The sequence below is a fragment of the Chlorocebus sabaeus genome, chromosome 29 (genome assembly GCF_047675955.1).
Source record: "Chlorocebus sabaeus isolate Y175 chromosome 29, mChlSab1.0.hap1, whole genome shotgun sequence".
NCBI lineage: Eukaryota > Metazoa > Chordata > Mammalia > Primates > Cercopithecidae > Chlorocebus > Chlorocebus sabaeus.
The window spans coordinates 10,423,532-10,495,620 of record NC_132932.1 but is presented as its reverse complement, the minus strand read 5'-3'; the positions used below and the strand labels follow the sequence as shown (position 1 = coordinate 10,495,620).

General features: G+C 37.7%; 1 long non-coding RNA gene across 1 annotated transcript; it reads right to left on the bottom strand.

Moving 5' to 3' along the window:
* Positions 1–41,082: 41,082 nt before the first annotated feature.
* LOC140710650 (uncharacterized) lies at positions 41,083–44,025 on the bottom strand. The gene is made up of 3 exons (XR_012091747.1): positions 43,939–44,025; positions 41,808–41,924; positions 41,083–41,537 (listed from the first exon to the last, which is right to left on the bottom strand). It is a non-coding gene; the product is annotated as an uncharacterized lncRNA (long non-coding RNA).
* Positions 44,026–72,089: the final 28,064 nt, after the last annotated feature.

Here is a 72,089-nt window from a genome sequence, read left to right as displayed (position 1 = left end):
ATTGGGAGGGATTTGTGATGGTTTATTTTTTAATATATAAGGAAAGCACAGGTTTGCTTATATTTTATATATCTATACACTTTATAAGATGGCATTTATTTTATTTTCTTTACATGGTCAAAAATGATCTGCAAATAGTGATGTTTGTCTTCTCATTGCTAACATTTTGTTAAAATTGTTATCTCGTTTTCTTGTTATATAATATTGTCTAGAGATTTTTTTTTCTAAATAAATTGTATTGTGAATATTTAAGATACAACATGATGCCATGGCATACGTATAGACAGTAAAACGGTTACTGTAGTGAAGTAAATTAACATATCCATCATCTCACATAGTTACCCATTTTGTGTGTGTGTGGCAAGAGCAGCTAAAATCTACCTATTTCACAAAAATTATGAATATAATATTATTAACTATAGTCCTCATGTTGTATACTAGATCTCTAATACTCTATTTTTAAAGTGCTAATAGTAAGTCTCTTTATCTTGCCCCAAACTTTAATTGGAATCACTCCAGAGCAGAAAACAGAAGCTCAAAAATGACAGGGGACCACCTGGCAACAGGAATAGGTGCCATCAGCCAAGTTTAAGATTGCTGGTTTTGAGCTTCATGTATTACCATTTGTGGTAAGTCCCCTCTGATTGTACACTGCCTTTTACAACTCCATGGAATCCAACCCAAACAGTCGTACCCCGCTCTGTCTCTTTAGTGCATTCCCCTTAAGTACCTACACGTTTGTGGCCTGCTATAGATCATCTTAATGATGCTTTTAAAATTCCCTCTCTGCATCAAATGTGCCTAGGTTTGTTTGTTTGTTTGTTTGTTATTGTCGTTGTTTTGAGATGGTGTCTCGCTCTGCATCCAGGCTGGAGTGCAGTGGCGTGATCTCAGCTCATTGCAACCTCTGCCTCTTGGGTTCAAGCGATTCTCCAGCCTCTGCCTCTCGGGTAGCTGAGATTACAGGCACCCACCACCATGCCCTGCTAATTTTTGTATTTTTAGTAAAGACAGAGTTTCACCATGTCGGCCAGGCTATTCTCGAAATCCTGATCTCAGGTGATCCACCCACCTCAGCCTCACAAAGTGCTGGGATTACAGGCGTGAGTCACCGTGCCCGGCCTTGCCAAGAGTTTTATAAAGAGTGTACCATAAGTGATAAAAATGTAATGTTTTTATGTTTGGCTTTTATCCATGTACTCAGGTATATATTTTTTCCTATTTTAGTTACCAATTACATAAATTATATTAATAGATTTCTACCAGGTAGTCCTTCTTGTCAATTTTAGTTAAATTCTGCTTAGACATATTATATTATTGTTTTATTCATACTGACAAATACAATAAGCTAGGATTGTATTTTGAAATTTTGCTTCTAAAATTTATGAACGTTTATTAATCTTCATATGGGCACTTCAAAAATGCTATTAATTTTGTAAACATGACATTGAAAGGGTTAACATCCTGTGTGAGTGTGTGTGTGTGTGTGTGTACACATGCATGCACATAAGCATGTATATGCCTGCTGAATTTGGCATCATTGGAATTATATACCTCCGGAAATATGTTGAGAATTTTTCCATCTTTTTATCTCATTGCTATACCCTCTTTAATATCATATTTTCATTGATAAATTGAGCTTGGCATTCAAGCTATTTTGACTAAGTGCATTGTTTTGAGTCCTTGTTGCATTACTCTAAGGTTATTGACATACTGATGTTTACAATTGCAATTCTGGTAATTTGTACTTCTTGTTCAATAGTTTTTAAGAGACGGGGTCTCACTGTGTTGTCTAGGCCAGACTCTGTTCTTTCTTATAAAACTCTGTTATGTTGTTTTCAAATTTAATAATATTTATTGATAAAAATTAAAATGTAGGTTTTAAAAAAAATTTCCCCAGTGTCTGTGTTTACAGTCCCTTTTCCATATGCAATTTAATATATTTTCAGTTTTCATTTTTAAAATTCTAATTTCTGAAGACTCTTTTCCAAAATAATGATCAGGAAATTCATCCGTTTTAGAATTTTGAGGTATTTTGTCAATACGATAAATTTTAGTAAATTTTCTAAGGTACCTGAAAAAACAGGTATTCTCTGATCTTGGAGAGTAAGTCTCAATACATAATTAAAGAATTGACATTCATTTGATAAATTCTTTTATTGCAGTTGTGGTTTTATTACATATTTATCTGATTTTTTTCTAGACTTTCACAGATTGTTATTTGGTTCGGTGATTTTTTTAGTAATATAAAATTACCTGTTTAACATTACATCTTGATTTTCACTTTTCCATTCCACTTGCATTCTTTGGCATGTGTTTATATTGGTTTTTGTGATACATTCTCAGTCTTTATTTTTCTTTACACTTTAGCAAGATTCCTTATAGTTAGCGAAAATTTAATATGTTTCTTTGACTCACAGTTAAAAGTATTTTCCATTTATAGAAAAGTCAAAGGCAGTCACATTTATCAGATTGTATTTGTTTTTTACTATAGTTTGTGAAATTGTCTGCTTGTTCTATTTTCTCTCTCTTTACTTTTCTATGTCCCTGCAATTGTTTTTTTCAGAATAGTATCACTTTATTTATATTGATTCCTGTTATGATGATCCTCAATCTACTTGAATCTATTTTTCTCTAATTATGCATGTCAAGAGTCAAGAGCCATGGAGTTCATGCTGAGAAATTCAGGATGCCTTTTACATCTTTCTCCCATTCCCCTCACCATTTTGCAGTTTTTATTCACATAATCTGGCATTTTACCTAAATTCCAATTAAGAAATCATTGCTTTCACATGACTTACACTTCATATTTTTAAATGTTTTCTGGCATACATGTTCATTCATGCAGATTTTTTCATATCTTAAAATTCCCATTGTAGTAATCTTACTTTGATTCATCTCTGGGGCAGCTAAGCTATATCTCAAGTTTATCTTCTTCTCCCCAAAATTAATTGTCTGCTGAATTCATCGTGGCAGCATCCTTCTACCACTGGCATTTTCTGTTTATAAGTGGAGGAATTTTCTTCTGTGCTCACCTTTCCCACACGCTCAGCTTTCAGCTGGTCATTGCCATCTGCCTCATGTACCATACTCACCTGTCTGAGTCAATAACTCATGTTTGCTTCCTTGTTTTCCCACAGGGGTTGCAGCATTTTCTTCAGAGGTATCCTCTTTTCTCATGGGAGCGGAATTGTGATTCAGCTCTTTGACTCTCCTAAACACTTCATTCTGGTATTATTTGCCCTTCACCTACAGAAATTCTTCAAAAGTCCTGCCATGCTGATATCCATTCCCTAACTTTGAGTGTTATTGTCTGCATTCTGTATAACCTATTGATCGTTTTTATGTTGAGCTGCCAAATAAAATCAATGATGCCCAGTTAAATTCGAAATTTAGACAGACAATGAGCAATTTTTGAGAATAAGCATGTTCTCTTGTTTCTGTTTTTATTTTGTTTTGTTTTCTCTAAATCTGTCATCCTTACTTCCAATGGAAATCTGTATCATCTACTCAAAAGTATATTACTCTATTTTGCACATTTTTACTTTCTCTCTCCTTTCTAACTTATTTACTTATTTAGTATTTATTACTTAGCTTGTAAAAAAATAACAGATGTTATATACTAGCTAGGCTACTAATGATTCCATTGCCTTGTGCTTAAATTAAGTATCAAATTCTACTTTACCCAACTGAGAGTACTGTGCTTAGATACTAGTGGAGAACAATAGACTAGATTTCTTCCTAACAATGTCTATAATTATGTGTTGGTCACACAGTTCTTTCTTTTTATTACAGCTACAGCTCTGAAAAGCTTTGCAAAGATCTGACTTCATCAAAGGGAAGAGAGTACAATCTAAAGCTGAAATTATGAGCTCCCTCAAGCTGGTGGATCACACACACTGCTCAGTAGATACTGTTGTGGCTTCTTCCATTTAAAATAATTCTGTGGCACCTTTGTAATTGTTCTGTGGTGCTCTGGAAAACCTCTGTGCACAATTCGGGAATCTCAGTCTTAACACATCCGCAGCATAGTCAGACTTATGAACTGTGCCAAACTAGGAGGTGTAAAATGTTCTAACATGATTTAGTTTGCATTTCCCAAATTATTAAATAGATTGAACATCTTTTCAAGTGTTTATCAGTTAACCTGATTCTCTCTTCAGTAAATATCTGTTCATTATATTTGTACATTTTAATAAGTTTGTCTTTTATTGTTGTACGAGTTCTCTATATATTCTAAAAACTTATTATCCCTCTACATTATATATGATCAGATGTATACTATCAGTGTATTTCTTACCTTTAACTTGGTTTATTTGTTTTCTTTTTTTACTAGTACTATTTAAGTGAAATTCAGATCCAAGTAGAATTCAGAACTTGAAAACTCAATAGATTTATTTATCTCATACTTCTGATTTTATGAAGAGGAAATTGAGAGTGATATATGTATCTAAGTTAAGGCTGCTGGTTAGTGACACAAAGCAAATTAGAAATTGGGTCTTTTAATTTCTGTGCTAGTGATTTGGCATCATACCAACATATTCTCCACTGAGCTCTGGTTAAAGATACATTCTTAGGGGAACAACAAAAAAGATAGACTCACACCCCACTAATTCACTGGGTCTTTTTTTTTTTTTTTTTTTTTTTTGAGACAGAGTCCTGCTCTGTCACCCAGGCTAGAGTGTACTGGGTCTTGAATTATACATATACTGATTTTATTTTTTTAACAAAGGTTGCACTTAGGTGGAAAGTACCTTTTGAGAGTCCTCCTTTCTTCCTCTCTCTTTTCTCTCTGCTAGGTTTCATTTGATAGCCTTGAACTGTGAATAAAGAATAAATATGACTTTCCTGTACCCTAGGACTATCCTTTGCCTTATTTATGTCTGACCTGGTGCAGTACTGCTGACCTTGGAAAGTTTAATTGAGGCTAGAATTATATGGCACAGCTTGAGGCCACCTGAATTTAGAGGGTGTGACATACACAAAGACACACACACGTTCACTGACAGTGTAAAGGCCTGATGAACGGGAGCATTTGTGTGTGTATATGTGTGCTTTTAGCTCTGCTGAAATGGCAGCAGTGGAAATAGACTATTGTAAGTTTTTACTAGGCAGAGTTGAACAATATAATATACCTACATTCCTCGATAATTAAAACACAGAATTCATTTGTTAAATAAATGCAGAATTACTTAAATACGGGAACTACCAAGGTTAAAAAAAAATAGGTCTAACTAATTCAAGACATAACTATTCTGTAAAGTATTTTTTAGCAATTTTATAACAGATCAAGTGCTTGATACATGATGACCCTTCCACTATGTCATTAAAATAACTGAATCACATAAAGCAAACAAAAAGTTTTATTAATTGATTTGACTTATATAACTATTTAATTTTTTAAAGCTATCATAAATGGCCAATTACTCAAAAATCATCTATTACATTTAATAATATTATGACCAAGACTACAGGTATGAATTGTACATGAAAAAAGGTGTTGCTATTGAGGAGAAAAAATTATTTTTGTTTACTAATTAACTAGATTTAAAATCAGTTGCATTCCTACCCATATATTCCCCAATTATGACTTTAGTACAAGGTAGATTTTGAACTATTTTAGCATGGATGTTGTTGTAGATAAATCTGAAAATCAAAGCAGGCAATTTTCATTCGTGCTACTTTTATCTAATTAAACAAATAACCATACCATTATATTTAGAGATACTATTATATATCCTGAGCAATTAGTTAACAGCATGATAAAGCCCAAAAATATTTGACAAAATACTTCCATTTTGAAGTACAAAAGCTATTTTTTGTTTTATCTAGCATAACTACAACTTGTTCTAAGAATGATCTTTAAATAATGACTAAAGATTAAATGGATCAATACATGATATTTTCATATGTATAAAATATACATGTAAAGTATATATATGTGAAACATATATACATATGAAAAGGCCTCTAGAGAACTTACCTTTAAATAACTAATGTTTTAAGAAAAAAAAAATTCTCTCTTTTTTTGTGTGTGTAGAGAATCTTATTAATATGTGAGCAATGCTCAGAATTTGTGAAACATGAAGGAAGATCTCAAGTTTGCCCACAGGGCATTCTAGATTCACAAACATAGAAGCTAACCAGATAATTACACCCGTATGTAATATAAACTCATTCACAAATGAGGTTTATAGCTTCAAGTGAAACTCAAGATGTCATCAAGTTGTAACATAGCTTCATTAATCTGTAAACTAAATAAAATTATTTTAAATTAATTCTCATAGTGACAAGATTTTCTTTAGAAAAATATTCCTCATATACAGTTATGAATACATAAAACGTACAGATTATTTTTAAAATTTAACATTAGTGGTCAAATTTTACGTAAAGAGAGTAAGGACTTCTGTCCATATCCTGCCAACAGTTTAAGGTTTTATAAATTTCATTTTGCTAAGAGGCCCTGACAAAGTACATGACCCTACTAATTGTGTTTTAATCTAGAAATCTGAATTGAGAAATAAAAATAATAAATTAACATTAAGTATGATAATCAGCACTAACACAGCACCTTGTGCCAGATGCTATCCTAGATACTGTACACACACTAATTTAATTCATTTAATTGAAGTTACTCATTAATCCAATATTTTTGCATGGGATAAGAAGGAATTCCATGGGACTATTCAGAGATAGTTCTGAGGAAGATTTTTCACTTAAATAGTAAGAAACAGGGAGAGCAAGGTGTTCAGTCTTTATTCAACCTCACATTCATTTCTTATTCTGGGCCATGGTACAAAAGCCACAGAGATTTACGAGAACCCTGTTTATAAGTGAGTAGAAATGTTCTATTTATATCAAATCCTAAACTGCTTTCAGAAAGAAAACTAGAGAGTTTTAAAAGTGACTAACTTTTTTAAGTGATTAGAGTTAGAATTTACAGAAGTAATGACTCTCTAAACATCTTAGTAGTTAATTTGTGGAGATCTGGTCTTCATCTTTCATGTTCCACATAAGCCTGGTTCCTCAATATCTTTTGAAGACCAACATCTTCCTAGTCCCAGAAAACCTAAGATATAATAATATAAAATATTCAAAACTTGAACTGATTTTTGAACTATGACATTATATATGTCACAAGTATTCACATAACCTATTCCTGAAGGACTGTGGGTTTGCTTATTGATAGCTATACTCACTCATGACTTGATACCCCGGGCTATTAGCAGACTATTTATGGCACGGAATTCACTATACCTATCTGTTGCCATATTCAATAGAAATTATTCCTGAAAGTTGATAACATTGTACCTCCATCCCCCAAGCTGGAAGACACCCTAGAATAAAGAATTATATAAGGCTTGTTTTTTTTTCAGTCTACTGAGATACATAACATGATGCTCTAAAATTATCTATAAATGCCTTAAAACATAAATTCAACCAGATGAAAGGTATATATACGCATATCACATAAGAACAAAAGATAGAGTAAAATAAAATGGCTTGAAAACCTACTAGCCAAATGGGGTGATCTTTTCCTTCTGTGAACCATCCCAAGATAGATATAAACTGAGCTTGAGGGATGCTGAGGCTGACAGATGTGCCATATTATGCAGGGATACTTTTTATGACTCAGGGCTATTGCCCTCTAGAGATGGAGCAGACACCATGGTCCACTTCACCTGAGGCCACAGATCACACTCAAGTTGCAGGTCCCAGAAGTGCTGTCATCCTAGGGAACCACTAGAGTCCCTTTTTGTCCAGATCTCAATCTCTGTCCCTTCTCTGGGGTCAGAAGAGCCAAAGGCACTGAGATGGTCTACATAAATCTATGCAAATTCATTGCGGGGGGAGGTGGCAGGGAGTTCACTTTATCTGATTTAGGTCAATTTAAATTCAACAGCAGCACATGAAATATCAGTAAGATCCATTACTCACAGTATCTTGGGATCCTTAGAGAATTATCCTTAAGTGTGTAAATAAAGTCTATTTATTCAAATGATGAACTTTACTGAAAGACTCACAGGACATCCATCTGAAGTTGTCATATCTTTGACATGACTTCAGGAAAGTGTATTTTTGCAACTCTGAATAGAATCCCTGCATTGATGATGATACCATACATTTATGATGAGTAATATAGGAACAAAAGTGCTAGGCCTGGAAAGAATTTTTTTGGATCTCTTATTTATTACATTTTTAATAGAAACCCAGAGAAAGCCTTATCTCCTGTCATTTGGTTTAAATTCCACAGTACTTTTTGTATTTGACCAAATTCCCTTATCTCTTATTTCCTTGTATTCTGCTGTGCCAGCCTCCTAGCAGTTGATATACTTATCTGTGGTTTTATAATAAAATTTTGGCTTCTACTGAGGGAAAAGAAAAAAAAAACAGAAATAAAAGGAAAAGCTGTTCCTTCGATACTAAATATACCAGTTTCCTGCATCCATTATATGATGTTGAAATAGTTGCCCGTTCTTGGCATATTTGGGAAGCTTTGAGAATTAGTGCCTTGCATCCAACTTAAAGGTTTGCTAATGTCATAGCCTCTGATTTCTATATAGAACAGAAGACAGATATGGTGTACAAGGTATTAAAAAACGAAACAAAAAAACAACGAAGACACACACACGCACACACACACACATATATACACCAAAATGGCCAAACAGAAATAAAAAGAGGATAGAAATAATATGCATCTAGGGTTGTTTTCTGGTTTTTTTTTTTTTTTCCTTTCAATCAAAAGTAAGTTATGACTTCTGCTTGAAAATTAAAGAAGAGCAGAGTGTGCCTTCTTAACTTGACATTAATTACTTTACGGATTTTTGATCCCGATTTGAAAATTAAAGAAAATTTAAAATCAAGGTATGCTAGTATGTGACAAAACTAGTTGAAAATCCAGACTCTCTAAAATGGGGATAAAGTGTAGATTCTGATAGTCTCTAAACTCTAAACTGTGAGAGTTTAAGATACAAACTCATAAACATGTAAATGAATATTCCAAGTAGTTGTAGACAATGACACTCACTTTTCAAAGGGTTGCGGGAAGGGGGTTTTCATGGTGGTTATCGATCTAGTAAGAGCCAACAAGTACAAGCAAAGTGAAGCATCTCTGTGCCAGATATTCTCCTGGGTACTGGTTCTTGGAGCTATGAGTGAGATATCCTAATCTACAATTTAGAATCATGGCACCGGGCAATGTAGTTCATGCCTGTAATCCCAGCACTTTGGGAGGCCGAGGTGGGAGGATGATTTGAGCCCAGGAGTTCAAGACCAGCCCAGGCAACATAGCAAGATCTGGTTTCTGAAAGAAAAGAAAAGAAAAAAGAAAAGAAAAGAGAAGAGAAAAGAAAAGAAAAGGAAAGGAAAAAAGGAAAGAAAAGAAAAGAGAAAAAAAATTAGTTGGGCATGATGGCATGTGCCTGTAAGCCCAGTTACTCTGGAGACTGAGGCAGGAGGATAGCTTGAGTCCAGGAGGGGGAGTCTGCAATAAGCCATGACAGTGCCACTGCATTCCAACCTAGGCACAGAGCAAAACCCTGTCTCTACAATAAATAAAATAGATTAGAATAGAATCACTGCACCATGTGCCACATGTAAAACTCATCTGATCTCTGAACCCCACTTACCTATTCTGTAAAATGGAGACCCTACTATCTATTTTGCTTGAAAGATGGAAACAGAACCACATGATATTTTTAAATTCTCGCTGAAATAGTTTTATAATTTGAGCAATTTTGCCTGGTTCTATGGACCCAAATAGCATTCTATGAAAAGTTAGACTCCAAGTGAATCTCTTTGGGGAAACAACTTGGCTTTATAATAAGCAGATCTGGACTTACATGATTGTACTGACTTACGAGGAACAAAAATGGCGATTTTAAGTTCTTTCTGAATCATCCCTTCTGTATCCACTTTGCTGAATTTGACACTAAGATGCAGTTACACTGTGTAGAATATGCACAATTTGTTTGCTATTAGTCAGGAACTGTTTGGTGCCTCCCCAAAACTGGGATCTTGGACACTGACAAGCTGCCACTTTTCACCAGCAGTAAATTCACCAGAATTTCTTTGAATGTTCATAAGGAAGATGGAGGATCTCCTTCTCCTTCCTTGTCTTTGCCAACAGATGTTTTGCCTCTGTGACAGACTACAATAAACCTATGAAATAATGAAGGCAGAACTCACAATGAAACACCGGCTACTTTTGAAGGGAACAAACTGATTGGATTATTTCCATGATATTCAGCTGTGACAGAATGTGACAACTATACCTTTTCATTTCCTATCCGGCCTCCAGGAGATGGAAGATTTAGTATCGTTTCGCACACTTTAAGTCTGAGAAACTTCTCCTTATGGCTTCTTATGAGTACTAGAGACTGGAAAAGAAATCAAGTTGCTTCAGATTTGCAGCAAGAATTTGTATTAAGTTGCTTCAATTTGCAGCGGAGATGCTGGCGGCACTTTGCAAATATTGTCACCATTGACCTGCAAAGGTTGTACATCTAAACCCATGAGCATTGCTTTGATGCCAGCAAATGAGCTGTTTTCAATCCGTGTTCTACTTTTTTTTTTTTTTTTTTTTTTTTTTTTTTTTGCTATTTTGCCAGGTTCCAAGCTGAGACTGTCAACATTACTATAACTTGTGATCTTGCACAGCCATCAGTTTAAAACAATTTCCATGCACATTTATTCAGGTCGAGACACAAGCAGGAGGTCCCAAGGTGGCAGGTTCTTGCATTACTGTAATCCAGTTACCACTGAGTTAAAATGCTTTTATTACAGTCTCAAACCCCTGGGAGAAAGTAGGTATGACAAGCCAGGGTCTGCTTATTATGTTTTAAACCAAGATTGACTCCAGGAAATAGTAGCAAGACTGAACAAGTACATTTTTACATACTTCCCTTCTTCTGCCTTTCTTGGTTCATAATTTTAATTCTTCTTAATTTGAATTATCTTGAAGGTCTTTCGGCCTACGTTGGTGGAGATTTGGAGAGCAACAATACAAGCAATAATTATAAAATAAATTACTTATTTATGCAAAGTCCTTTGAAAAGCTTATGTGTCTTGGGCGTGCATTAACCGACCCCTACCCCCTACTCAACTAAGATATTTTAAAACTGTCTAAACCTGTCCACCTAAGTATTGGTGAATTATTAAAAATTAACTGCTGCCTTAACTACCTCCTTAATCATTGCAGATGAACATGCTAAATCAAATATTTAAGGTACAATTTTATATAATGCAACTTATTTACTCAATTAATATTTATGAAACAGCTACTTAAATGCAGGTAGTGTGTTAGCGAGGTTTCTCAAAGGGGGAAGGGTAGGCATAATACCAGCCTTTTGACCTTATAGTCTTATTGGAGAAATTGGACAAGCAAGTAATTCTAATAATTTAAGATACATACATGTTATAACAGGAGAAGGAAAGAAGTACAGAAGGGAAGTCTGAGGATTTGCAGAAACCCATCTCCTCAGCCAGATGTGAAGGCTTCCTGAAGGAAATGATGCCTTGGCTTAAGCTAAGGGGTGAAAATGTGTTTTAGAGGAAGAACAGACAGCTTTCATGCAGCACGATTAGCTATGCATAGTAGAGAAGGGCTGGGAAGGATTTAGAAAGATACCAGAAAAAGGAAGATAAAATAAGGGTTACTCTGTCAGGAGCAGTGGCTCATGCCTGTAATCCCAGCATCTTGGGAGGCCGAGGCGGGCGGATCACCTGAGGCCGGGAGTTCGAGACTAGCCTGATCAACCCCGTCTCTACTAAAAATACCAAATAAGCTGGGCGTGGTGGTACATGCCTGTAATCCCAGCTACTCGGGAGGATGAAGCAGGCAAATCGCTTGAACCTGGGAGGTGGAGGTTGCTGTGAGCCGACATCATGCCATTGTACTCCAGCCTGGGCAACAAGAGCAAAACTCCAAAACTCCGTCTCAAAAGAAAAAAAAAAAAAAAAAAAAAGTTACTCTATTCTAGTGCATCTACCTGCAGCCTCATTTGCCCAGTGTTGCTGTGGATGAGTCAGTTTTCTGAGTGATGCTTACACCATTCAATTGTCCAAACTCAACTTTTGTGTCAGTCATAGAGACATTTATCTTAAGGCATCACCTCATTCCTTGCCTTGTCAAACAGTTCACCCTGACAATTTTCCTGCACTTGATGTCTAGTGCAAGAAATGAGAATGAAAGTGTCTTATATTTCTACCTAACACGTAATATGCATTACACCATAGCAGTATCATAGAAGCTACTGTGAAAAGATCTGCCTTATAATATTCTTGTAGTTGGACATCCTGTATGTTCAGGTCAAGTTTTCTCTAACAGACACCCTGAAATACAGTGGGTTGAGCCTTGAATTTGGAGTGCTTATGTGAACTAAAATCAAAACCTTCAAGTTTGTCACCCTGCCATTATTAATGGATGTTTAATACCCTGCTAAGCTGGTCTACCACTCAGCTGTTTTCGTAAAGTTGGTTGAGTAACTGGTATTCTTCCTGCTCACAAAGTCTTTGTTAGTGTGCATATTGCAAAACCATCCTAAGTAAACAGTCTGTGTCATCTGTATTAAAGGGAAGTTATGCACGGATTAGTGTATAATAGCATGGGTTAGGGAGAAAAATGAGTCACCAAAGTAGCTGGTTCAAAGGAATAAATCACTAAATCATTATCTTGATGCCTGACTTAGGAAGCTTTAGCTCTCAAAGACATAATGTCTAAAATATAAAAACTACTGTGCAAAGCCCAAGGCCCATTGTGGACTGTAGTCTGGTAGTTTATGATGGAATACTATGGACTGTGCCTACACTTAACAAAACACAAAATGTAGAAGAAAAGATGGGAAAAAATTATGATATTCAGCAAATTTCTAGCTATCTGAGGGCAAAAATCAGAAGCCATTGCCACACAAAATATATAGTAGGTAGGAATAACTTGCATTGCATATCAAGTATAGAAATATTTGGAAGCATCTTCCTGAAAGGGTTTTCATCAGTTTGTTGTATCCATTTTCTGTACAAGGTGCAGAGGACACATAAGATATGCATGGCATCAAGAATGTCACAGTCAGAAGCAGACTTTATGGATGTATCAAAGCCAATTGGTTACAAGAGGCTGTCTGTGGCACTGTTTTGAGAAGTATCCTGAGTACCGTGATATCCACAGTATCCTCAGTGCTCAGCAGGAGAGTGCTGTGATCAATTGGCCATGTCTGGCTGGGATGTTCTGATGGAAGTGAAGACCCAAGTATCAGGTGTTTGACAACAGCGATCAAGGTGAAGTGATAGTCATGTAAACAATGGTGTACAATAAAATGCTAATATAGAAATGCACAGGAGGTGCTGTGGCAACACAATAGTGGTAGGGTGGGTCAGGGAAGGTTCTAAAGGGCAGATGATACTACATTTGAGTCTCTAATGGAATCAGGTGTGCATCAGGAAGATGACGGTGTGAAAGCCACTCCCGGGGAACACAGTAATACAGACAGAGAGAAAGGTGAGAAGGAGCATGGAGCGTTCAAATACTTACAGCAGTTTAGCATTTCTAGAGGAGAGCAGGCAAACCAAAGTTTCCATGTCCAGTCTATCCCCAGTTCCTGTTGACTTTAATTCCTAAATATTTCTCAAACTTATTTCCTTCTTTACATCTAGGCCACCACCCTGGACTCAACTTTCACCTTTTACCTAGGCTATCACAGGGCCTCCTAACTACTTTTTGCACATCCACATTTTATTTCTCTATTTGTTTCCTTATTTGTTTTTTCATTCAATGATTTCACTGAAGGATATTGTACATATCATAAAACTCATTTATTTTGAGTATACAGGTCACTGATTTTTTTTTTAGTAAATTTAAAGTATGTGCAGCCGTCATCACAATACAATTTTAGAATATTTTCATCAGGCCAAAAACATTTTTTGTGTCCATTAGCAGTAACTTCCCATTCCCTCCTCCCATCTCCATCCCTTGGCAAACACTAATAGACTCCGTGTCTCCATAGATTCGCCTCTGGATGCTTTATATACATGAACTCATATAATAAGTAGTATTTTGTGTCTGGCTTCCTTAGTATGGTGTTTTTGAGGTTCATCCATGTTGTAGTACGTATAAGTACTTTATTCTTTTTTCTGGCAGAATAGCATACCATTGTATGGATATATCATATTTTATCCATTCACCTGTTGATGAACATTTGCGTTGTTTCTACTTTTGGTTATTATGCATAATAACATGATAGGCATTGACATACAAGTTTTTGTGTAGACATATGTTTTTACTGCTGTTCCTTAGATACTTAGGAGTGAAATTTCTGGTCATAAGGTAAATTTAAGGCACTGCCATCTCTTCAAGAGTGGCTTTACAATGTTTTATTTCCATCAACAATGTGCACAGTATTTCCCTTTCCAGTTTTTACTCCACATTGTTCATATTGTTACCAGAGGACTTTTTTTTTTAATTCAAATATATCATGTTATTTTTATAGCAGTAAAAGATTTCATTGGATTCTTGTTGCCCTTAAGTAAAGCACCACATATTTAACCGAGCCTATGAGGTCCAGGTAAAGGTCTTGTCCTTATTTACCTCTTTATGTCTTCATATTCCATCTTCCTCCCTATTCCGGCCACACCAGCCTCCTTTCAGTTCTTTAAACATAAGGCATTCCCATAACAGAGGCCTTGCAAATATTGTGCCCAAACCTTAAATGCTCACTCTGCCTCCCATTTCCATTTCTTCTCCTCCTTAATAACACCTATCCCTCCTTAGGATATCAGATCAGATGCCTTCTCTAACTCCCCAGACTAGGTTAGATTTCTTCATGACATATCTTTGCATTTTATTTATCTTGATTTACAATTGTATTTTTATTTATTTAATACATCTCTCTGCCAACAGAACCTAAGCTTCCCAAAGAGGGGATCATGCTAGCCTTTGCTCACAATAGCTAGTAAGAAGCCTTCAGTAAACATTTGTTGAAAGAATTGAGAGAGATGGTTGGAGAGGTAGTGGTGGATCCACCACTACTTCTTTTGTGAGCGGATTTGCACTTTATCCTGTGGGTGATGAGCAGGTGAAGTACCTTAAGATAGGAAGGAATATAAATATGTGCTTACATCATTTCATTTCAGTTTCTTTATGAAGAAAGTAAAGAAGTAAAGAATAGAAGCAGAAAATCTACTCAAGAGGCAGGCACTGAGAGAAGGGTTTAGATTCAAGAACAATTATGACTCTCAGTTTTCTAGCTTCAGTAGATGAGTCTAAGCTACTCACTGAAACAGACAGAATATGATTACTGTACAATTTAATTTGTGAGTCTGGAACTCAAACAGGATGTAGACTGGGTATAAGTAGCCTGTACACATTATCATGAAAACCATTTTCACCTGTGAGATAGAGTAGAAGAATAAACCAAGGACGGAACCTGGGTGATCCCAACATGTAATTAGTCCCAAGGGAAAAAAAAGAAAAAAAAAAACAACTAGAAACAAATATGAGAGAAGAGGAAGTGAAAGGAAGCGTGCTTTCATAAAGGAAAGTGAGGATCACCATTTCCATATGCAGAATAGGTTTTCAAACACAGATTACAAAGACCCACGGTTTTCACAGAAAAGTGGGTCAATAGGATTTCATCTACTGCTACAGAATGCTTTCTGATTAATTTCCTATGAGTTAGTAAACGCTTTATTTTGGGTGCAAATAAGAGTTTGTTTAGGAGATAAATTAGAATTTTTTAAAGAAAACTTGAAGTGAAAAAGCAAGACTTCTTAATTCTGCCCAAGTTTCTGTCTGTCTTTCTTCCTTCCCAATCTGTTTTGACATCAAGACTACCTTGTTTTGTCAACTGTGCTGGAGACAGATAAGGATGGCAGGTATGCAGCTTAGTATTCATTAAGTCTCAGGTTGTCTTGACATCTGCCAATAGCTAAAACACTTTATTTTTAAGACAGAATTATCTGCTCATTCACTTTTCCTGCTATTCAAGTTTAGTCACACTGCCAAAAAACACCATCATCACCAATGACAAAACCGCATTGTAGGAAAATAACAAATGCATGTTTAACACAGTCAAATTAGCTTTTGAATTTTTCTTTTTACTTTGTATTTACTTGTAAACTACTTTCAGAAAAAAAGTGTTAGACTAAATCAAGTTCAGATTTAATATTGTTTTCTTATAAACTCAAAGATTTAAAATCTTACAGCCAAAAGAAGGGATAATACATTTAGGGTGGGACTCCATAGACATTCCAATAGCTTACCGTAGTTAAGCAAACCTTTATGTAACAAACCTAAGTACCAATAATGTCCTCATAGTTTGGGAAAATCTCTTTAAAATCTGAAAAAAAAAGTTGATATTTCAAGATGGCTGAATAGGAACAGCTCCAGTCTCCAACTCCCAGCGCCAGCGACACAGAAGACCAGTGATTTCTGCATTTTCAACTGAGGTACTGGGTTCATCTCACTAGGGAGTGCCGGACAATTGGTGCTGGTCAGCTGCTGCAGCCCGACCAGTGAGAGCTGAAGCAGGGCGAGGCATCCCCTTACCTGGGAAGCGCAAGGGGGTAGGGAATCCCTTTTCCTAGCCAGGGGAACTGAGACACACAACACCTGGAAAATCGGGTAACTCCCACCCCAATACTGCACATGTGGGCACACCAGGAGATTATATCCCACACCTGGCCGGGAGGGTCCCACGCCCACGGAGCCTCCCTCATTGCTAGCACAGCAGTCTGCGATCTAACCGCAAGGCAGCAGCGAGGCTGGGGGAGGGGCGCCCGCCATTGCTGAGGCTTAAGTAGGTAAACAAAGCTGCTGGGAAGCTCGAACTGGGTGGAGCTCACAGCAGCTCAAGGAAACCTGCCTGTCTCTGTAGACTCCACCTCTGGGGACAGGGCACAGATAAACAAAAGCAGCAGAAACCTCTGCAGACGCAAACGACTCTGTCTGACAGCTTTGAAGAGAGCAGTGGATCTCCCAACACGGAGGCTGAGATCTGAGAAGGGACAGACTGCCTGCTCAAGTGGGTCCCTGACCCCTGAGTAGCCTAACTGGGAGACATCCCCCACTAGGGGCAGACTGACACCCCACACCTCACAGGGTGGAGTACACCCCTGAGAGGAAGCTTCCAAAGCAAGAATCAGACAGGTACACTCGCTGTTCAGCAATATTCTAGCTTCTGCAGCCTCTGCTGCTGATACCCAGGCAAACGGGGTCTGGAGTGGACCTCAAGCAATCTCCAACAGACCTACAGCTGAGGGTCCTGACTGTTAGAAGGAAAACTATCAAACAGGAAGGACACCTACACCAAAACCCCATCAGTATGTCACCATCATCAAAGACCAGAGGCAGATAAAACCACAAAGATGGGGGAAAAGCAGAGCAGAAAAGCTGGAAATTCAAAAAATAAGAGCGCATCTCCCCCAGCAAAGGAGCGCAGCTCATCGCCAGCAACAGATCAAAGCTGGACAGAGAATGACTTTGACGAGATGAGAGAAGAAGGCTTCAGTCCATCAAACTTCTCAGAGCTAAAGGAGGAATTACGTACCCAGCACAAAGAAACTAAAAATCTTGAAAAAAAAGTGGAAGAATTGATGGCTAGAGTAATTAATGCAGAGAAGGTCATAAACGAAATGAAAGAGATGAAAACCATGACACGAGAAATACGTGACAAATGCACAAGCTTCAGTAACCGACTCGATCAACTGGAAGAAAGAGTATCAGCGATTGAGGATCAAATGAATGAAATGAAGCGAGAAGAGAAACCAAAAGAAAAAAGAAGAAAAAGAAATGAACAAAGCCTGCAAGAAGTATGGGATTATGTAAAAAGACCAAATCTACGTCTGATTGGGGTGCCTGAAAGTGAGGGGGAAAATGGAACCAAATTGGAAAACACTCTTCAGGATATCATCCAGGAGAACTTCCCCAACCTAGTAGGGCAGGCCAACATTCAAATCCAGGAAATACAGAGAACGCCACAAAGATACTCCTCGAGAAGAGCAACTCCAAGACACATAATTGTCAGATTCACCAAAGTTGAAATGAAGGAAAAAATCTTAAGGGCAGCCAGAGAGAAAGGTCGGGTTACCCACAAAGGGAAGCCCATCAGACTAACAGCAGATCTCTCGGCAGAAACTCTTCAAGCCAGAAGAGAGTGGGGGCCAATATTCAACATTCTTAAAGAAAAGAATTTTAAACCTAGAATTTCATATCCAGCCAAACTAAGTTTCATAAGTGAAGGAGAAATAAAATCCTTTACAGATAAGCAAATGCTTAGAGATTTCGTCACCACTAGTCCTGCCTTACAAGAGACCCTGAAGGAAGCACTAAACATGGAAAGGAACAACCGGTACCAGCCATTGCAAAAACATGCCAAAATGTAAAGACCATCGAGGCTAGGAAGAAACTGCATCAACTAACGAGCGAAATAACCAGTTAATATCATAATGGCAGGATCAAGTTCACACATAACAATATTAACCTTAAATGTAAATGGACTAAATGCTCCAATTAAAAGACACAGACTGGCAAACTGGATAAAGAGTCAAGACCCATCAGTTTGCTGTATTCAGGAGACCCATCTCACATGCAGAGACACACATAGGCTCAAAATAAAGGGATGGAGGAAGATTTACCAAGCAAATGGAGAACAAAAAAAGCAGGGGTTGCAATACTAGTCTCTGATAAAACAGACTTTAAACCATCAAAGATCAAAAGAGACAAAGAAGGCCATTACATAATGGTAAACGGATCAATTCAACAGGAAGAGCTAACTATCCTAAATATATATGCACCCAATAGAGGAGCACCCAGATTCATAAAGCAAGTCCTTAGAGACTTACAAAGAGACTTAGACTCCCATACAATAATAATGGGACACTTCAACACTCCACTGTCAACATTAGACAGATCAACGAGACAGAAAGTTAACAAGGATATCCAGGAATTGAACTCATCTCTGCAGCAAGCAGACCTAATAGACATCTATAGAACTCTCCACCCCAAATCAACAGAATATACATTCTTCTCAGCACCACATCGCACTTACTCCAAAATTGACCACGTAATTGGAAGTAAAGCACTCCTCAGCAAATGTACAAGAACAGAAATTATAACAAACTGTCTCTCAGACCACAGTGCAATCAAACTAGAACTCAGGAATAAGAAACTCAATCAAAACCGCTCAGCTACATGGAAACTGAACAACCTGCTCCTGAATGACTACTGGGTACATAACGAAATGAAGGCAGAAATAAAGATGTTCTTTGAAACTAATGAGAACAAAGATACAACATACCAGAATCTCTGGGACACATTTAAAGCAGTGTGTAGAGGGAAATTTATAGCACTAAATGCCCATAAGAGAAAGCAGGAAAGATCTAAAATTGACACTCTAACATCACAATTAAAAGAACTAGAGAAGCAAGAGCAAACACATTCGAAAGCTAGCAGAAGGCAAGAAATAACTAAGATCAGAGCAGAACTAAAGGAGATAGAGACACAAAAAACCCTCCAAAAAATCAATGAATCCAGGAGTTGGTTTTTTGAAAAGATCAACAAAATTGACAGACCACTAGCGAGACTAATAAAGAAGAAAAGAGAGAAGAATCAAATAGATGCAATAAAAAATATAAAGGGGATATCACCACCGACCCCACAGAAATACAAACTACCATCAGAGAATACTATAAACACCTCTACGCAAATAAACTAGAAAACCTAGAAGAAATGGATAATTTCCTGGACACTTACACTCTTCCAAGACTAAACCAGGAAGAAGTTGAATCCCTGAATAGACCAATAGCAGGCTCTGAAATTGAGGCAACAATTAATAGCCTACCAACCAAAAAAAGTCCAGGACCAGATGGATTCACAGCTGAATTCTACCAGAGGTACAAGGAGGAGCTGGTACCATTCCTTCTGAAACTATTCCAATCAATAGAAAAAGAGGGACTCCTCCCTAACTCATTTTATGAGGCCAACATCATCCTGATACCAAAGCCTGGCAGAGACACAACAAAAAAAGAGAATTTTAGACCAATATCCCTGATGAACATCGATGCAAAAATCCTCAATAAAATACTGGCAAACCGGATTCAGCAGCACATCAAAAAGCTTATCCACCATGATCAAGTGGGCTTCATCCCTGGGATGCAAGGCTGCTTCAACATTCGCAAATCAATAAACATAATCCAGCATATAAACAGAACCAAAGACAAGAACCACATCATTATCTCAATAGATGCAGAAAAGGCTTTTGACAAAATTCAACAGCCCTTCATGCTAAAAACGCTCAATAAATTTGGTATTGATGGAACGTACCTCAAAATAATAAGAGCTATTTATGACAAGCCCACAGCCAATATCATACTGAATGGGCAGAAACTGGAAAAATTCCCTTTGAAAACTGGCACAAGACAGGGATGCCCTCTCTCACCACTCCTATTCAACATAGTGTTGGAAGTTCTGGCTAGGGCAATCAGGCAAGAGAGAGAAATAAAGCACATTCAGTTAGGAAAAGAAGAAGTCAAATTGTCCCTCTTTGCAGATGACATGATTGTATATTTAGAAAATCCCATTGTCTCAGCCCAAAATCTCCTTAAGTTGATAAGCAACTTCAGCAAAGTCTCAGGATACAAAATTAATGTGCAAAAATCACAAGCATTCTTATACACCAGTAACAGACAAACAGAGAGCCAAATCAGGAATGAACTTCCATTCACAATTGCTTCAAAGAGAATAAAATACCTAGGAATCCAACTTACAAGAGATGTAAAGGACCTCTTCAAGGAGAACTACAAACCACTGCTCAGTGAAATCAAAGAGGACACAAACAAATGGAAGAACATACCATGCTCATGGATAGGGAGAATCAATATCGTGAAAATGGCCATACTGCCCAAGGTTATTTATAGATTCAATGCCATCCCCATCAAGCTACCAATGAGTTTCTTCACAGAATTGGAAAAAACTGCTTTAAAGTTCATATGGAACCAAAAAAGAGCCCGCATCTCCAAGGCAATCCTAAGTCAAAAGAACAAAGCTGGAGGCATCACGCTACCTGACTTCAAACTATACTACAAGGCTACAGTAACCAAAACAGCATGGTACTGGTACCAAAACAGAGATATAGACCAATGGAACAGAACAGAGTCCTCAGAAATAAGACCACACATCTACAGCCATCTGATCTTTGACAAACCTGAGAGAAACAAGAAATGGGGAAAAGATTCCCTATTTAATAAATGGTGCTGGGAAAATTGGCTAGCCATAAGTAGAAAGCTGAAACTGGATCCTTTCCTTACTCCTTATATGAAAATTAATTCAAGATGGATTAGAGACTTAAATGTTAGACCTAATACCATAAAAACCCTAGAGGAAAACCTAGGTAGTAACATTTAGGACATAGGCATGGGCAAAGACTTCATGTCTAAAACACCAAAAGCAATGGCAGCAAAAGCCAAAATTGACAAATGGGATCTCATTAAACTAAAGAGCTTCTGCACAGCAAAAGAAACTACCATCAGAGTGAACAGGCAACCTACAGAATGGGAGAAAATTTTTGCAATCTACTCATCTGACAAAGGGCTAATATCCAGAACCTACAAAGAACTCAAACAAATTTACAAGAAAAAAACAAACAACCCCATCAAAAAGTGGGCAAAGGATATGAACAGACATTTCTCAAAAGAAGACATTCATACAGCCAACAGACACATGAAAAAATGCTCATCATCACTGGCCATCAGAGAAATGCAAATCAAAACCACAATGAGATACCATCTCACAGCAGTTAGAATGGCGATCATTAAAAAGTCAGGAAACAACAGGTGCTGGAGAGGATGTGGAGAAATAGGAACACTTTTACACTGTTGGTGGGATTGTAAAGTAGTTCAACCATTATGGAAAACAGTATGGCGATTCCTCAAGGATCTAGAACTAGATGTACCATATGACCCAGCCATCCCATTACTGGGTATATACCCAAAGGATTATAAATCATGCTGCTATAAAGACACATGCACACGTATGTTTATTGCGGCACTATTCACAATAGCAAAGACTTGGAATCAACCCAAATGTCCATCAGTGACAGACTGGATTAAGAAAATGTGGCACATATACACCATGGAATACTATGCAGCCATAAAAACGGATGAGTTTGTGTCCTTTGTAGGGACATGGATGCAGCTGGAAATCATTCTTAGCAAACTACCACAAGAACAGAAAACCAAACACCACATGTTCTCACTCATAGGTGGGAACTGAACAATGAGATCACTTGGACTCGGGAAGGGGAACATCACACACAAGGGCCTATCATGGGGAGGGGGGAGGGGGGAGGGATTGCATTGGGAGTTATACCTGATGTAAATGACGAATTGATGGGTGCCGACGAGTTGATGGGTGCAGCACACCAACATGGCACAAGTATACATATGTAACAAACCTGCACGCTATGTACATGTACCCTAGAACTTAAAGTATAAAAAAAAAAATTTAAAAAAAAAGTTGATATTTCAATGACAAATATTATTTTAATATAGCTGCAAATGGTAACATCATCAATGTACTGCAAAATTTTATTGGTAATACCTACTGATTTTTTGACTTAACAGAATAGATTAATTATTCATTAGGTATAATATAAATTGGACGGTTATTTCTGAAAATCATTTTTTTCATTTTAAAACATCTTTCTTACTAATATTTCTTACTTTGTGAATTACACTCTTGAAAGAAATTATTTTGAAGTGTTTCTAGGCTTAATTAAAACTACAGGCAACTCTCAAAAATTGGAATACATATATTTTAACGGTTCTCTATGAAATGAAATTTTGATTTAGATTTTTAAGTGAAATACTTGGAAAAACGGCAAAAATATGCCCATATACTTAGTCAAAGATTTTTCTTTAATCCAGCGATGGTCTGAGAAGCAACGCACATATGACTAAAGAATTCATGTGCAAAAAACAAATTATGTCAGAGTGGATCTCTCTCTCTCTCTCTCTCTCTCTCTCACACACACACACACACACACACACACACACACACACACACACGCACCCAACAGCTATTTAAGCAGCAAAGTCAAAGAGGCTAAGATTCCAGAGATAAGGGAAGCAGAGAGAAATTCATTTGACATCACTTTTCTCCTAGAGGCAATTTCTGATTTCCCAAAAACAGTTGATAAGCAGAAAAGAAAGTGACAACTGAGAAGCTGAGAAGCAGAGCCAAGCTTCCACAGTCTTTTGTAGCTGGGGTGACAATATTGGAGACCAGAAGGTAAAGGGCCGCTGATAAACACCAAGGGTTCTCAACTGGGATCTGGAAAAACATAAACGCTAGCAATAGACAGCAACTAAAACTTCTTTCAAAGATCTCAACCTAGCTTTAAACACACAATTGATGCATTAATTAAATGAAAGTATTATTCCCTTTTCCAAACTGCTTGCAATGCAAAAGAAAGAAGATAATACCTCACAGAAAGAACATAATACTTTTCAAAGCTTTAAATTGTCTCCATGTTTTTTATGCATGATGTCAAACATTCGGTTTTTAAAAATGTATTAGGTACACAAGGAAAGAACTCACTAAAACCCAACAGAATAAACATACAATTAAAACAGACCTTAGAAAATTCTGATATTGGAGTTAGCAGTCACAAATTTTAACACAACTATTTTTAACAGTTAATACATTCAAGATCAATATCATCAAGATATTAGATTAAAATGTTAAATGAAATTTAGATGAATAAATAATCAGGAGAAATCCTGTAAGTTAAGAGTAAGATAACTAGAATTAAAAACTCAAATGATGGTACAGCTAAAGAAAAGATTAGTGAACCAGAGGATTGGTTAAAAGAAAATATCCAGATGGAGAATAAAAAAAGGAAAAGAATGAAAAATACAAAGTAAAACAAAAATAGTACGAGAAAGATATAGAGCACAGTAAATATGTTTAATCCATATGTAATTTAAGTACCAGAAGCACTTCAATTAGAAGTGAGAAGAGAAGCAAGAGAGAATGAGACAGAAACCATAATTGACGAGATACTAAGGATTTGTCAAATGTGATTAAATAAATCAACCCCAGACATGATAAATACAAAGAAATGATACATGTGTACATCATGTCAAAACTTCTGAAAATCAACAGCAAATAAATAAACTTAGGAGAAGTCAGAGAAAGGATAGGCATCTTTAAAGAAGCAACAGACCTCTCAATAAAACAACAATATGTATACAATAATAGACTCAGATTTTTGAAATGCCACAACAATATTTCTAGTGCCAACATAGAATTGTATACTACGTACTTCAGTGAATACATATTTCATGAATGAAAACAAAACAGAGACATCTCAAGCAAAAAGAGAAAACTCATTGCCAGCATGTCTGCACTAAAAGAAGTACAGGCTGGGTACGGTGCCTCACACCTGTAATTCCCGCACTTTGGGAGGGTGAGGCGGGCGGATCACCTGAGGTCAGGAGTGCGAGACCAGTCTGGCCAACAGGGTGAAATGCTGACTCTACTAAAAATACAAAAATTAGTCAGGTGTGGTGTCAAGCACCTGTAATCCCAGCTACTAGGGAGGCTGAGGCAGGAGAATCACTTGAACCCAGGGGGCAAAGGTTGCAGTGAGTTGAGATCACATGACTGCACTCCAGCCTGTGCAACAGAGTGAGAATCCATCTAAAAAAAAAAAAAAAAAAAAGGTATAAAGTTCTTCAGACAGAAGAGAAATGAGTCTAGATGGAAGCATTGAAACGCAGGGAAAAATAGTACATTGTGATTCAATAAAAATGACTAAGGACTATAATAATGTCTTGGTAGATTCTAAATATAGGCCTTATTTAAATACATGTCATCTATAAGACAACATCTATAATGTACACAAAATGTGTACATTAAGTTGAAGAATTGTAAGTTCCTTGAGTGGTCCAAAAGTTGTTAAAAGTACTATTTTTTATTAAGAATGCATGTTGCTATGTATAAGTAATCATGAACAAAATAATAAAATAATATACGAGAAATAGCTAACAGAGGGAACATGGAATATTAAAAATAATATAAAACAAGGCAAAAATAAATAAAATGGAGAGAAAAATTGAGCAGATAAATAACAAGACATAAGTATACAGCGAAACATAACCGCAATATTAATAATAAACGTTCCAAATGAAAGATGTTCGTCAAACCTTAGGGAAAAAATTCTATATGCTGTTTACCAGAAACATGCATTAAATATAAGAAAACATAAGAAAATAAAAGAAAACTGGTGTAAATAATGTTAGAAGACTTTAAGATCTAAACATAAATATAGATAAGGATATTTCATGACGTTAAGAAAATAAATCTATTTAAAAAATTAAAAATGTGTATGCATATAATGGTGTGGTCTCTACTTAGTATGCCTGAAATGACAGCACAAAGAGGAGAAATACATTTTAAAGCATCTCTCTCTAGTTCTAATAGTACAACATGACAAAGTCAGTAAAGATATAGAAAATTTGAACATGATTAGCCAACTTGTCCTAACTGATACAGACGGAGAACATTGTATGTAACAATTGCCTTCTATTCACATTCTTTTCAAGTGTATGCTAAATTTTTACCAAACTTGACCATAGGGTCGACTAGAAAGAAAATCTCAAAAATATCAAAGCTTTGAAATCATTCACGGTATATTTCTAACTGTGGTGGAATTAAACTAGAAGTTAATTTTGTAAAGAGTCACCTTAAATAACACCCATTAATTTGTAAATGAAGCAAAACACTTTTCAAGAACGCGTGGATTTAAACACACACAGCATAATTTTATTTTATTTTTTTATTTTTATTTTTTTTTTGAGATGGAGTTTTGTTTTTGTTGCTAAGGCTGGAGTGCAATGGCAAGATCTCAGCTGACTGCAACATCTGCCTACCGGGTTCATGCGATTATCCTGCCTCAACCTCTTGAGTAGCTGGATTATAGGCACCTGCCACCATGCCCAGTTAATTTTTTTTATTTTTACTATAGACGAGGTTTCACCACGTTGGACAGGCTGGTTTTGAACTCCTGACCTCAGGTGATCCACCCACCTCGGCCTCCCAAAGTGCTGGGATTAAAGGCATGAGCTACCATGCTCTGCCAACAATATAATTTTAAAATCTATTTAACTAAATGGCAACGAACATACGACATTCCCAAACTTGTGTGATGAAGCTTACATTACACTGAGAGGAAAAAATTTGGCCTGACCTACAGATTTTAGAAAAGAAGAAAGCCTAAATTTTTTTAAAAAAATCTTCAAATACATCACAGGAAGTTAGAAATATGGTAGAATATTGAGCCAAGGACAGTAGAAGGCAGGGAATAATGATAGTGAGTATTAACAAGTGAAATAACAAAACAAACATAGAAGAGAGCGAATCAAACCACCCAGTTGTTTGTTGCATATTTGAAAACAGCATTAAAATTAATGAAATCCTGACAAGATTGATCAAGAATAAAAGACACGATAACCAACATGAGGAATAAAAATGAGAAATGCATACAAATATGCACCAAAAGGCATGTTTAAGAATATCGTGGAAACATTATTCATAAAAATCCCAGACTGAAAACCATCCAAAAACCCACCAACAGGAAGGGCAAGTAAATTATGAAATATTCCTACAGTGGAACACTATACAGCAATGGGAACATGTAAAGCTTCTGCACCTCTTGTTTGGTGGATGAATCTCGTGAATATAATGCTATACAAAAAAAAAGCAGACATGAAAGAATATCAACTGTATGACTCCAATAATATCCATTAAGGGAAAAACTAATCTACTGTTTCAGAAGTTTGGTTTTAGACATTTTCTGTGGTTTTAGAAGTTTAGAGTGGGAATGGTAAGTACTCTTGACACTGGGAATATCTTGATCTGGGTGATGGTTACAAGGGTGATTTTTGTGAAAATTTGCCAATGTAACACTTATGATTTGAGGACTTTTATGAGTTTAAGTTATGCTTAAAGAAAACAAAAACCCTTTAAGAAAGAAAAATGAACTGGAGAACGATGCTGCTTTTAGTGTGAAATGATAACTTTAATTACAAAAACTAAGAAAAAGTATATAAAATGTATTTGGCAAAATTCCACTTCAATTCACTCACCAAACTGTCATTCCAATTACTTCTAAACATTATAAGTATGATTTTAAAGTCAACTAAAGTACTACTGAAATGACTCTTACAGAAAACAATGCTTTCGTCTATGGCCATACCAGTCTGAAGGCTCCTGATCCCATCTGACTTCGTAGACAAAAACAATGCTTTTGAAATATTTTCAAAACTCCCGTTATTTGCTATTTGTTCATTATTTTTTAAAAAATGCAAAGTGTGGGCTAGGGCAGTGGCTCATGCCTGTAATCCCAGCACTTTGGGAGGCCAAGGCAGGTGGATCACTTGAGGTCAGGAGTTCAAGACCAGCCTGGCCAACATGGTGAGATCCCATCTCTACTAAAAATACAAAAAATTAGCAGGGCGTGGTGGCATGTGCCTGTGATCCCAGTTACTCAGGAGGGTGAAGTGGGAGAATTGCTTGAACCTGGGAGGCAGAGGTTGCAGTGAGCCTAGACAGCACCACTGCACTCCAGCCTGGGCAACAAAATGCAATATGTGATGACAGTAAAAAAAATTACATAATTCTAAATTATATAAATGTATATATGCATGTCTGTATATACATGCATTGCATATATGTTCATATATATGAATGTATTCATATTCATGTGATAGATACGTACTGTACATGTATCCACATGTATACATACTCAACTGTGTGTACATCAAGCACAGTAACATGCCACATTCTTTTCTGTAACTTGTAATTTTCATGAAAGAAACTTTTAAAATTGTTCATGTTAACTGATTAATACACCTTTCATTTTAGCATTTACTGATTTATTTTTTGTGAGGTGGTGGAACTTTAAACATCTTCCTCAGTGTCTGGCACAGTACTATCATTGATCTTCTTTAATTATGTGTTTAATCCCATTTATCTCCACTCCCCCCACTCCTCACACCCCTACTCTCTAACCACAATCACTCATTTTATTTGGATGGTTATAGCGAATTTGGTATTGCTGCATGCCAACAAGATACTCAACATTTAATTTATATGCATTCTTAATTTACATAGATTGTATTTGTTATACATCCTATTCAACACCTTACTTTGTCCCCTCCACACCTGTTTTACATGCCTATTTCTGCATGTTCCCTCTTCTGTTTTTACACGGTACTCCGTGGTGCACCCCACCATTTTTACCAATTCACTATCCCAGGGAGAGGCATCCAGATACTGCCTTGAACTTCTCACACCACAAATAACACTGAGAGAAACACACTCATGCATGTCCTTGTATGAATCACAATGATAATTTTCTTTAGTTAATATGCCTAAGAGCAAAACCACTGTTTTTTCCAGAATGCATGTATTTATCTAAATACCATCAGATTGCTTTCCAAAATGGCTGCATCAGCTTGTTTTCCCACCAGCAGGTCACCAAGGTCACCACATCCTCACGTCGCCATTCCTACTAGGTTTCTACATTTCACCCAGCTTTCTACATTGTGAAGATTTAATAAGTAAAAGGATATGTCATTGTTGCTGTAATCTGAATTTCTCTTAATTTGTACGGTTTTAGATTTCCACTTAGATAAATTGCCTATGCACATTTTGGCCTATTTTCCTCATGGGGTATCTTTTTATGTTGATTTGCAGGAGCTTCTTGTATATTAAGGTAATTTTTGGTCAATTTTCAATATTACAAATATCTTTTCTTATGTTGTCATCTGTTCCTTCACTTTATGCATGTGATTATTAATCTCAAATTTTTAGTGTCATTAAAAACATTTTTCCTTGTGGTCTGTGATTTGAATGTTTTGTTTAAAAGTTATTCAATGTCCCTGAGTCACAAAGATTTTTTTTTTCATTAATTTTCAGTTTACAAATGTTCCATATGTTTATGGAACATTTGTGTAACTTACATGGAATCAATGTGATATAAAAATATAATACTTCACAGCTGGTTCTCCCTCATTCTTAATGGATACATAATGTCACTTCAGAAGAATACACTTAAACTTATTTAGCCAGTATGCAACAATGACAGTTCACAAGATTTTTTTTTGACATTATTATTATACCCAAAAAAGTAAGGAGCATCTTAGAATTGCCAGAGCAATGTGTATATATATTTTTGTTCATTGGTTTGTTTGGATCCATATTACCAAACTGCCCACCAAAGTACAGTTTTATCTGTGATGTTTAATAAAAATATATTTTATATTTCATAGGTATAAACTTACAATCAAAAATTGCCCACAATTTGGCATTCTTTTGTGATAATAAAGATTCTCTTGTGATAATAAAAATTCTTAAATTATATTTTCTTCCACCAGCCATGCTGGGTAGTCAGATTCTGCTTTTACTGGAGATCCATATGTTTTTATTGACATTTCTTGATATGTCAGATTATACTGTATATAATTTTCCACTTTTATAAAAAAGAGGGAAGGTGGTGGTGGAATGGTGACAGAGGTGTTACCAAAAAAAAAACGAAAACCTCTAAAAAACACAGTAATTTACAATTATGTTCCTCCCTATGGCAAGATACACATGAAAATGAATATTTGAACACTATACATTAAAATCAGAAATATTATTTGCAAAATGATTACCCAAACCTAATCATAATCACAATCAATTTTTGTAAGTGTTTGCACCAAAGGGCTCTTGCCTTATCAAATGGAATGATGATCATTATTACCAAATATTTTGAAGGTACTTGACCATAATTTTGGCCCCAAACAAAATATTTGCTGAAACTAGAAAGCATTTAGCAGTTGGTTCTATTCTGAAAGACGGATTTTAAATTATTTTGTGGAAAAAAATATGCTTGACACATAAATATATCACTAACTCATTTTTAAGCAAAAATAAAATTTTATTTCATGGCGGGAAAAATCTCCTGTGTGAATGAAAAATTTAGTGAATGAGATAAAATGAGACAGCAACGACACATTTTTATTTTAGCAGCACATTGGCTAGGATATGAGGAGACAGGCACTGTCATTCATTGCTGGTGGGACTGGAAAACAATACAAACTCTGAAATACAACTGGGCAACATTATCTAATACATTAAATATACGATGTTGGTTTAAAAACTCTGGGGTATTTATATAGGCTAGGCGCGGTGGCTCACGCCTGTAATCCCAGCACTTTGGGAGGCTGAGGCTGGTGGATCACGAGGTCAGGAGTTCAAGACCAGCCTGACCAATATGGTGAAACCCCATCTCTACTAAAAATACAAAAATTAGCCAGGTGTGGTGGTGCATGGCTGTAATCCCAGCAACTCGGGAGGCTGAAGCAGGAGAATCGCTTGAACCCGGACGGTGGAGGTTGCAGTGAGTCAAGATTGCACCACTGCACTCCAGCATGGGCTACAGAGCCAGATATGTTCTCAGAAAAAAAAAAGGAGGGAGGGAAGGAAGGAAGGAAGGAAGGAAGGAAGGAAGGAAGGAAGGAAGGAAGGAAGGAAGGAAGGAAGGAAGGAAGGAAGGAAGGAAGGAAGGAAGGAAGGAAGGAAGGAAGGAAGGAAGGAAGGAAAAAAAAAAAAAAAAACCCTAGGGGGTACTTATATAAATAAATGTTCTGTGGTATCATCAAAATGAATATTTACACATGTAGGAAAAAAAAATCACTAAAATTTGTTAGTGAAAAAAATTAGTCTTTATAAATAATGAGCACTTTTCCACATTTTGCTATTTCTTGTGCTCTCCAGTGATTAGAAAGTTACATATCCTGCAGACTCTCCTATTAATATCAATCATAAAACAATATTTATAACCCAAAGTATGTTCACTCGACCACCTTGCTTTTGTTTTTCTCCCTCCTTTGGACTTCTCAGTAATTTGCAATTTGGTTGATTATTGATAAATTATTTACTTTAGTAATCTACCCTTTCAGTGATTATTTTTAATATGATCATTGTATTATTTAACTATTTTGCCGGTAAATACGAAAAAACTCTTAAGGTTTATGAACTTCATTTGTTTCTACTTTTCCATCATATTCTCTCAGTTCTTATGACTGTTATTTTTATTCAATTATTAAGTTGGAATATGTTCTTAAGTACTTTTTTTCACAAAAGTTTCAGAATGATTTATTTTCTGAGACCTGTGTGTCTGAGAACTCTGTTTAACCCTCATGCGTGAATGAGTCATAGCTTCCCTTTGTTTAGAAGCCTTGGATCACAATTTTTCATCCCCAAAAGAAAAGGATTTATGAAGAGAAAAAGTTTATGCCAAATTTACCTCTTCCCCCTTTCTCTGTTGCCTTTTTTTTCTGTGGTAATATTAATAACATTTTTCTTTTTTAAATTCTGAATTTTCATCCGAATTACATCAGATTTAGTTACCTTTCCTTTGCTATCATTTTAATCTGAAGACTCACATTTTTCTTAATTTCAGGACAATTTTCCTCTATTTCCCATTATTGTTTCTCCGTCTGCTCTATTATTTTCCTCTCCATTTTCAGCATGTACTCACATACTGAGATGAACTACTTGTAAAACAATTTTGGTCTATTTCTTCTTCAGCTGGGAGGAAGTAGTATGTGGAGGTAGAGGTGATGTTTGTAGTCAACCATCTCTTAGTGGTGGGATTAAAGGTAATTTTGTAATAAAAAAAATTTAACTGCACATTTCTGAAGATGCCAACAAAGAACTTTTGTAATAAAAAAAAGAAAAGTTATTTTCAAAAATGAAGAGAGCCCTAGAACAGGAAGGCGTGTAAAATTTACAAGAGTCGCTTTTCATTTCAATGATTAGCGACCAACCCCAGCCACGCTATTATGGGTACTTGTGTTTCACAGTCTGAGTGAGACATAAGAGCCTATAAATGTTTTAATAATGACAATAATTATGGTTATAATAGCAGAAAACAAACCTCTGAGTAAAGTTAGAGAAAAACCGAGATTACATTCCCTGAAGAGATACGATTAAGGTGAGCTGAAAAGGAAATTTTTCAGTGTAAGAGGGGGCTTTCATACTGAGATCATATATTCCCAGCATGTGACATCAACTCCTAAAAGAAAATTTAAGATACCGTAGCTTTTCCTCAACAATAGGTATTAGATTTCAGAAACCTCCCACAGTGGAAAATTTGGCAATTAAGGAATCTATGATTGATGTGAAAATAAAACTGGAATAAATCCTTGAAAACCCTCAAAAATGTACTTAACTACAATAAAGTAATAGCATGGTAAATAATGATATGGTTGATGATATCCAAACCTTAAACTAATAGTAATTAATGTTAGGTTTTTAATTTCATTTATTTATATATATTTCTAATTTTATTTCATTTTACTTTAAGGTCTGGGATACATGCTCTGAATGTGCAGGTTTGTTACACAGGTATTCATGTGCCATGGTGGTTTGTTGCGCCTATCAACCCATCATCTAGGTTTTACGCCCGGCATGCATTAGGTATTTGTCCTAATGCTCTCCTTCCCCTCTCCCCCAATCCTCTGACAGGCCCCAGTGTGTGACGTTCCCCTCCCTATGTCCATGTGTTTTCGTTGTTCAACTCCCACTTATGAGAGAGAATATGTAGTGTTTGGTTTTCTGTTACTGATTAATTTCCATTTATTCTTTTTAACACAGTAGAAGTATTTTAGAATTTACCCTTAATTCTCAAAACATTTGTAAGGTAGTTCAATTTTATTGCAGTAATGGACTTATTACAGTGATTGATTTTTTTTTTTTTTTTTTTTTGGTGTGAATGTTTTTGCTGTTTCTTGGTCTCCTTCAAATAGTGATGTCTTTTGGGTTCTATTATCTGAGAATTTGTGACTGACCATCCCAGCCCCCACCACCTTAGGTCCTGCATCCATCAACATTTCTTGAGTTAATTTCACTCTTTTCCTTCTTATAGATTATTCCGGAGTGCGGCTGTAAGGGATGTCTTCACTTTTCTTCATTTTTCTTGTCTCTTTGTGATCTTCCACTCTTTTTCTATATCAGCCCCTGCCTGGCTAGGCTAGGCCATTCAGCCCCTGACCAGCCAGTCCAGTGCCATTTGTAGTCACTGCCCATGAATATTTACATAGTCTCTGCTCAGGCCATTTTCCCTGCTACATAAAGTGCATGATCAAGTGCATCACTTAAAGCTGTCTCATTGGGAAGGTCTTACATCACTACTATCTTTCAAGGCCACCCCTGACTATGGCTACAATGCAGCCAACCATCCATTTTAGCTTGGACTTCTATACTGAGATAATCTACCTGTTGATCAACTTTAGTAATTTATTTTCCTTCCCTCAGTTTGTTTTACGGGACCCCCATAGGGCCAACAGTGTGAAGTGAGGGAGGGACACAAGGCTATCATGCAGTGTACTCATGCCCTCTGGTTCTGCTTGGGATCAATCTCAGCTATTCCATTTCCATTTTGCGATAGATTATGATGATGCTTGTCTGGCTTGATGAATTTATGATTCCGGCAGAATCCAGCTCATAATAGAAGGCCTGGATGCATGGTCACTTAGTCTCAAACATTCCTTCCCTCCCAGGGCACAGTGGGATGATGATGCATAGTTCTTCATTGCAAATGGCTTCTCCTTGTTGCAGAACCCCAGGGCTCTGCACTGAGAATCCCCCACTGTCATGAACTCATCCCTGCATCACTTTCCACCACTGACACATGGCGCGCATGGCAGGGATGCCTGCACATAGCCTGGGGCAGACCCTTTTCCTGCTCCAGGTCCCACTCAGAATTTACAGACTGTGGATCAGAGAAATAATCCTAGTGGTGTAGAATTTGTTATTTTGATTACATGTATTGGGCAGTACCGTTATTCACTACCTACCTATTTTGTCCCTTAGGAAACTGTTTCTATTTCATTGCATAAATGATCTCCACAATTCTCCGTGAGTCTGTCCATCTTCCTTGTCACTGTGATCTTCTCAATCACTACAAATTGCTCCTGGATGCTGGTGGTTACATGTTACTGCCTGATATCTATTGCTTTGAGACACCGTCATCCCCACTGCAGAACAGAACTTTCACAAAAGGTAAAGATGCAGGTGCCTGTCTCATCAGCACATGTGCAGCAGCCCAGGAATTCTGAGTTATCTGGGCTCTGCTGTGGAACATAATCTTCTGGTGGGTTCCTTGGACTCCAATCTTACACCCTCTCCAGCACGGCATCTGGGCTGAGCCTTTCAGTCCTTTCTTCCACCATCTGCCATAGCCATTGAGCCTTGGATCTTCACCCAGTATGGGGGCCAGATTGTTTTCCAGACTTCTAGGAGTCATTCTCTCAAGAAGTTTGCATTGTTCCCTGCTGTTAAATCCCATATGTTGAGAGTGTCCCCATTTTATTTCTGGACACCTTAATCAGGCACCCTCAAAATCCAGTCCATAGGAACTGCCATGGTTTCTTCCAGTATAGCTGGTTTTCTTAAGTCATCCTTTGGTATATCACCTTCAACAGGCTTAGTACATCATAAGTAAGCTGTGACTTAACTTTAGTTTTGGTTTGGTAGCCAGGAGAAAAGGTGGGGCACCTTCTGAGGTGGGCTCTGTGATGTTGCAAGAGTGAGAACTCTGCAGTGCCTCCCCATGCAGTGGGAAAACTGGCTCTCAGTAGGAAGGAGGGAGCCACCTCTTGAGGCTTTGAGGACTTGGAGGGAGCCTAGAGTCTGCAGGGTGTATGAGGGAGGCTCCCTGGAGGGGGACTAATGCTTGTGAAAGACAAAAGGAAAAAAAAAGCAAGCGATTCCCCTGCCTCAGCCTCCAGAGTAACTGGGATTACAGGCATGCACCACCATGCCTGGCTAATTTTTGTATTTTTAGTAGAGACGAGGTTTCACCACGTTGGCCAGGCTAGTCTCAAACTCCTGACCTCAAGACTTGGACTGCCAAAGTGCTGGGATTGCAGGTGCCACTGCACTCCAGCCTGGGGGAAAGAGTGAGACTCCACCTCAAAAAAAAAAAAAAAAAAAAAAAAGGAAAAAGTAGAAATTGGCAAGGAGACCCTCTTGTTGCAATATACATCTGACAAGTTATAGCCAAGCCAACAGGGAGCTCCAGTGCAGAGTGCCCATTAGAGGACCCAGTCTTAGGCAGAACACACCAGGCCCTAGTGCCCTCTGCCACGCTAAGGCACTGCACAGGCTTGTGTGAAAGGAGCATGAACTCAGCTGAAAAGCTGCAGTGGATCCTGAAGGTGCCATATTACAGGCTGTCAGCTAACTGCCCTCCTTGAAATTAAATGACAACCCCTTTTTTGAAGGAAGATCGCAGACACACAATCCATGATTACCATACAAGCAAGATTCTCTCATGATGAGAAACCTACAAGAATTAGGACTTAGTAAGGAAATAGCAACTTCATGAGTTATATCATGTGTTTAATCCAGTACATACGATTTTGAGAGTAAGACTGAGCAAAATCACCGAACACATTGTTCTTTCTTTCTCTTAGGAATTTATCACTTAGTTTTTTACAAATTAAATATACACTCCCATAATTTGATCACAGCATAAATATAAAAACCAAAATTTTCTTCAATATTATTCATTCAACACCTAGTATTCTATACCTTAAACCACAATGAGATACTATCTCACCCCATGTAAAATTGCTATTACCAAAAACACAGAAAATAGGCTGGGCGTGGTGATTCACACCTGTAATCCCAGCACTTTGGGAGGCTGAGGTAAGTAGATCACCTGAGGTCAGGAATTCGAGACCAGCCTGGCCAACATGGTGAAACCACATCTCTACTAAAAATACAAAATTAGCCAGGTGTGGTGGTGCATGCCTGTAATCCCAGTTACTCGAGAGGCTGAGGCAGAAGAATTGCTTGAATCCAGGAGGCGGAGGTTGCAGTGAGCCGAGATCATGCCATTGCACTCCAGCCTGGGCAACAAGAGCGAAACTCTGTCTCAAAAAAAAGGAAAAAAAAAGAAAATAACAAATGGTGGTGAGGATGCAGAGAAAGGGGAACCCTCATACACTGCATATGCTGTAGGTGAGAATGTAAAGTAGCATGGCCGCTATAGAGAATGGTATTGAGCTTCCTTAAAAAATTAAAAATAGAACTATAATATGATCCAGCAATCCCACTTCTGGGTATATATCTCAAGGAAATGAAATAAGTATGTTGAAGAAATGTCTGCACTCCTATGTTTACTGTGGCACCACTCACAATGGCCAAGCCAATCAACCTAAGTTGTCCATCAGAAGATGAATGGATAAAGAAAATGCAGTAGATACATACAATGGAATGGTACTCTGCCATCAGGGGAAAAAAAAAAAAAAAAAAAATCCTGTCATTTGCAATAACATGGATAGAAATGGAGGACATTATGCTAAGTTAAATAAGCCAGGCACAGAAAGACACATGTTGCATGTTCTCATTCATATGGGGGAGCTAAAAAACGGGATCTCATAGAGACAGTGAATAGAATATTTGGTGGTTAACGGGCTGGGAAGGGTAGCAGGCAGTGGGTAAAGAGAAGCTGGTTAATGAGTACACAAATATAGTTACAAGAAACAAGATCTAGTGTTTGGTAGCTCAATTGGACAACTATAATTAACAATAATTGTATATTTCAAAATAGCTAGAAGATTTGGAGTGATTACAACAAAGAAATGACAAATATTTAAGGTGATGGATGCATATTACATGTTTATCTCAAAATATCACATGTACCCCATAAATATGTACAACTCTTATGTATACATGAAAAAAAACTAAAAAATTAAAACCATAAAAAATTACACCTAAATAGGACCTTAGTGGTTCTCAAGTAAACTCTCACATTTTATAAATGAGAAAAATGAAATTCAGCTCAATTAGCTGACTATAAGAGAGAAACACAGTTCTTTGGGTTTAGAGTTTCTATATTTAGCAAATAAAAATATAGGATTCCCAGTTAAATTTTAGTTCCAGATAAGGAACGGATAATTTTTTTTAGCATAATTATATCCATGCAATATATAGGATAAACTTATACTAAAAAGGTATTCGTTGTTTATGAGAAATTCAAAAGTAACTGGGTGTCCTGTAGGTTACCTGGTAGTCTTATCCATGCTTCAAAATCACTGTGTCTCCTTAGCACTTACAGCTCCTACTCCAAAGTTTTCTGAGTGCTCTGCAAATTTCTGTTGTGCACTAAAACTGAAAGACTGGAGCTGGTCTACAGAGGAAAGGTCACTAAAGAAGCAGCAGTGGGAAAAATCTATGCATGGCCTTTGTAAAAATAAAAATAAAAATAAATTACAAAAACTATGTTATTCAAGATACACACTGATCAAATACTCAATGCAATGTGCCTTGTTAGGTGCTGAGCCAATGCTTCTCACACTGAGTCATGACTCATTCGTGGACTGAGAAACCAATTTAGTAGGTTGTGAGAAGCATGTTTTTGTTGTTGTTGTTGTTGGTGGTGGTGGTGTTAATAAAATGGAAGAGTATGCTGGGCACAGTGGCTCATGCCTATAATCCTAGCAGTCTGGGAGGCCGAGGAAGGCAGATTGCCTGAGCTCAGGAGTTCAAGACCAGCCTGGGCAACACAGTGAAACTCCATCTCTACCTGAATGCAAAAAATTAGCCAGGCATGGCGGTGTGCGCCTGTAGTCCCAGCTTCTTCGGGAGGCTGAGGCAGGAGAATTGCTTCAACCTGGGAGGCAGAGGTTCTAGCGAGCTGAGATTGCACCATTGCACCATAGCCTGGGCACCAGAGCAAGACTCCATCACCAAAAAATAAAAAAAATAAAAGAGAAGAGTATAGAATGGCAGATGTCATCATGTAATCACATGTAGTAAGAATTGCTATTTTGTGAGCTTTTTGTTTCCATTATATGTGTATATGTTTACCAGATCACTACTATGCTAGGCCCACCGAGTGCTGAGAATAGAAAATTAATCTGAAATCAGTCACACAAACTGACAATTGTTTTTTGGCTTGGGGAACGCATTTTCCACAAAATCTCAAAGCCTAGGGTCATACTAACTGATACAACAATTGGCTATAACACACTGCCTATCCCCATTGGAGAAAAAGAAAGGGCTCTAAAGTCACAAAGGAGGCCTCTGAGGAGGTATAAACATGAGACGGTGGCCAGGCGTGGTGGCGCACACATATAAACCCAGCATTTTGGGAGCTCTAGGTGGGTGGATCACTTGAGGCCAGGAATTTGAGACCAGCCTGGCCAACATGGAGAAACCCCATCTCTACAAAAAATACAAATAGTAGCTGGTCATGGTAGTGAATGCCTGTAGTCCCAGCTATTTGGGAGGCTGAGGCAGAGAATCGCTTGCACCCAGGAGGGAGAGGTTGCAGTGAGCCAAGAATGCACCACTGCACTCTAGCCCGGGCAACAGAGGAAGACTCTGTCTCAGATTAAAAAAAAAAAAAAAAAAAAAAATGACAATGCATCTCCAAGCTGGATGTTAAGATCCATTGGACAATAAAGGTCAGGGAAAGTCAGGGTGGAGCTTGGTGACTACTGTAATCAAGTCACATGTGAACTAACCTTCCACATGAACAACACCATTTATTTTAGTGTGAACACATCAATTCCTCTGGGCTCTAATTCTTAAACACATAGTCTTTGAAAACTTCCTTTGGAATTCTATGCTCCTAAATAGTTCAGCAGCATAAGCTTTCATCTTCCTTTTTTTTTTTTTCCATGAGATAGCAAAACATGAAATCTTGCTAATGATCTTTTAAAAGAGTATGCTGATTATAAATACTGGTTTTGTTTTCCTCGCTGGAGTAACATTTGAAAGAAGAACAAGATTATTTATAAAATGGAAAAGATTCAAAACATGGAAAAAGGTTCAGGTCATGACTTACTTGTCTAGGAAGTATACTTTCTCAGATGCACAGCTCTTCACAGTACCTTTGACCAGAGAGACAGACAACTCCTACAGCTCACAGTTACCAGCCAGGATAAGAAAAGAGTGAATACTCATTTTCCTGTGATCTTTTTCCTTTCACAGAAAAATATGATATGTTGAGGAATTTTTTAGTTATAAAATGTGATCAAGGCCAGGCACGGTGGCTTGCGCTTGTAATACTCACACTTTGGAATTCCAGGGGAGGAGGATCACATGAGATCAGGAGTTCAACACCAGCCTGAGCAACACAGCAAGACTTCAGTGTCTATAACGTTTTGTAAAATTATCCAGGCATGGTAGTGGTATGCACCTGTAGTCCCAGCTACTCAGGAGGCTAAAGTGGGAGGATCGCTTGAGTTCAGGAATTCGAGGCGGCAGTGAGCGATGAGCTATGATCCCGCCACTGAACTCCAGCCTGGGCGACAGAGCGAGACCTTGACTTTTAAGAATAAAAATTTTTAACGATCAGACAAGAACTTACTTTTTATTCTTTCCAAATCTACCACATCTGATGTGGTGAAAACATAACAAAATAATGCTAAATTGCATCTGTACACAGTACTTTTCATTTGTTGTTTTTCTTGTTGATGTTTGTTTTCGCTTTAAAGAAAAATCCCAACATTGAAGCTACATCCAAGAAAAGCACCTGCATTCTAGGTGTCTGTCCAAACCTATTCAAAAAACAAATTTTAAAAAATTATCTAAATTAGACATTATTAATTACATTGAATCATGCATACCTTTTAATTTAAAGCACTGGCCATTTGAAATATCTCAAAGGAATGAAATCACTGATATGAAAGGAAAGTGAAAAAGTTCAACCGCTCTTTATATTTTTGGACATTAAATAAACAGAAAAGAATCAAAGGGGGTCCTTGCGAAGGTGTGATAGTCTAATCCTATGGCCATAATGTCTTTGGGATACATCTTAATCTTTTAGAATTGTTCTCCTTTTTAGGGAGCAAAGGCAGTGTTGACAAGTTATAGCAGAAAATGGAATAGCTCCAGTCTCCACTTTTTCAGTGCACATTTAGAGCTGAGCATTTCTTACAGAGGGTAACTTCACATTTGCCCAAGAAATAATATCCTAGAATATGAATAAGAAATAAATATCCTCAGATTAACGCTATATAAATACATTTGCTATAGGTTTCATTAAATATTCATGATACACGCATGTACAGGTCAAATTACCTTTAAATATTAAATTTCTTTCCAGTGGTGGAGAATTTCAGATTTATGCAGTGTTCATAAGGAGCAGAGATGGAACCTGCGCATTACTATTTGCTGGCAAATTCAGCTTCTGGTTTAACTGGGCCCCTAAGGTTAGAGGGACTTCACTCACAAAACTGTGAAATCGCCGCCAAGTGTCTTGTCTCTGTCTTACAAATCTCAACTGGAACTTAAAGATGTACTAAAACCATAAGTATTTTACACATATTTTAAAGAAGAAATGGACTGTTTGGTGCCTTGTGCATAATATGCCTCAGGCACATTACACAAATCTCATTTAATACAGCCAGGCCACTGACGCAGGAATTATTATTCTGCCACAAGATGCAAGTGATCAAAGAAAGGTTCAGAGAGACATCCTAAGTTGTGTGAGATCACAAGAAATAGCAGAATCTGGATGGAAACCTGGTTCCACAGGGCCCAGAAGGCCAAGTCCGTCACTGGTAATGTCAACTATCACACAGGACACCATGGATCACAAGGTTTTCAAATCATTAACAACTTGAAGAAGTCAAGTATTGGAGAGCATCTCCCATCCATGTACTGCACTGAAGAAATGCCCTGGGGGTTTCGAGTCAGTGTCAGTCTATGTGGGTGACTTCCATATTGGTTCCCAGGACCCACTCCCACTGTTCCTACCATTGAGACTTTTGTTGTTTCCCCAAATAAGCTTTACACAGCGTTATGGAGCCACTTGGAGAGTATGGGAAAAGGCATTCAGCATACAGATTTAAACATATTCCTAGGCTGACCCAATCATTTATCATCCAAACTAGGACACATTTTTGAGAGCTATTAATAATTATGCTGGGACAACAGGTGTAAACCAAGACTGTCCCAGGCAGAGTGAGATGAATGATCATCTGACCTATACCCTTTCATAGAGCCAAACTATTTCATCCTTCATACATAACTAGACTGTAGAAACTTTACAATTATCTTGATAGAAACACAGGTGAACTGTTTCTATATACTAAAGGTGTTATTGTGATAAATGTAAAAATGTTAAGTGTGCCACAAAATCCATAAGCCTGTTTTCCAATTCCTTATTTTCTGATATGCCAATAAGCTCAAAATAATTGAAAATGGTGCAGAACTCCTTGAACTTTGGAGAGGCTCTATCTACATCCCTAGACCTGACCGTGTCTCAGGTTCTGTTATTACAGCTTAAATTTCCAGGACATTCCCACTTCTGCATCACTTCAAACTCAGAAACAGTAAAAGCAAACTCCACTGAGATGAATTCATCTTCCCCTGACTGTGTAGGGACATTAGGTGACTACCTGTCGTCCTACTGTCTTAGGGTCCAATACCTGGCGAAGGTATCACAGTGTGACACTTTGCAATTTTCCAGCTGCAAGGGAAGAAGAAGAGGGGAGAGATGTAAATGAGAGCCAGGGCCAGAATCCCTGTTTGGTGGCACGACCCATGGCCTCTGCTGTCTGTGATTTCTCACACTCCCCAGGGCAGGGAGCACAAGTTGCAATGTCAAAGAGAACGCCAGGAGCAGGGCGGACAGCCAGGCACCTGAGCCTCTGCTGGCAGCATGGAGAGACTCAGGGAAGTGGCTTCTGGGGAAGGGGAGGTGTCAAGGATGCATGCTGGTTTCCCATCTGACACTTACCTGCAGCGCCATCTGGAACACCTACTCAGAGCCGGGAAGTCCTGTGGCCTCTGGGGGAAATGGGAGCCGGAGCCCTTCACTGCAACCCCATAGATCCTGAGTTCACAGATATCTGGTCTGAAAGAGCAGCAGCAACTGCCAGTTATACAATCCCACCAGGATAAAGACACCCTTCCAGAACCCTCTCCCAGGCTGTGATCTCCAGTGACTGTTTAGGAGGCCTCCTCTACAGCTGCCCCCTTCCACCTGATTGAATGCATCCCTTCCCACACAGGCACTCACATCAACACCGGTACACACACACACACACACACACACACACACACACACACACACCATGTAATGTTCCTACAACTTTAAACCTGAGTCTCACAAGATTGTAAGGCCCCTTTTGGTGCAAAGTACACCCTCATAAAAGGCAAAAATGGTAACAAATAATTATTCAAATGATGATCATCACTGTAAGAAAAATACAATTGGTACCCTGACAAGAGATGAGACATGAGAGGCATCAGTGAGTCCCATAAGACCATGAGATGATCCCCTAAACTGCAGGCAACCACTTCTCTCATTATCCACGTGGTAGCAACAGAGTGGACCAGGACCCTGATGCCCTTGACCAACCCCTCTGGTCACTAAGTGTGTTCCTTATCTGTCTGCTCTACCTGTCTTGCTGGTCTCCATGTTAGAAGCAGGTTATTATAACCCATGAGGGAACCCTGCTGGGTCCCCATACCATTGAATGTCCATGAACCACCTACTAGGCTGCCACATGAGAAGAGAAGAAACTTCTGTTGGTTCAAGCCACTCTATTTCAAGGTCCCTCTGTTACAGAAACAAAGCCTGCATCTAATTAATACAGTTGATCTGCACACATTTTTATGTTACATCTTGAAAATGGGGCATTGTTATCCCATTCTACACATAAGGAAGCTGAAGTTCAAAACGTTAACTTACCTTCTTAAATCACATAACTAATGAAATAGTCCAAATTTAAATACGTTTTAGGGGCAAGACTGCATTTGGGAATTTTGCTTAAGCAATTGCATATTTGCTCTTAACAATCACAAATGAATATTTTCCAATTGTTACTGAAAACCACTTTTGTTTCTGGAAAATATAGAGAAAAGGAGCCTGCATTCAGTGACCATCAAGTTTCCTAACTGCCATAAGATTAGAAAATTGTTTAGCAAGCGGAATATTGCTAGTGAAATAAAAGTGAGTCGTTTCTTGTGTTTAAAGAGGCTTGTAGCGTATCTTAAAATAATTGGTGTTATCTTTAAAAGTGAGTTATTGCAGCATCAGAGCTGAGGATCACAGAGAAGCACAATGCTGACGGCCTTGTCTGGTAAATAAACTATTCATGTAGGAACTTTTTTTTAACTCCATGACTACATTTTTGTATTCTCTAAGACTAAATTATTTTCTTCCCATAGATTTCCTGAATACAGAATCCCTGTAAAATTCGTCTTTTTACCTACAAAGCTGCTCACACAGTTCTGAGCATGGAATAGATGCTTAAAATGTTCTTATTCACTTAAAGTATACAATATTCCAGTGATAGTTCTAGCCTCTGAGAGTTAAAGGCACTTGCATGACATTTTACAGTTTACAAGTCACTTTTATAAATGATATTTGAGGTACAATTACTATTATTATCTTCTACGTAAGACAGAAGCTAGAGCTGAGAAAACTGTAACGGGTTTCCGAAGATGTCACGGATTTTCAATGCCCTGTCTCGATAAGCTCTGTGTTCATCTTTTCACACCCGATCCTATGATCGTGTTTGGATGCCATGGTAGACGTTACAGAATGAACGGATGCATCAATCAATCAGTCAGTCAGTCAACGAAACCATCAGAAAATGAGCAGTAAAATCATGTTGTAAAGCAACCAGCTAATTGGTGATCACTGCCAAGGTTATTATTTATGTGTTCTTAATTATTTTTTTCAGACAAGAATAAGGCAGATGAAAACCATAAGCAAAAACACAGCAAACAGAAAAGAGATTCCACCAAAAGCAATCATCACGAAAATGTCTCCAGCGAGATTCCCATTGTTGTGAAGGGACATGTAAGTATATTTGCACTCAAACAGCTTCAGAAGTGCTTGCCTGATGAAAAGGACTCACCAAGAGCTGAAGAGTTTGGCATCACAGTCCAAGTGGTTCCTTGTTGGCAATGGCCATTGTCATCATAAGGCTGGATTTAACTTCAGAAGTACTGCATGCCATCTGGCTCCAAAGAGCAAATCTATTTTTATAATATCAAATTTGCAATAAGGGAAAACTACAAACATGCTCAGAGTTGGATGAGCTTCCATTTTTAACACAACTGACTCTCCCCAGTCTTCCTGGGGCCCCAAGCTGGGTGGGCTCTTTCCCTCTGCTCCAGGCCTTATCTGTGTTAGGTTGTATGATTAGGATCCTAAAGTCACCGAACAAACAGGGTAGGATTCTCCATAACAGACCTTTTGTTCATATACATTTCACTGGCTTTCGTTGGAGAAGTCAGAGAATGGCTATCATCTCCACACTAATAATATCCTTCAGTAAATGATAAAGTCAAGTCCAAAGTAAACTGAGAAGCTTTATCAGCATGTCAAAGCTATCCCCTTACAGCTCTGTACTTGCCAACTGTGCATCCTTTTCCTAGACAAAGACTTGATGCACATTAAAAGGCACTTACCAGAGTGGGTGTTTGTTTGCCAAAGGAGAGCAGGCTGCCCTCTGATTCCAGGCACCCCGGTCGTCACTCTCATCAGAGGAAGGGAGGTATACTTTACAGCTAGACTCCTTCCTTGATGATCTCTTGAATCAAGTCAGGGGGAGATTCAGAGCTTCCTGCCAAGTTATTCCTTCTCTTTCTCCTTGTTAATATTAAATGATGGACTTCTCAGAGGGACAGTGTATTTCTCACTGTGAATAGAGAGAACGCTGTGGTCGACCAGTTACTCTTCCACCCTGTTGTCAGAGAAGATGCGTCAAAAGGGATTTACACACCCAGTTAATTCTAACAGATGGCCCTTCCCCTGTATTCTGAGAGAAGTTGAAAATCAATCCACATTTATCTCCAATTCCAAATTAGGCAAATTAGCACACTGGCCTTGATTTTTGGTAAGCAGATTTAGCAAAATGGACACAGTGAAAAAGATGAAAGATGCAAAAAATTCAGAAAGGCCCCATCTCACTTAAAATGCGGTGCCTCTGCCCACACTTTTGAGACACAAATGATGCTTATCTGTAAAACAGTGAAAACACTGATCATTTTTTTCTTTCCTTTCGTGTGTGTGTGTGTGTGTGTGTGTGTGTGTGTGAGATTTATCACCCTGTGTCCGGAAACGGTGGCTGTATACATGCATATGCTTGTATAATTTGCGCATATGAATATGTAAATACGCAGGATATATTGCGCATACATCACACATCCAAATAGCATGTGGGTCTGTGTAGCCAATAACAGGAACAATGGGATGCTGCCTACACTAGGAAACAACAATATGTTGCAGGTTTTCTTGGCTTTTTTGCAACTGTGGACAAATATTCCCCCAGGAGTGGATGGCTCAGGGAAGGTGCGACGGGATATGAAGTCTTTCGTCATAAAATCCCCAACTAAAAATCCTGTCAAAATTGATAGGGACTGAAGTGTATATAACACTGTTTGCTGTGTTGGTTTCATTTTAAACACAGCATGCTTCCGAATGATCTGTCATTACCATCAGACCTGAAGAAAAGAAAAGCATCTGAGAGAAACCTCTCATTGCCACCTATAGGCTACAGAAGGAAGGTCCAAGTGACAGCTGCAAGGCTCTGTGAAGCAGCAGGAGGAGATGTTCTGGAGGTCACCAGTTCAGTCACATTTCCACCACCTTCTTCGTTCTTTCAAAAAGCATTTCTTGTGCCGGAATTGGGCTAGATGTTGAGAAGAATGCAAAGGTGAAGAAGAAACATATTCTTCATCTTTGGGAGAACATGTTCTGAGGATTGGAGTGAGACCACTGCAGAGCCAAGCACTTCGATAGATGCTCAGGACAAAGGGGTCGTCCTGGAAGAGGTGATATTTGAGCCCTGATATGCACTTTCAAGGGCCAGCAGAAGTTTCCCAGGTAGAAGAGAGGAAATGCTTTCCAGGTCAAGAGAAATGGCATAAACAAAGTGGCATCAGCATAGAAAATATGCAGCGTGTTATAGGAAATACAAGAAGTTCTATGTGCAACTGGAAACTTGCCTTCACTACACGTCCAGGGAACAGGGTAGCCTGAGAAGGAAAATCAGACTGTGAAAGGAAGAAAGCCAGACTTCGAAAGGCCTCAAGTGCCATGCTATGGTATTTGGAGTTTATCCTACAGTCAAGACCCCCTCCTCTTCTGAGCCTACATTATCACTTGGTTATGAGACTAATGCTGACCCACTTGAGCTACATACAGAATCATCAGTAGCCTGACCAACAAAGCAAGAGTCAACAGATCGAAAGAGACAACAGTATGTAATCAGGGTTCAAACTGCCCCCATGCTCCAAATCATTAGTTTCTATAAAAGTAAATTCTATACCATTCTGAAACTTATTCTGTCAGCATTTGCTTCTCTTAAATGGTTTGCAGAGTGAGAACCTTTATTATCCCACCACTATAACCACCATATTTTGGGGTGTCTAACTCACTTTTTCCTTCCTCGAGAACTTTCCCTCATCCAAGGAAAGGCCCCTCAATGGCCAAGTGTGAGTGTTACGATCCTGCATCCCTGGACACAGGATGTGACATTATCTGACCAACCCCTCATCCAAGTTGGCCAGTCGGCTTCTCTTTTACATGAACTTCTTTACATTAACAGAGAGTATTGGGAGCTGGGTCAACTGATGGTGTGTCTCCAGAGGGAAGGCTGAAAATCAACCGCTCTTTGAGTTCAATTGGTTCAATCCTTCCATGACACTTTCAGTATCTTTCCAATGAATATCCCTTTTTTTTTTTTTTTTTTTGCTTAAACTAGCTCAAGTTCTTTTCTGTTGATTGCAAACCAAAGACATAACTAACGCAGTTTGTTTTATTTTTGCAGTTTATTACTGTTAATTAATAAAAATCTTTTCAGTGATTTTCCCTTGAGAAATAACGATGCATTCCCAAGAAAAATCTCCCATTTATTTTCAGAGTAATAGCATGAGAGGCCAGAAAACATCCAGCCCAAAATTTGATTCTAAGTTCCCTGAGGAAAATGACATTTTGCATGTTTTCGGTATCACACCTGAGCAGCAACTAACTAGCTATTTCGGTATCACACCTGAGCAGCAACTAACTAGCTATTTCCATCAATCAACCACTCATAAAATAAAAGACATCATTTTTTATGAAAATTTTGGCCCGGCGCGGTGGATCACACCTGTAATCCCAATACTTCCGGAGGCTGAGGCAGGCAGATCAGGAGGTCAGGAGATCAAGACCATCCTGGATAACATGGTGAAACCCTGTCTCTACTAAAAATACAAAAAAAAAAAAAAAGAAAAAGAAAAATTAGCCGGGCGTGGTGGCGGATGCCTGTAGTCCCAGTTAAGGCAGGAGAATGGCGTGAACCCGGAAGGCAGAGCTTGCAGTGAGCCGAGATCGTGCCACTGCACTCCAGCCTGGGCGACAGAGCGAGACTCCGTCTCAAAAAAAAAAAAAAAAAGAAAAAGAAAAAAAGAAAATTTTAAGACCCAGTAACCTACCAGAAGGAAGATCCTAATACCAAATTCTAAGAATAAGAGAGGTGTGTCCATTTCTATGTTTATGTCCACTTGTGTAGAGCTGGCTTTATCTGGCTCATCAGCATGTGTAAGAATGGCCACTAGCATTTTGCGTCTACCTAACACCTTAAAGAAAATGCTAAGCAGCCTGTTTAACATTGCCAACATCTTCATAAATGAGCCTGTCATTTGAGCTGAGTTTTATCCGGAGAAGACATTCAGGAACTCTCACTGTGGCTCAGTATTCCAAATGAAAAGCTTTGCCCATCATTATGAACTCCCTCTGCCCTCCTAGCTTCCCTCTTCCTGAGCCACCATCTGGGTAGAGATGCGTTAGAGCATTGCCAAAAACTGCTTCTTCCAACAATAGGTGTCACTATGTGACAGCATCCATAGATTAAGCTGTTACTTCAGGGTGGTGACAGGGCCAGAATAAAGGGTCCTAAAGACTTTAGATTTAGTAGCGCTTGAGATGTGGTGGTTGAGCTGTGTATGGTTTATATTCTAACCAAACTGATTCACATGCGCCCTAATCTCTGCTGTCTAATGAGCCACTGTGATTGGAGAGAAGCAACAGTGAACATCTTGCCAGTGTCCTGGCAGTGCCTGAGATAAAGAGCTTGGAAAGGCTTTTACTAAAAGGCAGCTGTGAAACAGTTCAAGTCAAAATGCAAGTTTCAACTCAATATTCTCACCAAGGAACAAAATATAAACAGCTATCACCCATTATAACGATTAATTCTCCCATCTCATTGTTGAAAGGGTTTCAGTTCTGAATCTCCCTCTCCCCATCAGATAGAGTATGAGATATGTTGAGAGGAGATTGTTAAAGCCTAGACTGTAGAATTTTATCTGGTCATCTGAGTCACTCAAAAAGCCCCAAGCGCTCTTCTTTTACATGTATTATAATAAAACAAATTATTCTGGTGTCACAGACCTTGAATACCTACTAACCTTGATAAGCACTTACATCTAAACAAAAAGAGAATCAATTTGCATTTTCCTTTCTGCTGGCTAACATAATGCTTCATTTTACAGTTGCCATTAAGGGTTATTGCTATCTTTACATACCACATTAGGCAGTTTGTGTCCATTGTTCATGCATAGTTCCATCAGAATGTTTCAGGTTGAAGGCATTTTCACAATGATGCTGCTTTTGTCCTGCCCCAATGCTATTATCTTGACTGTGTTTATCCCAACAGGTCTCTTCAAGACCTGAAAACTGTCCTCTGTGAAAACATGTCAGTCATCACCTCCACTCACAACTGGAATTAACAGTGCTCAAGGTCTCAGGGTACGCGCGCCCACACACACACACACACACACACACACACACACACGGTTGGCTTACCTGGGTGGCCAGATATGTAAAGTTGCAAAGCTTCTTGAATTGCCCTTAATGAATTAAAACCTGCATAGGCAGAAGAAATCTCTTGAACAAACCATAGATTTCCAAACCATCTCACCAGGCTGACAAAAGCTTCAAACCGTGCCAAGCTCACCCTTTGAATTAGCATTTTCTCTGGTGATCTATGGCCTCTTAATTTTCTGGGGCAGAGGAAGCAGACCGCAGGCATTCATTAAGCAAGCATCTATGTATGGGAATAAATGGGAAGCATATTCCTTCTGAAAACCACAAATACTTGAGTTAGAACAATTGAGAAATGGTCAGTGGCAGGTAGAATAACACAATTATTATAGATATAACCTTTTGGGAGGTAAAGACAGAAAGTCTTAACCTAGAAAGAAAGATTCACTCGATGAAAAAGAATGACCAGCCAAGACCCATTTCACAATGTAAAGGCATAGAAGGAGTGGTTGCAGAACACCATTCCAACATTGACAAATAGCTTGGTCAGAGATCAAAAATGAAAGCGTAAAATATTGATATTTTAAAATTGAGTTTTCGTAATAAAAAACGCAAAAGACTCATTTTCTCTAGGTATATTTGGCAACCACATTTCAATGTATATTCAGCTATTTTTTATTCTGTATTAGTTCTGTATTGTTTTTATGCCTCATTCCATTTTAAATCAATAAAAAATGTCGAATATTTTTACATCTGTGAAAAGACAGAATCTGGAATGCTGAATACTTAATCTCTTTGTTACTGATTAGTCATATTGTTTCATGAAGGGACTAGATTCTAAGATCCTACTGGATAGGTAAAGCGTCTTTAAATTTAGTCCAGGGCCTTGTGTGAAGTAGTTAATGATGATGGAGAAGATGCTGTAAATAAAAATAGATAAACACTGGCATAACTATTGATCCTCGGAATATAGGGGCATCCTCCAAAGAGCTTAAAATATAATAACACTTTACTCAGAAACTATAGGCAGATACTTTATGCACAGCCCAATGAAAGAGAAGAAAATACCTACTTATAAAACACAGAAGTGTGGACTCTCAGGCAGTATCTACAGTAAGTCCTGGAAAAGAAAACGTGAATGAGGTCTGGCACCTGTGTTTTTGTTTTTGTTTTTGGAGCCAGGGCCTCACTCTGTTGCCCAGGCTGGAGTGCAGTGGCCACCATCTTGGCTCACTGCAACCTCCACCTCCTCAGCCTCCAAAGTACAAAGTACTAGGATTACACGCGTGAGCCACTGCGCCGGCGCACCTGTTCCATAGAATTTTACAACCTGGGATGGAATTGACAAGAAAGCAGTGAAAACACATAATACGGTAAGTGCTCAATTTCCCTGTACAAGATTGAAAATCATTTCAATATCACTGTCTTGTTAATCTTTTTGATTTTCTTATAAAACTGGTGCTATTTATCATCTTAGTCCACAATGGGACATTTTGGGACTGGGAGGTTGCATGAGAGTTAAGCAGGAAGTCTACGCATGGAAATCCAGTTCCCTACTCACATAGCGCCTCACATGAGGGGAAACTGTGATTTTCTGCAGTGTCTCCCTAGCAGCGTAGACCTCATGGGTATTTCTAAGTTCCTTCCAAGAATGCAGGACCCAGGAAAGCCTACTTGATTTAACTGTGCTTGCTGCTTCACTTTTAAGCTCCAAACAACGTCACCAATGCTCATTAAAATATTGGAAGAATATGGCTTGACATGGTGGTTAACACCTCTAATCCCACCACTTTTGGAGGCCAAGGCAGGAGGCACACTTGAGGCCAGGAGTTGGAAACCAGCCTGGCCGACATGGCAAAACCCCATCTCTACTAAAAGTACAATAATTAGCCAGATATGGTGGCACACACTTGTAGTCCCAGCTACTGGGGAGGCTGAGACATACCAGTTGCTTGAACCTGGGAGGCAGAAGTTGTGGTGAACTGAGATCATGCCCGTACGCTCCAGCCTGGGCAACAGAATAAGATTCTGTCTCAAAATAAATAAATAAATACATTTAATTAAGTTAAATAAATAAAAGACTGTAAGAATATTTACAGAATTCCATAAATAGCAATGCAAAGAATCTGAAGACCAAGCCATTGTCATTGAGAATTTCTCCACTTCCGTAGTGTGCCCTCTCATTACAATGCCAAATTAAAGTTTCCTAAAGAAGATGGGGAAACATTTATTTTGGTAAAATGGGAGTGATTTTTTTTTTTTTTTCAGAAATAAAAATACTCTTATGATGATTGGTAGCTCCACCTAAAGGATTTTAAAGCAAAATTTAAAACAAAAAATTGTTTAGGGACGAATATTTGTATTACCCAAAGATTTTTCTTTTCACAAAAGAGTTCCCTACAGAATTCTTTTAAGTGGTGAACTCCCCTGGTGCCTTTAAACGGTTGTTTACAGATCATTAACTACTCACAAAAAGGCTGGTGCAGAAAACCTGCCAAAGTATGAGAATCTCCCATTGAGGAACCAAAATTTAAGAGAATGCTTGAGAGACAGAATTCAGTTTGGCAGAAATAAATTTTCATAATGAATTTTGGAACGCAAAATTGCGTGCAAGTCAACTTTATATAGAATTTCTTCCTTGCAGGCAAACAGAACCCAGATTTTAAGAACATTACTTTTAATGTTGAAATATGTGGGCATTATATGCAAATATTAAAATTTGCCAAACCATCACTCAAGTGTTGGTATTTAGGTAGTTTCCAGGTTTTTAAAATTTCAATAAATAACACTATTGTTAACATCCTAATTCACAAAGTTATGTCCACATTTCTGCTTGATTCCTTAGCAGTGCTTGCTTATAAGAGTACAATGGAGGGATAAAATGCACAGAATATTTTAATGTTTTTGATACAAATTAATCAAATGCTTTTTAGACAAGAGTTTCCAAGATAAGTTTTCTTAACCACACTGACATATTACTGAGTCTTCACCAGAGGTAACTGAACATTTTGAAAATGGCTCTTAAGAGTTTTAGTTGAAAACATTACATTCTGTTGCTTATTTTAAAATAGTTTGATTACAAATAAAGTTGAACACATTTATTACCTTAATTATTGCTTTGTATTTCCTCCTCTAAACTAACTGGTTTTACCCTTGCCCTCCATCTGGGATTCTCAGAACTTTTCTTGTTGATTTATATGACTTCTTCACATATTAAGGATAATAATTTTCCTTTCATATCACTTATACATATTTTCTTCTACTTCGATGTTTGCATTTTAATTTTGTTAGTGAAATTTTTAACATGTGATTTTGATTTTTTTCATCAGTTTTGATTTAGAAAGCCTTTTTCCCAGAAATTACACCAAGAAGTCATCTATGCTGTTTTCTGTTGTTTATTTTTATAATTTTTTAAGTGCCTTTACCAGCTGGATAAGGCCACTCTCATGATCTTTCTAAAGCCGTTTTCTCCTTCATTGTGTAGATATTATAACTATTTTGCCGAGTTCTGAGCATTCTATAAAATGACATTTGAAAGCTCTTTGTCCTTAGAAGGTGGTAAAAATAAAAGTCAATAATATTTGTGATGAAAGCTGACAGAATCTGGCATGCCAAAAAAAAATTCTAACATATCTTGACAAAGCAAAGCAAAACAAAGTGCATCTTTAGCAGCTTTGAAAAACACAGAGGTCAATATGCTTTGGCTGAATGTAAAATAACTAAATTTTATATGAGCTTTGCAATAAACTTTATGATGACCTTTATCCTTTAGTTTTTATTCTCTTTTTTTTTTTTTTTTTCAAAAGTCTCCCTGATTAATGTGGAATAACAGGTTGTTTTGTCCTAGACATAAACTGATTTTCCTGAACAATTTGCACTTCTGATCTTGGGAAAAGGTTTTCTGCCCCACAATCCACCACCCCCATTCCCCTCTCACTGCCAAGTTTAATATGACTTAGACTGTCTTCTCATATCCCCAGATCCTATATGAATCATTTTCAGCACTGAGTTCTGATCATTATATACAAGGTCACTTTTTAATTAGAACAATATAGTAAAACATATGCTCAGAAGATAAATGAGGTACAAAGCTAGCTGTGCTACAGTGAACCCTTTTATTGGAAAGCCCTTAAAAATAATAAGCGTCATGTATAGTCCAGGGGCCCTTGCAACATATTTCAGTACCGCAAAGTGCCTGCCATAGTGAATGAATACCCTGTTATAGTGAACAATCATTTGGCAGCATAGGTTATTTTAATGGACACATCACTTTAAACGAAGCCTTCGCCATCTGTTCTGCCCTCTAATTACAGATGCAAAAAGAACATAATTCACAATTGCATCATAAAAAAGTAAGATATAAGTGATTTAAATGCATGTGTATCTTCTTTATTCAATGCAGCATGCAGCTGTTATGTTGTTTTCATGTTTCAAACACAAATGAGGATAGAAATCGCTCTTCTCTGATAGAGTGAATTTCCTGTCACAGGAATTTTGGGATGTAAATAAATGTAAAAGCGTGTGCTCTCATAGCACCTTCACATCAAACGAGAGGCAAAGCTACTCCGTAATGCACTCTGTGATCTGCTACCGCCTATCATGAAGTGTAAGTTTGTGTTGAAACCTAATCTTCAGCTGATTTTTTCTTAGGCTTCAGCATTTCAAGAACTGCTCAGATAAGTGTTCTTTCCTAATTAACCAAATCACGTAGATGGATATGTTATGACAAAGAGATCCTCTTTCAGAATAAGGTGAGTACACTGGTCACTCCAGTATCAAAAAGGTCCACACTTGGCATGAGCCCATGTATTTCCTATATGAATCCTTCTGAATTCTCAAGACTAACTCCTTGAAAAGAATAAGCAAAAAGGTGGAACTCTTTACTTTCCTTCTAATGTCTCAAATATATTTTGATTCCTTTGCGAATTTATAATTTAAGGATTACTCATTTGGAAGAAAATATTTTAACATGCGAGCTGCAAGGTGAACTTAACTCCTCAAGGAAATCTGTAAAACTTTCACTGTTATTTGGTACTGATACAATCTTAATGTTTGTATACATTATATACACATAATTTTACCTCTTAAAGAAAAAGTTTGTTAAATTCATTCTATATATGCTCAGTTGCCTTTCAAACAAGGAAGTTAGATTGTAAAATAACATGTTAATAAAGTAAAATATTTACTTCTTTGAACTTACCGCTTGGGCATGGTGCTAAAAGAAAAGAATTAATTGGTGAAGAACACAAACAAATAGCTTTAAAAGCCATGCAGATCATTTAAAATTCTATGCTGTAACCCTGTGAGTGATAAGAAAATATTGCCCTGCAAAAGTTCTTCTCTGAGCTTCACTATATTCTTGATAAAAATGATTTATACTTCGCATAGTCATTGCTAATAAACAGGTGCTTTGAAGTATTTGTTGAGTAGTTTAAAAATTCATACTCCCCATCAACCCAATTTGCATTTCTAATTTGCCTACTAACTATTCTATTTTCACAGATTAATCAGAACTAAACAATAGTAGGAATAGTCTAAATATCAAAATTGTAATTATTACATTCAAAGTGTGTAAATTTATAAGACTGTATATTATATATGTATGCATTATAGCAAACATATAAACTTGTAAATGCGTGCATTAACATATATATGTATACACACAATAGAGATGATGTTCAGCAAATAATAACTTATCCAGATTGACTATTCTCTTGTAGCAATGCTTCCTATGCCTGTGCAGACCGATTGTTAAATATTTGCATGTTCCCTGTATATACCATTTATGAAGAATTAAAATAGAAATAATTCTAACCAAGCTTCCCCTTGAGGGATTATAATAAAGTAATCTTTATATGGTCTTTCAAATTCTGAAGTTTCTATATTGAGTATTTACAATTTTTCAAATACTCAGAAAACTACATATTTTAAAACCCAAAACAGAAACAAATTTGAGTGTTAAGGTACACAAATTCATTTTCAAACCTACTGCTGAGTTTGTGCTTTTATGAGACTTAGTTCTAGTTGACGTAGACCTTATTTACGATTTCCTTTGGTCACACATTGATTAAAATCAGAAAAAACAATGAATTTATTATATCTATAATTCTTAAAACAGCTTGGTGATAACTATTATTTATAAAGATCACCACCATATCTAAGAAAAAAAAATACACAGTCAGAAATTCTCATCAAAGTCACCTGAACACTGCTTCAGGTTTCAATGGCACTGTCATTTAAGGAAGTACTTTAAGAAAGAGGGACACTTTTCTATTCCAGGGATCCCAAACCTCAGCCAGCAGCAATAGGAGAGTAGTAAGGATAATGAATTAAAAATAACATGTATTTAATCATTTTAAACTTTATTTTGAGTTTATATTTCTTCCACCTTTGTCTGATTTTGAATTAAAAGTAAAGGGTGAACTAGGTAGACTCACGTTGCCTCTCTTCCAACGATTTTTATTTTACTTTTGTGAAAACTTCATTTTAAATCTCTTTTATATTTAAATTTTATTTTATTATAGGCAATAAAAGTTACTGAAAAGAATATGCATTACAGGAAAGTTGAACTGAAAGAACCACCTGCTTAGTGATTGCAACTGCACCCAAAACTCTACATTATGTTTACTTCAGGAGAATTCAGGAAGAAAACTACTAAATCAATATTTTTGAACATGCAACTTTCAGGATGGGAATATCTCAACAGGTATTATTAAAATTATAATGGTTCTCGTCATATAAATATGTGTTATTTACCCTTGGAAAGAACAAATGGATCACTAGCAAAATATGTTTTATCCTAAATTTGTTTTTCATTTAAATCACAAATAACTTCTATTTCCATAACAATTAATTATATTTCATTTAAAGAACAAAATTATTTGTGAAAAAAGTCACTGATCAATCATAAATTCAATTTTAGTTCACATATTTCACAGCTATTACTTGTTAGTAACTTCCAAGTAACCTTTAAAATTGCTGTATTTATTGAATGGAATGTAAATGGAATTCACTTTTGATCAAGGATGCTAAGTGAAGGCCACATAGGAAGTGACTGGAGGTGTGTCCATGGAATCGTAGATAATTTTTCCAGGAAGAGGACCCTGCATTCTCCCCCTAGAAGAATGTCGTATATGATACATGAGAAGTGATGACACTAGTTGTGTATTAATAAAATACATCTGTCTTTGCTCTGGGAAGATTAGGTAATTCTGTTATTATAAATCCTCCCAAGACCACACAACCAAGTGCAGTATTGATATTAGTACTGAAACTAAGGTCATCATTTTGGTCACTGATATCCAATGGCATTTAAAGATGTATGGACATAAGTGATGACGATAATGATGGTGATGATGACAGCAATGATGATGATAGTGAATATGGTGATGGTGATATTTAACACCTATATAACATTACTGTGTGGTGGACTCTGTTCCAATTGCTTTACTTTTTTAGATTATTTCATTTAATCCTCTCAACAACCCTGTGAGAAAGTCACTTGACACATTAGAAAGGACACACTACCAGGATGAGAAACTCTAGAGAATAGAAATAGTTCTGTGAAAATCACTTACAGCTCACATCAGCTCACCTATAACACCCCTAATGCTTTCCATTGTAAATCAAACTCTCCTTAGCAAATACTTTTGTATAGGATAAGTAGGGAAAAACAGGTCCAAAAATGTTTCTTAATAAATTAAAACTCCAAAAATAATATTATTATAATTATATTGACATGTACATAGTGTATTGATAAGCATCCTAACTCCCAACAATCAAAGTAGCAGGCTAACTCAAAGTATATACCTAGAACTGTAACAGCAACAACAAAAACTGGAATACGGCACCTTTGTGCTCAAAATTACAAGACAGAGTTAATTTTCAATCAACATGCACTTACTATATGAAAAGCACTGGATTAGATGCTGTGGAGCAGAAAAAAGAATTAATACACATGCTCAAGGAGCTTACCATCCAGTTAGAAGCAAAACCTGAACTTACAGAACTATAATAATGTAAGACTAAACAATGTAGCATTTCTCATTAACTAAGTGGAAAATACTCACTTTCCTTTACTTTTATCACCTCTTTTACAGCCCTTTTCCCAACTGGATGGCAGTCATCCTTCTGCTGGGCTTTCATAATTCTTTGGAGCTCCTTTAAAATATGTGCTCCTTGCACTGAACCCGCCTGAATCTGTTTTCACATCTGTGAAATGGGATACTGAGGACCAAACCCCACTGAGTAATTGTACAATTAAATGGGTCAATGACAATAAAAGGCTTAGGATATGTTCTGGCACATGAGAGGTACTCAATCAATGATAACCAGTGTCAATATTATTATGATGATGATTATGATTACCTATCTCTATACCTAATTTTCTGACCAGATTTGTCATCTTCATGTAATTTTGTTCATAATTCTAAGAGCTCCTAGAAGACTACATTGAATATTGTATCTGTTTTCTCAAATGAAAACAGTGAAGCATATGGTAAATCTTCATGGTACAATTAGGATTTGGAGGAAAAGTGTTCACTGGGCTCATAGAAGGGTCAAAGTAAGCTTGCTGAAGAATGTCAGGTGCAATGAATGAGGGAATAGAAAGTATCTCGGTCTGGGCGAAAAAGAAAAACGAGGCATAAACCATGGAAGCATAAGGAGAAGAGAGACAGTTGCAGCAGGAATGATATTGGGTAAGTGATGAAAAAGGGAACTCAGGAGGTTATTGCAGTAGTTTAGGCACAAAAAATCTGAGAACTTTTATTAAATGGGGCAACAGAAATAGAAAGGATAGAATCAGGTCATAGATGGAAGAAAGAGTCAATGGGATTGAATCACTGTTAACACATAGGAAGCAAGAGAGAGAAGACAAAATTCAGAAGCAAGGTTCAATTTCTGAGTTTAGACAACAAAGCCAATGAGAATAATACATATTGGAAATGAAACAGAAAGCAGAGCCCTCCCCCATCTCACTTTTGTTTCTAACCAGTGACAGGAATTGAGTTTCAGATATGTTAAGTCTGAGGTTTGCAGGATGTCAAAGTAGACATGTTTACTCAGTCATTATCATATGAGGTTGGATAAGTGAGGAAAAAACAAAGCTAGAGATCGAGAAACAACAACTAGCTCCCTAATTCAACTGATCCTTGTCTAATTAAATTGGCATCAAGGTGCACAGGTAATCATAAGCCTTTAGCAGAAGTCTTTTGGTGCTAGCATCAGTGAAGAGAGGAACAAAACCAATCCAGTCACTATTTTTCTGATGGTGCACCTACACCCTTGGTTCTACTTGGTTTCTCTGCACAGAGGGAGTTCTTCCATCTTTGGATCTAAAAACAATATCTTTTCATTTTATCTGCAGCAATAGTCTAGCTCTCAGAGACAAAGTCAGTGAGAAACAAAGGAAGGCCCTGGCCACTCAATTCAGCTCCCGGTACAAAGACCAGCTTCACAGTGGTGTCCACAGCCCACATCAGCATTAATACAGATGGATTGAAATACCCATTTTACCTAAAATAAAGGCTTTATATCATGCAAGCAAAAATAGAGGTTTTTTTTTTTTTTTTTTTTTTTTTTTTTTTTTTTTTTTTTTCCCCCAGAAAGTAAGACCTTCAACAAGCCAGAACACCATTGTTTATTTTAAAGAATTTTTAAACTCTGATTCAGACTATGGACGCCAGGCCAATCGCTGAATCCCATGGGGGCATCTGCATGCTGAAATCTCTGCCTGGAAAGTTGGTTTTTAATGGTACTGTTACAAAACTAAGTGTACTCAAGTAGAACTACAAAAACTCCAAAGACATATTAATTCCAATTCCATGACACAGGCCTAAAGATAGAGTGGAGGAAGTGCTTGGTCATGCACACACATCAAATTCACTGGCCTTTCTAATACTTTAAATGAGATTATACTCTTTAACAACTGATTGTTTTCTTAACCACTTTGTCATTTGTTTTCCATGAGTACTTGCAATTCAGGTCACCATTAGAACTTAGGGAGTAAAACAGAAAGAAATTATCACTCAGATTTAAGTCTAGTTTGCCCATTTCACAGATAAAACTGAGGGTGGCGGGTGTTAAATGTTTGCCCAAGTTCAAGTAAAAGAGCATGAACTAGAACTGAGGTCTCCCCAGAACCCAAATCATGAATTTTCCCAACTGCCTTGTTACTTTTCAGGCAGAAGAGCTTAAAAGGAAAACATTGAGGGACCTTCTCAACTTTAGGTTCTGCAAGATAACCTGTGGTGGAGGGTTCTTCCTATGTGTTGAGTCAGAGCACAGGGAGTGAATGGGGTGGGGAAGAGAAAGAGAAGAAACAAATCCAATTACTTTGTGCTTGTGAGAAGAGCTACTCAGGAAGTTCCCCCTCTATTTTAGACATAGGTTGGCACTGAAAATCTGTGGAAGCATGTGCCCTCTGGGAAGCATCCAAAGACGCAGAAAAGCATAGCAAATTTTCTAGTAGCTCATGTCACAGCATCACATGCACACTCTTTTGAAGCACCCCTAACCTCTTCTCTTTCCTACACCTTCAAACTGGAGTTTCTGTCTGATCATATTCAGTTGTTTCTTCCTCTGCTACAAAGAAGCTCAGCACTTTCATGTCTCAGAGCTGCCAAATGACACTCTATGTACGATAGCCCAGAAGAGGGTGGAACTCAGGCCTTGAGAATAGGAAGGGGGCAGTTGACTAGGCAGAGGTAGATGGGCATAATTCGGTCCACACTGCTGTTTCCCCAGAAAACAGACCTGAGATATGGAGACAGGAGTGGCATTCTGAGATAACTAGTAGGTTTTTGGAACAATCAGGCTCTACTTAAGTATAAATAAACATAAGTATATCCTACACATAATGAATTCTGAAAGCAAAAGACAATTGTTAAAACTCACCTTCTTCAAATCATGAAGCATGTACCAATAGGTCAAAATTATTGCCACATAACCATTTAAAAGCAAGCCACGGTAAGTTCAAAATATAATACTCCAAGTTCATGAAGAGATGTATCTGCTATGTGTTGTATTCTCCTAAAAAGAAGGTTAAACTGATATGAATGCAAAGCTGGTCAGTACTTTCTCTACTTTCAAGAAATTTGGGCAGTGGCTCATGCCTATAATCCCAGCACTTTGGGAGGCCGATGTGGGTGGATCACGAGGTCAGGAGGAGACCATCTTGGCTAACACGGTGAAACCCCGTCTCTACCAAAAAAACAGAAAAAAATAGCTGGGCGTGGTGACGGGTGCCTGTAGTCCCAGCTACTCAGGAGGCTGAGGCAGGAGAATGGTGTGAACCCAGGAGGCGGAGTTTGTAGTGAGCCAAGTTCGTGCCACTGCACTCCAGCCTGGGCGACAGAGCGAGACTCTGTATCAAAAAAAAAAAAAAGTAATTTGTTTTCCCAAATTGCAACTATTCATTTTTCTCTGAAAAGATTCATAGAAAAAAAAATCCAATCTCAGCCATTTTCTCATCAAAGGAAATGTATCTAAATCTTAGCCTCAAGAAATGATTTCTAGAATGAGATTATACCACAGTTGTATAGAATGGAGTTTTTAAAATACCCTGGATCAGTAACTTTTTTTTCTTCTTTTTTTTTTTTTTTTTTTTTTTTTTTGAGAGAGAGTCTCACTCTGTCACCCAGTCTGGAGTGCAGCGGCACAATCTCAGCTCACTGCAAGTTGTGCCTCCAGGGTTCAAGCAGTTCTCCTGCCTCAGCCTCCCAAGAAGCTGGGATTACAGGCGCATGCCACCAAGCCCAGCTAATTTTTGTATTTTTAGTAGAGACAGGGTTTCACTATGTTGGCCAGGCTGGTCTTGAACTCCTGACCTCAGGTGATCCACCCACCTTGACCTCCCAAAGTGCTAAGATTACAGGCTTGAGCCACCGGGCCCGACCAGGATCAGTAATTTCTAAAGGATATGCTCAAATGACACAATGAGGTGCCCATAAGTAGAAGGGAGCTCTAAACTTGCCAGCTTGACAGGTGAATGAAAAAGAAAATTCAGCCAGTTGTTAAACCCAGCTAACGTGTGATTGATCTGAGTTCCACTGTTGGTGGTTAAATATAACTCCCTTCTGGCGTTTATGTCTCAGTTCTGACTTTGCTTCAGCCTGGCCATGAGGGGTCTATAAGTATTTGAGCCTCCACATTTCCCTCATTCTGCACCTAAAATACTTTTGGATTGCTCTTTAGAGTTTGAATGTTCTAAGCTCTTGGAGTCCACTTTGACTATGAAGAGCTCCGACTGGAGACAGATGCTCATGACTGGGGATGGCTCACACGTTATCTTCCAAATAGTCTCTCTAAAGGGAAAAAAGGCAGAATCACAGTGGCACTCTGCAGTCAGAGTAGTTAAGGGAGTTAAGGTGATGTTCAGGCAGGGTGAGCCTCTGCAGCCAATCTAACTTGGTCATAATCCATCAAGCCCCAATGATGAGTTCTGTGTTCAGTATTTCAAATTTTTCCTTCCCTGACACTGGAGGAAATAATACAAAACCTTGTCACCTATCCTGATGCCCAGCTAAATAAGAATAATTGTAACAACAATCAAATGCAGCAGACCACACACCTGATCAATTCCTCCCTTCAGCACATAGGACTCTTGAATTCTTGCATCTACTTTGGTGCTTGTTTTAAAGTCAGATTACCAAAAAGGTCTCAGGGAAGCATTTTACTTTCTGGCTTTGTGATAAACAGAAAGATACCACAGTGGTTTTTAAAACTCTTTTAAGTCATATACTTGTTCATGTTTTCAGCCTTCCTTCCTGTGTCCATATATTCCCCCTCTAGGGCCATTTCCAAAGAACTCGAGAAAACGAAAGAAACCACTGTGACCAAGCTGGAATGCATGCAAACCAAACCATCTCCCCAGAGAGGATGAGGAGCAGATCCCATGACTCTGCACTTGTCCTTCATCTACCCTTTTCCCTCAAGCCACATGGCCATTCCACACCCTCATCAGGATCCCAGCCCAGTCCACCCTTACTCCCCGACTAAAGGGAAGATACTTCTTTCTCCTGGGCCCATGATGTGGGGCCTGGGAGGAAATGTTGTCTTTTGGGAAATAGCAAAATTGTGTGACTACATTAAAGTCAACACTATTTATCTTCACCTCTTGTCCTGTGGGCTGACAAAGGGACACCACTGTTGGGCCCAACCCCCGTGCACAGCTGCAATAGAAAGAAGGCAGGGACTGGTACTTTCAAGTGTCAGACCTTTTGTGCTGACTACTAGTTTATGAGGCTGATGTCAAGCATTGCAGTCAATGAAGTCTTTGTCCTAGGTGTACAGGGCAGGACAGTGGAAAAACTGTCCTCTCTCATATCCCAGGCCCATCCATCTTCCCTTCACCCTGTTTCTCAACTTTTCTGTCTCTTGAGCTGACGGAGAGAGGATCCCTCCTGGGTTAATGTACTGGAAAATTGCTCTGCATGTATATGAGGAGGTTCCTTCCAAATGAAAGAAACAGAGAAAGAAAAAAAAAAAACTGGGAGGAAGAGTCGTTTTTCCCACTGAACTCGTTGGCCTTATGCTTGTGGGTCTGACCCTGATTAAGAAAATCTCAATGTCCTGCTAGGAGGTGTATTGTGAAGTCTGGCAGAACGCACTTCCGATTGAATTTTTTTTATTATTTATAATCACAAAGTGGTTTTGAACAGCTCCCATCACCCACCCCACCACCAACTACCCTGACCTCAAGTGTGCGCACGCGTGCACACACATGAACACACACATCCAAGACCTTGCCTTTGAAGAGACTCCACGCACTCACATCCAATTCACCTTGGAACAATCTATTCTCCTCCATGGAGCTGGTTTCCCCAAGGCAACTGCATATAAATAGCAAACAGATTGTTTTCATGCAGTTACATGGAAAGTTAGACTGCATGAAGTTTGTTATGCATGGAACCCAGAGGAGGCTGTGTTACGTGATACCACTCACTTGCTTATTTTTACTTTTTTTCTAGCTAAAAATAATAGCCTCTATTTTCTAAGCTGCTTCTCCCACTCCCAGGTTTTATTCCTCTATGGGAGACCTTAGGTTAAAACAAAAAGTCATGCTAGTGGTTAAGGCATCAAGTATCTATGCTTCTGAAATAAAAGCCGGCAGTGGCACCAAGAGATTTTATAAAACCCAGCTGAGTCCTTCCAGAAACTTCCAGGCAAAAATTATGGGAAATGGGAACACATAACCTGAGTAATTGTAACCAAAGCAAAATGTGTGTTTTAGAAGCCAGTAGACACACAAATGTTCTTCTGGGAAATAAAAAAAAAAAAAAAAAAAGTAGTGGGGGTTTGGGGACAAGTAAGGATGGTTAATGGGTAAGAAAAATAATAGAAAGGATGAATAAAACCTAGTATTTGACAGCATAAAAGGGTAACAACCGTCAATAATTGTACATGTTATAAGTTAAAGAGTATAATTGGATTGCTTGTAACACAAAGGGTAAGTGCTTGAGAGGATGATACCCTATTTTTCATGATGTGGTTATTATTTACTGCATTTCTACATTAAAGTATCTCATGTACCCCATAAATATACACACCAACTATGTACTCACAAAATAATTTTTTAAAAAAATAAAAAGAATTTAGCAGCTTAGTGCATTTTTTGTTGTTTCAGTCCCATTTTACAGTAATTACTTTATGCTTTCATTAATTATTAATTTGGCCAGAGACAATGGAAATAGGGCATTTTACATATCTAAAATGTATTTATTTTTATTTATAAACCTATTTATTTTCTTCTGTCTTTGGTGACATGAGAAAATAAAACCTAAGACTTTTAAAGGAGCATAAAGAGCATAAAAGTGACTCAAACAAAAAAGGTCAATAAAAGAGTGAAATCAATGTTCACAGCTCAACCCCCCCGGATGGTGAGTTCTGTCCTCATGTTGAGTTTAGGACATCACTGACTGAGGCAAAACACCACATAAAGTTATAACCTCCTGACGATGAATGATCAAATTGTCTCTCCTGTTAGGAAGTTTGTTACACAATTACAACTGACTTTTCATTCTGGTTGGTGATGTGGTAAATTGAGAAGTTTTTGTGAACTGACTCCATTCTACCACACAGCAGTTCCTGGGTTTCTTCTTCCTCTCTTAATCTTTCTCATTCTATACTTTTCACCAAGATTTGCCCCCATAGAAATCTAATTATCTTTTCTGCAGTTTCAGATGCTGCTCCACTGACAACCATGGGGCTCATTTAAATATTTAGCAAGATTATAAAATGAAATGGGGTGAAGCTGACAAATCACGCCCAGGAGAGGGCGGGGAGAGTCGTTAAGTCAAACACATACGTTAATAGGAACCCCTAATCTCTTAGCCTGTCCCCTTTTGTGGAAGGAGGTCAGAAGCACTTGGTCCCCAGGCCCGCTCCCTGAAGACTCTTAACAAGCAGATGTTACTGTAACATGCTCAGGGAATCTAGCATAAATATGACCCTTGACCCCAGTTGTCAGCTGATCCACTGAGTCTCTTAGAAATATACTCTTAACTTTTCTAAACTCCCACTCTTTCCCACCATCCCCCTCCGCTTCGCCCGGCGCCTCCGCCTCGGGTTTCTATGCCTGTGTCTCCAGCTTTGGAGCTTGCACAGTTGCTCTCAGTGTGACCTTTCTCTTCACAGAGGTCAAAGGCCCGAGACCCTAGGCTGGCCTCTTTTCTTGCTAAAGGCCAGCTGATGAATCATTCCCAACTTGAAGGGAACAGAGGAGAAGGGAGGGCTCTGAAGGCCTTTTGAGAGAAACAACTGTGGCCTATACATCAGCATTGACGCTGTTCTGACACTTTGAAAACTCACGTTCCTCTCTGGGAACCATAGGGAGAAGGGAAGAGAGGAGGGACAGAAAGGTCTCCCTTACTAGGATGGAATAAATAAGAACAAGAACACAACACCAGGCTTCAGGGTTGTGTAATGGGACACTGTTCAGGAGAGAGAGAGAGAGAAATATAGGCACTCTTGAACACACACACACGAATCCTCCCCTAGGTTTCAGTTTTCAGAGCCACGTTTCACAAAACAAGAGAAAAAGTGTGTGCTTTTCCCCCACTGCAATGAGTTTGGTCCAGAGGATTTTGATGAACTATTCAGAATTCTTTTGCTTATAATTTAGAAAAATATTGGTGATTTAATTTTTAATGATAAATCATGCATATATGTCTCCTTTAAGACAAGCCCATCATGGTAGAATGGGGACGGAAGGGTTGGAAGCTAGGACAGCTGCCTAAATTACCTAGAAGGCTTGAGAGTCTTTATTGCTCTACTTTTTTCTATATATAACGTTCTGGTTTTGACTTTTAATCTGTGAGTGGTGTATATTTTACCTGCCGTCATTCAGAGAGTCTTCAGTAGCCTACAGGAAAGATAGAGTTTGAGAATGGGGAGCATAAAATGCAGGAGGTAGGCTGATTCAGCTGACTATTCAGGCTCCAACATGAAAGAAGCCCTAAGACGGTTCCCAAGAGGAGCCCCAAGGGAGCCACACTGCTTGGACCAGAACCTGATTTTGCAGTTTGGAATCCACCAATTTACAGGTCATCCAAGAATTAATTGTTGTGATTCTCTTTCACCTTTTCTTTTTTTTCTTTTTTTGGTTGTTTGTTTCGCTCTTATTGCCCAGGCTGGAGTGCAATGGCACCATCTTGGCTCATCGCAAGCTCCGCCTCCCGGGTTCAAGTGATTCTCCTGCCTCAGCCTGCTGAGTAGCTGGGATTACAGGCATGCGCCACCATGCCCAGCCAGTTTTGTATTTTTAGTAGAGACGGGGTTTCACCATGTTGGTCAGACTGGGCTCTAACTCCTGACCTCAGGTGATCCACCCACCTCGGCCTCCCAAAGTGCTGGCATTACAGGTGTGAGCCACTGCACCCGGCCTCTCTTTCATCATTTTAAGAAATTCAAAGAGGAACTAAGGAACAAGATATTCTCTCCAACATAGTGTGGGTTTGCAAAAAAAAATTGGTTCATATCGTCTTATCAAAGCTTTTCAAAAACGGCCTTATATTAGGCTTTGCTAACTTCACATTTCTTGCATTGACTTTATTTAGTAAGATATAAAATTAAAAATAGGAATATTTCCATTTGCTTAGAAAATATGTTAATAAACAGAAATGCTCTTGCTTCCTTTTTCTTTCATTCCCTTTTTGCTCCTTATCTGTTTCGTTTTGTTGTTGCTGTTGTTGTTGGCAGGGAGGTGATGAGGGCATTGACTAAATACTGGAGATACTGTTGCTAGATAATAGTATTAAAAAATATAAGCTGAAAGAATAAAGAAATTATGCTCAGAATCTCTATTACTGGACAAGGCAGCCCAGAGATGATACTTCTTCCTCATTTCTATTATGACTTTCCATTGTTTTCATCTAGGTTCTTAAGATTTTATGTACAAACACTCAACCACTAAAGGTTATATTCCCTTGCTTCTCCAATGGCATTTAACTCAGCACTTCTCAAACTTGGCTGGTCATCAGAAACACCTGATCATTTCTAAAACATGCATATTTCTGGGCTAGATCCCATTTTTTACTAAATAAGTATATCTGTTGATTTTTCTAGAGAATTTATGCACTTTATACATTATCCAGGTGATTCCTTTTGAAATTAATTAATTATACTAAAGCACACATTAATCGTGTGCAAAAAGAGGTTTTGAAATATGTATACCTGTGGAATGGCTAAACTGAGGTAATTACCATATGTATTACCTTACCTGCTTATTTTTTGTGGTGAGAACACTTAAAATTTACTGTCTTTCAAAAAATGCAATATGGTACATTATTAATTACAGTCAACATGCTGTACAATATATCTCTTGAAATTATTCCTCCTATCTAACTGAAATTTTGGGTCTTTCTGATCAGTATCTCTCCAATTTCCCACCACCCCCGTCCTAGCCCCTGGTAATCATCATTCTATTCTCTGCTTCGGAGTTACACTTTTTTTTTTTTTTTTTTTTTATGATTATACTTTAAGTTCTAGGGTACATGTACATAGCGTGCAGGTTTGTTACATATGTATACTTGTGCCATGTTGGTGTGCTGCACCCATCAACTCGTCAGCACCCATCAATTCGTCATTTACATCAGGTATAACTCCCAATGCAATCCCTCCTCCCTCCCCCCTCCCCATGATAGGCCCCTGTGTGTGATGTTCCCCTTCATTATGGAAAACAGTATGGCGATTCCTCAAGGAGTTACACTTTTTTAGATTGCACCTAGAAGTGAGATCATGCAGTATTTGTCTTTCTTTGCCTGGATTATTTCCCCTAACATAACGTCCTCCAGTTCCATCCATGTTGTTGACAATGACAGGATCACCGCTGGGTAACATTTCACTGTGGTTATATGTCACATTTTCTTCATCCGTTCATTCACTGATATATACTTATGTTGATTCCATATCTTGGCTGTTGTGAATAGTGCTGCGATAAACACAGGGTGCAAATATCTCTTCAACATACTGATTTCACATCCTTTAGATATGTACCCAGAAGTAAGATTGCTGGATCATACAGTAATTCTACTTTTAATTTTTTTCAGAACCTCCAAACTGTTTTCTGTAATGGCTCTACTAATTTACTTTCCCGCCAACAGTACGTAAGTGTTCCCTTTTCTCCACATTTTCGCCAACACTTGTTATCCTTCATCTTTTTTATAATAACTATTTTAACTGGAATGAAGTGGTGTCTCACTCTGCTTTTAATGTGCACTTAGATATCTGATGATTAGTGATATTGAGAACTTTTTCTTATATTTATTGATCATGAGTATGTCTTCTTTTGAGAAATGCCCATTCAACTTCTTTGCCTATTTTTAAGCAGGTTATTTGTGATAAGCTAAGTTTGAAATCCACACCTCTAAATAACTGCACAGAGATCAACTGCATAACCATGACTGGAGGAAGATGTATTATTTTGCCGGGTACAGGCTGTATAGAAGTCATCCCCTTATATTTGGCTGAACTTTCCAGAGCCACAATGTGAGGACTGAATTACCATTTAAGATTTCTACAATTAGCTCAAATCCTTAGGATTTCTATTCAAACTCTAAGAGACTTCCTTATATCAGTGTATTAAAATAAAGATCTGATCATGTCTCCATCTTTTTGATGTTAAAGAGCTGATTGGAGCCAACTTCGCATTCTTCTTCATAGCTCTGCCCTCTGGAGAAGAAAAGTCTCAGGAAATAAAGTTTCTCCAGTCTCATAAGCCATTTGTTGACATCAAAATGGTTTCACTGATTTTAGATCACTGAAAGGACAATGGTTTTAGATCAGTTTACTAAAAATGCATTCCCTGAAGGATAGCGTCCCTAGTACCACTTTAACACAAACTTTTTACAGGTTAATGTCATTAGCCATACTCCCCACTGCACTTGGCTAAAAACATTACTGTTACACTTTTTTTTTTTCCTCATAGGCAAATGACCTCCTATTCAGGTGTCCTAACCTGAGCTTCAATTCTCCATCAGCACATGTCAAAACTTTTCCTTCTTCTCCCTCAGGTTCGTTTCATTTTGTCCTATCTGTACTATTTCTTTAGTATCATCTAACTTGGACACAATTCTGATCCTGTTATTATTGATCCCATTAGGAAGATACAGGACTATCACACTTTAAACTGTATTTTTAACTACATCGTATAGCTGTTCATTTGTTATTAAGTAAAACATAATCACACAGTGCCCTAATTTACTTACATGCCTAATAAGACTTTTAAATACCTATATACCTGAGTTTTCTTTCTACTAGAGTAGATTAGGCAGTAACCAGGTAAATATACAAGATATTAAATAGAATGTGTCATGACAGAGGTGCTAACCAACTTTTATGACAGCTTGGAAGATTATTTGACTTACGTCTCAAGTAAGATGTAAGAATTGAACCCACGAGGATATGTGTATAATATCCTAGTAGGACAGATAAAATAAAAGCATGGAGGCACAAAAGGTGTTCAGGGAAAGTTAGCAAGTTTGAGTTGCCAGTCACATGAAAGAGTACAAGACAGAGGCAAGGAAGATACGATTAAAATATAATAATCAACTAGAACTGAAGAAAGGTGAAACAAAAATACAGGATCAGATGTCGCTTGATCTATTATGAGGAAGGTGTCCTCACTGACTCCTACTAATGTACCAGAATCATTTCATTTTTTTTTTTTAGGATGAGGAACATCCCAGGCTCACAGTTTGAGGGCCAAATTATTATTTATAGCTTCCAAAATCAGTTCAAGTCCTTACACAGAGTTTTTGATCCTCTAACCCATAAGATTTCCCACTGATGAGTTAGAAGACTGAAGATACAATCATAGCTTCCTTGCTTCTTATTAGAGACTTAATTCACAGAGTGTACCCTGCCTTGTCTTTAGGCTCAATCTCCACATTAAGGAAGCCACACCTACTTTCTATAACGCCCTCCTGCAGCAAATGCCAGCAATGATAATCTGCTTGGCCATTACAATTTTTATTTAATTCAATAACTGGGCATTATGTTTAATATGCCACTTTACAAGTATGGTTAGAGTTACTCAAACCTTAGAAACTGAAACTGAGTACACTGATATAACATGAATTTTGGCTTAAAAAACTGAAGACTTGTATTAACAAATTTAAAAGAACACAAATCATACAAAGTATGTTCTCAGGCCACAATGTAATTAAAGTAGATTTAATAACAATAGAAATCAGTATTTGGGAATTAAACCACGAAACCAAATCCATGGATTTTTAGAAATCCACAGGTCAAAAAGAAGTCATGAGAAACTAAAACATTATTTAAACTATATGAAAATAAAAATACAACTTACCAAAGCTTATGTATAGTAAAAGCAATGCATGAGGCAAATTTATAGTATTCAATGTATTAGGAGTGTATTAGAAAAGGAGAAATACTAAAAGTTAATAACCTCAGCTTCCATTTTAGGAAACTGGAGAAAGAAGAACAATTTAGGCAAGTAGAAGAAAAGAAAACAAAAATCAGTGAAAATGAAAACAGAAAAAAATTAACCAAACATAGAACTGGTTCTTTGAATAGTTTGATAAAATAGAGAAACCTCTAGCCAAGGTAACCAAGAACTAAAGAGAAATGACACTAATTACCAATATCAGAAATGAAAGAGGTATTATTACTACATATTATATGGGCATTAAAAGAATAACAAAGGAACAGAATGAGAAGATCTGTGCCCACAAATTTCCTACCCTAGATGACAAAGACTGATGCATTGAAAGGCACAAACTGTGAAATCTCCTACTAACAGAAATAAATGGAGTATCTGAGTATCTCTATATTTATTAAATAAATTCAGTCAATAATAGCCTCAAAGAAAAAGCACCAGGCCCAAATGGTTTTACTGGCAAATTCTACATAATATTCAAAAGGAATCAGCACCAATTATCTGCAATCCTTTCTAGAAAATAGAAGCAGAAGGAATACATCCCAACTCTATTCTTTGAGTTCAGCATTACCATCATCCTAATCCCAAAACCAGAGAAAGACAGTACAGCATAGTAAAATGACAGACCAATATCTCTCATGGAAATGGGCACAACATCAAGAATATACAAGCAAATTAAATTCAACAATGTATAAAATAACTATACATTGCAACCAAGTGGGATGTATTTTAGGAATGCAAAGCTGTATTGAATGATTTTCAACATTTGAAAAATGAAAAAATTGAAAATCAATTCATGACATAAATAGGCTAAAGAAGGAAAATCATATGATCATATGAATTTATACAGAGGAAGCATTTGACAAAATCCAACAAAATTCATGATAAAAACTCACAGTAAACTTGATTAGCAAAACTAACTTTTTTTTAAATTTACAAAAATTCAGAACTAACATCATACAGAGTGGTAAAAGACTAGACATTTCCCACTTTGAGATCAGGAACATAGCAAGTATGTCCTCTCCCACCCCTCCTGTTCAATATTATACTGGAAGTCCTAGCTAGAGCAAAAGGGGGAAAAAAGAACAGTATAAAAATAGGAAAGGAATTGGGTGTAGTGGCTCACGCTTTTAATCCCAACACTTCGGGAGGCCAAGGCAGAAGATCACTTGAGACCAGGAGTTTGAGACCAGCCTTGACAGCATAGCAAAATTTTATCTCTATCAAAATTTTACAAAGGAAAAATTAGCTGGGCATGGTGGCATGTACCTCTTATCCTAGCATCTCAGGAGGCTGAGGCAGAATAATACCTTGAGCTCAAGAGTTCAAGACTGCAATGAGCTATGAACACACCCCTGTACACGCACCTGGATGACAGAATGAGACTCTGTCTCAAAAAAAAGTTAGTACTATTAAAAAGAAATAAGTAAACAAGTAAAACTGTCTTTATTGGCAGATGACAGGATCATCTATGTGGAAAAATCCAACAAATCTAAAAAAAATCCATAAAACACAATCTCTTGGAGCTAATAAGCTAGAATAGCAAGATCATAAGATCTAAGATCAATATATGGCCGGGTGTGGTGGCTCACGTCTGTAATCCCAGCATTTTGGGAGGCCGAGGCAGGTGGACCACAAGGTCAGGAGATCAAGACCATCCTGGCTAATAAGGTGAAACCCCGTCTCTACTAAAAATACAAAAAATAGCCAGGTGTGGTAGCAGGCACCTGTAGTCCCAGCTACTCAGAAGGCTGAGGCAGGAGAATGGCGTGAACCCGGGAGGCAGAGCTTTCAGTGAGCCGAGATTGCGCCACTGCACTCCAGCCTGGGCAACAGAGCGAGATTCCGTCTAAAAATATATATATATACACACACACATATATATACATATGCACTTATATATATATATATAAACCTAAATTTCTTTTCTGTATATCAGCATTGAACAATTGGAATTTGAAATTTTTATAAAAAATATTATTTACAACAGCACAAACACAAAAAAGCAATCAAGACTAACAAAATATGATACAAGGCCCATATATAGAGAACTGCAAAACACGATGAAAGAAATCAAAGAACATCTAAGTATGTGAAGAGGTATTACATATTCATGGATTGGAAGATTTAATTCAATAATGTAAATTCTTCCCAATTTGATTTAGGGATTCCACACAATCTCAATCAACAATCAAAATTCCATCAGACTATTACATAAATATTGAGAAACTGCATCTAAACTTTCTGTGAAAAGGCAAAAGACTGCAACAACCAACATAATTCTGAAAAAGAAAAAGTTGGAGGACTCACACTACCAGATTTGAAAACTTAATAGATGCTGCTCCAGTACTCAAGCA